Below are 72,089 nucleotides of genomic sequence, written 5' to 3'. Positions count from 1 at the left end.
GAACACCTACATTTATGGTAAGTGTACACAGCTCTACTATGTTCTTCATGTTTAACTGTTGCAGTCATCACCTGTGGGAGGATTCCCAAAGCAGAGGTAAAAGGTGGATGGATAGGTAGAGTCCTAGCTATGGGTCAGAAGGCCCTGCAGAATTGCAGAGGCAAACCCTGCCCTAGACTTAGAAAAGAGAAGTAGGTGGTAATGCTTTGTAAAGGTATGGACAGAGGTCCAGGTAGCCACTTCCAATATGTCCCTGGTAGGTACTCCTCTGAGGAAGGCAATGGAAGTGGAGGTTGCCCTAGTTGAGTGGGTACGGATCAACTTAGGGATAGGTTTCCCATGTAGTCTGTAGCAAAAATGGATACAGTGTGAAATCCACTTAAAAATGGTTTGTTTGGGGATGGGCTTCCCCTCAGCTCGTGGAGCAAAGCTTACAAGAAGCTGGTCAGTTTTTCTGAATGGCTTAGTGCAGTCCAGATAGTATCTGAGTTGTCTGTGCATGTCTAGTGAGTGTAGAATTCTTTCCTCCTTGTTTTGAGGGCTAGGAAAGAAGGTGGGAAGGTGTATGGCCTGGTTGAGGGCCACATCAGATACCACCTTGGGCATAAAGGAGGGATTAGTCCTCAGGGAGACTCTGTCTGCATGGAAAATTATGAAGGGCTCGACAGGCATGAGAGCTTGAAGTTCTGAGATCCTTCTGGGTGAGGTGATAGCCACTAGGAAGGCAGTCTTCCAGGAGAGGTATTTCAATTCTGCTGAAGAGGCAGGTTTGAATGGAGGTAAGGTTAGTTTAACACATATTTCAGGTCCCAAGGTGGAGTAGGAGGTCTTCTGGGAGGCCTGATATTAGATGCCTCTCTGAGGAATTCCTTAATCAAAGGATGAGAGAAGAGGGGTGGGTCTGAATCATAATGGGCAGAGATGGCTGAGGCATGGATTTTAATAGAGGAGAAGGAGAGGCCACTATTGAGCAACTCTGTTAAGTAATCTAGGATGAGAGGGATGGAAGGTTGGGAGGTACTGCCCCCTTTGGATTGTTTCCAGGAGCAGAATCTTTTCCATTTTCCTGCATAAGATTTTCTTGTGCTGGGCCTTCTGGCCTCCGTGATGATGTCCAGGTCCTGTTTGCTTAACAGTGACTTCTTGTTAGTATTTAGTGTATGAGCCATGCTGAAAGTTTGAGAGTCTGTAGGTCTGGGTGAGTACCTTCCCCCTCTCCTGGATCAAGAGGTCTGACCTTAGGGGAAGCAGCTTTGGGAGCTGTAAAGTCAGACTGCGTAGCAAGGGGTACCAATGCTGTCTGGGCCACTCTGGAGTGATGAGGATGGCCTTTCGTCTCTCCTCTCTTATTTTGATCAGAACCTTGGGAATAAGGGGCAGAGGAGGGTATGCATACACAAACAGGGAGCACCAAAGGAAGGTTAAGGCATCTGCCTTCCATGCTAGGAGGTGATACTCCCTGGTACAAAACTTGTGCAGCTGGTGGTTGAGGTGAAAAGCAAAGAGATCCACCTCTGGGGTCCCACACTCTGGGGTGTTTTGCAAAAAGATTTCTCTGTGGAGCTGCCATTCCTGGGGGTTCAGTAAGTTTCTGCTTAGGTGGTCTGCCAGTGTGTTGTTGATTCCTGGTAAGTATTGGGCAATTTGGTGTAGCCCCATGGAGGTGGCTGTAAGCCACAGACTCATAGCTAACCTGCACAGGGGTTAAGACTGAGTCCCCCCACCAGCCTGTTGATGTACTACATTACTGGGGTGGTGTCTGTTTTTATAAGGAGGACTCCTGGACTGAGATGGGGTTGGAAGGAAGTCAGAGCGTTTTGCACTGTCATCCTTTCTTTCTGGTTGATGTGCAAGTGAAGTTGCTGGGCATTCCAGAGGCCTTGGGTACATCTGCCTACTAGGTGAGCCCCAAGCTATGTCTGAGGCATCAGTGGTGATTGTCTGGCCAGAAGGGCAGACCCTTGTTCATTGCACAGACCTCTGCCCACCAGAGAAATTCATCCCTTATGCAAGGGATCAGTGGGAGAGTGGTCTCTAGGGACTGAGAGTGCTGACACCAAAGGTTCTTTAAGTACAACTGAAGCTTTCTCATGTGAAAGCTGGCGAGAGGGATGAGAAGGATGCAAGATGCCATATATCGCAGTGAGGTGACTTCTGGAAGCCAGCTGGGTGAAGCAGAGAGGCAGGAAGCTCTGCTTTTCTGGGGATAGGAAGGCCATTAGGGTTACTGTGTCTAGCATGGCTCCCATGAAAGCAATTTTCCTGGTGGGGTTTTGCTTTGATTTTTTTTCTTGTTGATGGTGAACCCCAGGGAAGTTAGGAGTTTTTTGACAAAGATAAGATCCTGGAGCAACTTTTCTTTGCTGTTCACCTGAATGAGGCAGTCATCCAGTAAGTGTAAATCTGTATATTTCTCTGTCTGCAGAAAGCTGTAAACTAGGCCAAGCATTTGGTGAAAACTATGGGAGCAGAAGATAAGCCAAAGGGCAGTGCAGAGAAAGTACAGTTGTGTACACTTACCATAAATGTAGATGTTCGAGTGTATTCACTGTTGCAGTCATTACATTTGGGTAATCTGCTGGCAGGTTGCCCTCCATCGGCCTTAATTCCAAAGTCTTGGGTCCTGCATCAGTTGCTGTCTTCTCTTCCATGCCATCAGGTCGTCAGGGGTATAAAACATGCAGCCGATGCCATTTTCTTTAGTTTTTCTTGCCCCAGATGTCAGGTGCCCCCGAAAAGGTAGCAAAAAAAAAAAAAAAAAAAACATATATATATATATATATATATATATATATATATATATATATATATATGTTTATATACATGCATCAATATAAACTTTACCTTTATATCTACAAGCAAATACACCACATAGGTTGTAGAAGATAGAGAAGGAAAGATAAACTCCAGAATGACAGGGGGATGGTGGGTGGGTAACATGGACTGCAACAGTGAATACACCCGAACATCTACATTTATGGTAAGTGTACACAACTGTACTATGTTCTTCGTGTTTCACTGTTGCAGTCATTACATTTGGGTAGAATCCCAAAGCTATGGTGGGGAGGCTGGAGCTAAACAGCATTAGGTGCAGCTATAAGGCCCTGCAGAACTGCAGTGGCAAAGCCTGCCCTGGACTTAGAGTAGAGAGGCAAATGATAATGCTTTGTAAAGGTGTGAACAGATCTCCAAGTAGCAGCCTCTAGAATGTCTTTGGTTGGTACTCCTCTGAGAAAAGCTGCTGAAGTAGCTGCAGCTCCGGTGGAATGAGACCTAATGCCCTTGGGCACTGGTTTACCATGGTGTAAGTAGCAGAAATGGATGCAGTGGCTTATCCACTTTGAAATTGTCTGCTTTGAAATAGCCTTTAGTTCTGATCCTGCAGCATATGTCACTAGTAATTGCTCAGTTTTTCTTAGATCTTTAGTCCTGCTCAAGTAGAATCTTAGCTGCCTGTGTACGTCCAAGGAATGCAGAATTCTCTCCCCCTTGTTCTGCGGATTTGGATAAAAGGCTGGCAGATGAATTGTTTGGTTAAGAGCCACACTGGAAACCACCTTAGGCATAAATGTAGGATTTGTCCTCAGAGACACCCTGTCTGGGTAAAATATGATAAAAGGCTCTACAGCCATGAAGGCCTGTAGCTCTGAAACTCTTCTTGCTGAAATAATTGCTAGTAGCAGAGCTGTTTTCCATGATAAGAACTTTATATCAGCGGTAGCAGCTGGTTCAAATGGGGGCAGGGTGAGCTTTTCCAACAAATAATTGAGGTCCCATGCAGGTAATGGTGATCTTCTAGGAGGCCTTAAATTTTTGGCTCCTCTAAGATACTGCTTTAATAAAGGATGAGAAAAGATTGGTAGCTCTGTATTGCAATGAGCCGAAATGGCAGAGGCATGGATTTTAATTGATGAGAAAGATAGGCCTTTGTCAAGCATCTCAGTAAAGTATTGTAATATCTGAGGAATATTTGGTTCTGCTGTATCAGTTCCTTGAGCTTGATTCCAAGCACAGAATCTCTTCCATTTATCAGCATAAGATTTTCTAGTACTAGGCCTTCTGGCTTCCAAAATGACATACATCACAGCTTTACTGAGAGGTGTTGTTTGTATAACTACATGATCAGCCATGCTGCCAGGTTCAGTGTCTGGAGTTGATTGTGCAGGATCTGATTGTTTTGCAGGGACAGTAGTTGAGGTCTTTGAGGTAAGGTCCAAGCTGAGTATTGAGAGAAGTTCCTTAGGATTGGGTACCAGTATTGGCGGGGCCAGTCCAGGGCAATTAGTATCATCTTTGGTTTCTCTTGTCTGACTTGTAGGAGGACCTTGGGAAGAAGAGGCAGAGGAGGAAAGGCATAAACTGATAGGTTTTTCCAACTGAAGGATAGGGCGTCCACTTTCCATGCTTGTCTGTGATAAGTCCTTGTGCAGAATCTTTTCAATTGATAATTTTGAGGACAGGCAAATAGATCTATGTCTGGGCTCCCCCATCTCCCTATTATCATGCTGAAGACTTGTGGATTTAATTTCCACTCGCGAGGATCCATAAGGTTTCTGCTTAAATCTTCTGCCAGAGTATTTTGCTTTCCTGGCAGGAATTGAGCTTGAAGATGTATTTGGTAGGTAAAGCTGTGTCCCACAGTGCCATGGCTAATCTGCAAAGGGGGTAAGAGTGTGTGCCCCCTTGCTTGTTTATATACCACATGACCATGGTGTTGTCCATCTTTATCAGTAGTTGTCCTGGATGAAGTAAGTCCTTGAAGGCTGTTAGGGCATTTTGAACAGCTAGCATCTCTTTCTGGTTGATATGTAGACGCATTTGTTTTGGGGTCCATATGCCCTGAATGCATCTTCCTGCCGTGTGGGCCCCCCAGGCATAATCTGATGCGTCTGTTGTTAAGGTTTGGCTGACAGGGGGTAGAGTGAAGGCCCGTCCCATGTTTTGGTGACAGGCCTTTGCCCACCATAGAAACTCCTGTTGCAGGCAGGGAATGAGAGGAATCATTGTTTCCAGACTGTGACAATGTTGACTCCATAAACCTTTTAGGTACCATTGAAGTTTCCTCATATGCAGTCTTGCATATGGAATCAGTAGGATGCAGGATGCCATGAAGCCCAAAGCCTGCAGAATTTGTCTTGCAGATAACTGGGTTTTTGTTGCCATCAGTTTGAAGTAAGTAGTCAGTTGCCTTTGCTTGTCTGGCATGAGGTAAACCATCTGGGCAGTTGTATTCAAGCTTGCACCCAGGAACATTATCTTTTGAGTGGGTACCAGTTGTGATTTCTTTTCATTTATTGTGTACCCTAGGCATGTTAGAAGCCTTTTCAAAAATGCCAGGTGTCGAAGAAGAATGTCCTTATTCTCTGCTTGAATGAGACAGTCGTCCAAGTAAGGGTATATTTGTATACTTCTTTGTCTGCAAAATGCAATTATTGGTGCCAGGCACTTTGTAAAGACCCTGGGCACAGTAGATAAGCCAAAGGGCAGTGCAGAGAATTGGTAATGCATTAAGCCAGCCTTGAATCTGAGGTATCTTCTGCACGATTGTCTTATTGGGACATGCAGGTATGCCTCTTTTAGGTCTAATGTCACCAGCCAAGCATTCTTGCCCAGTATGGGCAGAAGCTGCTGCAAAGTCAGCATTTTGAATTTTGGAATGTCCGGGTATGTGTCCAAAATCGATAAATCCAGTATTGGCTGCCAGGCCTTGTCCTTTCTGGGTACCAAGAACAGTAGAGTAAAAGCCTTGCCCTTTTTCCTGTTCTGGTACTGGCTGAATGGCCCCCATATCCATGAGGGACGTAACCTGTTTCTGTGCCTTTGCGCATTGATTTTTTGGCAGATCTGGCCAACCATTTGCCATTGGCAGAGTGTGGAAATGGAATCTGTATCCCTGTGATACTATGTTTAGTACCCACTTGTCCTGGGTTATTAACTGCCAATTGTGAGCAAAAAGTGTTAATTTTCCCCCTAAGGGTGCTGCCAAAAGATAAGCACTTGGTGTAGGCTGAGGGAAGTAATTGGGAATGTTTTCTGTAGGTTTGCACTTTATCTCCTCCAGATTTGGCGGTAGAAGCGCCCCATTGCTTTGACCTGTATGAATCTTGCGCCTGGTATCTGGAACCCTTAGGGCATCTGGATTTGCCCCTTTGAGCTCTGTATGACATAGGAAAGGTCCAATTTTTTGTAGGCCAGTGTCTACTGAATCTTGGTGGCTGCACTTGTAAGAAGTCTTTAACAGTTTGCATAGACTTAGCTTTGTCTTCCATTTTCTTTAAATCCTCTTCTGCCTTAATACCAGAGTATCATGCTGTAAAGGTGCATCTAGCAATTTAGCTTTAACATGATCAGGCAAATTTTGTTCTTTTAGCCAGGCATGCCTCCTAATCACAGATCCAGTAACTGTGGCCCTGCAGGAGGCCTCTAAGGAATCAAAACCACATTGCAAAGTATGCTTTCCAACCTGTTCAGCTGCATGCAATAATTCCTGCAATTCTTTATTTTCTGCACATTCAGAAATCAACATCATTTTCTGTTTCAGCAATCCCATAACATGTTGTTGATACTTAAGCATATGAAATTGACAGTTTAAGGCCCTGATTGCCAAGGTTGCAGATGTATAAACCTTTTTTCCCCATCTGTCCAATGCCTCTGTCAGAGGGGGTAGGATTTTTTGCTGTTGAGGCCTTAATTCCCTTTGGACCCTGTGAAATAGTTTCAGGATCAGCAGCAGGGTTTCTAAATAAAAATTTATGTGAGTCAGGGACCCTGTAATATCTGTCAGGCTTACTGGGAGCCGGAGGTAAGGAGTCAGGGGTCAAGCTTGACTCCGAAAACACATCATCCACAATGTCTAAAATAGGGGGAATGGCTAAAGGCCTGTACTGAGGGAGAAGAAGGAAATCCCTGAGCCTCTTTTTTGATTCTGAGAAATCTTGACTCTTCCAGTGAAAATGCTCCCTCAAAGTATGCAAGGTTTCTCCAAATGAATAATCCTCAGGAGGAGATGCAGATGGTATAGACTCCTCTGCATCAGAATCCTCATAGGGAGGTATAGATAATTCCTGATCAGGAGAGGAATCAGAAGAAACAGAAACCTGATCTGCAGATTCATAATCAGTGTCTTGCCTAGGCCTCTTATCTGGAGGGGGATGGGTACCGCTGATCCAGGTAATAAGGTCTTCAGCCATTTTGATCATCTGTTTTTAGGCATAGAGGCCTGTGCACGTGGCTCATGCGTCTTTTTTTTAGTTTTAGAAGTTGCTTTTGTCTTTGGTTTTGCAGCTGTCGTCGGTTTGATATACAAATATTGAGGTCTGAATACACCTTCAGAAGCCAGTGCCTGCTCAGCGGCTCCTGACCCATCCGAGGGAGATACATCTGTCGGTCCAATACCTTGAGTATCTTGCGGCATGCCGGACTCCACATGGGTGTCGGTAGAGGCCTGCGACTCGAAGGTAGCAGGTATCAGGGGCTGCAAAATCGCGAACCAGCGACTGGCTTAGAAGAAGCTTAGAAGAAGCTTCATTGTCGGTTTTGGATCTCGACTGCCTTTCTCTGTCCTTTTCTTTGCATTTTTTGTATACTCTGGTAGTTGGATTGCTATCCGATGACATTTCTGAGTAATTAAATCTGTTTCCAAAATACTTTGAGGCAAAAATATACCGATTCTTAATATTGCGTTGGTTAAATCTAGCACAAAACCGACAGCCAGGCACGTTGTGATCAGGGCCTAGGCAAGGAATACAGTATAAATGGAAATCCTTATGAGGTATTTGCTTCCCACAAGTAATACAATTATTAACTTTTTCTGACATTGGTATGGAGCAAGAAAAAAGTTTCCCCATTGGGGTACTTAGCTTTAGTGAAGACTTCGGTTCTGAAACTCAAACTTGAATATTTCAGTAGTCGGCCGACCGGCACTTGCGAAAGGCACCGCACAGCAAGAAAGACAAAAGAAAATGGCGTCGGCTGCATGTTTTATACCCCTGATGACCTGACATCATGGAAGAGGAGACAGCAACTGACGCAGGACCCAAGACTTTGGAATTCAGGCCGACTGAGGGCAACCAGCCAGCAGATTACCCAAATGTAATGACTGCAACAGTGAAACACGAAGAACATCTGAAAGTGCTGACTGCCTGCTCTGAAGCACAGGAATTTTCTGCATGATTCCCTGATGGGGATGTGGAGGTAGGCATCTTTTAGGTCTAGTGTCACTAGCCAGGCATTTTGTGTGAGCACAGGCAGGAGCTGCTGCAAGGTTAGCATTTTGAATATGGGGACCACCAAGGAGGTGTTCAGTTTGGATAGATCCAAGATGGGGCGCCAAGTGCCCTCTTTTCTGGGAACAAGGAATAGTCTGGAGTAAAAACCTTTTCCTGTTTGATCCAGAGGGACAGGTTCTACTGCCCCCTGGGATATTAGTGTTTTTACCTGTTTTAATACCTCTGCCCAGTGGTTTGGGGGGAGGTCTGGGTACCCACTTGGAATTGGGAGTTCGATGAAGGAGAATCTGTATTCCTGAGAAATGATTTTTAATACCCATTCGTCTTTGGTTATAGAGACCCAATTGTCCTTGAAGAGGGTGAGCCTTCCTCCTAGTTTTAGATGAGTGAAAGGAGGGCAGAGGGGGCCAAAGGCTTGGAAGACGAAGTGGATTTTGATGGCATACCAGACTCCGAAAGGGTCTCGGCAGAGCCCTGCATAGAAAATGAGTCAGGCATCAGGGGCTGCAAAAGTGCCTCACTGAATTCCAGAGAACTGATTACTTGCTTACGGTAGTGTCGTCGGAAGACTTAGCCTTGTGTGGCCTATCTCTATCTTTACATTTCTTTGGAATGTTGGCGGATTGTTGGCTAACAGATGCCATATCGGAATTTGAAGACTGAATATGAAAATAATTGTCTACAAAAAGAGCTCTATGGCAAATGGTTCTTGCATTAACGAGGGGCGTCGTGGTATGGGCCTAAACAAGTGATGCAGTAAGAATGAAAGTCTCAGTGTGGGATCTGCTTTCCACAGGCAAGACAATTGTTAACTTTTTCGGACATCGGTTAGAGCAAGAAAAAAGGGTCCCCAACGGTGTACTTGGCTTTTGACGTTTTCTGCTGAAATTTGACTTCTGTTAGCGACTGACCAGCACTCATGCGAACTGCTTCTGCTACGGGCTCCACAGCAAGAAAGACTGATATAATGACATCGACTGCCTTGCTTTACAGTGCTGACGACCTGACATCAGACAACGGGCGACAGCAGCCGGCGCACAAAAATATTGACTCTGGTATTTGGGCCGGCCGAGGGCTACCACAGCAGGGATAACCCACAGGTGATGACTGCAACAGTGAAACACAAAGAACATTCATAGATGCCATGAGACCCAAAATCCAGACATATCTTAGTGCTCAAAGTCTGACTGGAAAACCTTAGGAACCGATATGGATAAAGATCTATTTTTTTTCCTGTGGAAGAAAAGCTCTCTGAATTGAGGTGTCTATCTGACATCACAGGAATACAATCCTGCCTGATGGAGTCAAGAAAAGACTTTTGAATGCTCTCTTGAAATCCCAGCTTGTGCAAGAGCTCTGTCACCTAACAAAGAGATTCCTGACACTTTGAAAAAGTCTCTGCAAAGATAAGTAAGCCATTTAATATGGAAAAATGAGAATATCCAGTAAAGAGCTACTACTGGAGATAGACACTTTGTGAACACTCTTGGTGTAATGGATAGCCGACAGGGTAAGGCAGGGAACTGATAATGGGATCCAGACACACAAAACCTTAAGAAACATCTGATGTCTGGATGGACAGGGATGTGTTTGTAAGCATCTTTTAAGTCTATTGTTCCCAGGAAACTTGAAAGAGAAAGAAGAGATTACAGGTTGTGAAGTGACATCATTTTAAATTTGTGTACTAATACAAACAGGTTTAGCAAAGAACATTCCAGAACTGGTCTCAAGCATTTTCTTTCTTTGGCACTAAGAATATCCTTGAATAAAACCCTTCCTCATCTGGGAAGGAGGAACTGGTTCTGTCACTCCTTGGGACAACACGTGATGAAGAACCAGTGGAAACAAAAAAGTCTGATATGGAGGATGAGGAATGACCCCCTGGAAAGCAGAAATTTCCTCCTATTGCCATCTCTAACCATGACAAATGATTTTTAGAATCCATATGTTTGAAACCATCTGTTGCCAAAGAGAAAAACTGAGATTCAGACTTTTTTGAAGAAAGAAAGTGTGTGTGTGTGTGTGTGGGGGGGGGGCATGGTCTCGGAACAGAGGTCTGAAAAAATCTTACAGATTTCCTGGATCAGCTGGCCCCTTTCATCAGCTCTACAGCAGAGTGGGTGAACATGAAGATTCTCTCCAAGGGAGAATTTAAATCTCATTTTTAACACTATATGGGAAGTGCTGAAGCCAGAACAGTACCAATGGCCATAGCCCTGGAAGAAGTATCAACAAGGTCATGTATTGACTTGTGCAATAGAAGAAACTACGTTATTTAAAGCAGATTCTTCCTCACAAGATGAAACTGCAGATATAAAGTTCCTTGCGCTTTCACAATTTGTCAGAACAAACAACATATGAGCTTGAGAATTCAAAATTCTGAAAATCAAAGTATACGCTTTTCCCATACCTATCAAAACATTCCTCATCTTTATCAGAAAGAGTAGGAATGGAATTAAATAAGTGCTTAGTAACAGTGAGATAAACTAAAGCTATAGCTGATGGGTCAGGTTTGAGAATAGTGTATAAACACTGAGACTGAGGAACTTTATACATCCTGTCTTTTTTTTTTTAATGAACATCTGGTTGACTATCAGGAAAGTTGCAGGCAGTAACACACACACATCCTCTACAGCAGACAAAACAGGAGGAATGGGTGTAGGTTCTGGAAAATACTTCTGTAACAACTCAGTATTTTCTGAGAGAATGAGAAAATTCACTGTTCTACTGAAAACACTGGCACATTATAGCAATAATCTCAGAGAAAGAGAACCCCCCACAGGAAGAATCAGAAACTGTGCATGTCTGAATCAGAAATCTGAGGAAAAACAAAACCCATATCCATTCCTGCATCTTCCTGTTCAGATACATAATACTGAATTTCTTCATGAAAGGATGAATCCCTCTTTCTTTTACCAAGAACTACTTCACAAGAAGGATCACTAGCCTAAATTAAACACTGAGCCAGACCCAGTAAACTACTCTTATCCAAAGAAGGTTGAGGTGAAGTAGATAACATGCTTGGTTCTCTCTTGTTTTGACAGGACAAATGGGGCCAACAATGTTACTAATGGCAACAGCAGCTTCCCCAGGGATAGGCACACTATTGTGACACATCAGAGAATACCTTCCTGTTTCATCTCCCATGACTACATTAGTGCTTCTCCCTTGCTCTGGTGTACCATCTACAGCCAGAAAGGACATGGCCAGCCCCAGGTCCATAGTGGCTGTAGATGGTACACCAGAAGAATCTAGGGTAAAAGATGAGTGCTCTGAGGTACAGCAAATGGCAACAACAGAGTCATCCACCTGCTGCTGAGGCAAATTGTTAGCTGTCTGTTGTGGCAAAGGCTGTTTGCTTAATTTTTGTTCTACCTGGAATAAGGACCGACTGTAGAACTGGAAGTCTGTTCAATGGTCAAGCTGAAAATGGTTCTTTCCCAGGGAAAACAAGCAGCAATTGCTAATAAATACTAACAGTTCACAAGTTACTTTTCAGAAAACGCAGTAAAAAGCACTTTAAAATACTATGCCAGCCCAAAAAAGTAAAATAACACAATTTCTCCATAGAAAAAATATTTTCAGTTACTTTACAGCACTTTTATTCTGACAGAAAAAAGAGTGACCCTTTTAAAAGTATGTTGTCGTCTTGAGACAGTCCATTAAAATACAACAGTCCTAGCTTTAAAATAATTTTGTTGATATTTTATTGCTTTCCTCTTCAGGAAAGTTACGGAAACTGAATTTTTTCCCCAAAGGCGACTTATCTGTCCAGCAAAGGAAATTACAAGCCAACTGTCAATCATCAAAAGCCTCAGATGAGGGTACTCATCAGCTGCAGTAAAACTGTACAAGTGGCTTTACACCCAAGCTTGTCTTTTTGTCAGCTTAGCTTGACCTGCCTGACATTTTGGGAGTGTGGAAAGTGTCCTGAAGCTTTTAAAACTGACTGGCTATTATATTCTTGGTATGATATAACCTCATATAGTGAAGGCTACTGCAACAGTGATCAATATGATGAACGTAAAACTGTGCAGTTTGGTCTGGGAATTTGACCTTTCCTAATACTAGCCCTCACAAGGAATTCTTTAACATTGTTTGGAATTAGTATAGTAATTTCAGTCATAATTTGGCATCTCTGACTCATGGTCTGCTCTGACTTCAGTCCTTGTAGAATCAAACACAGGAGTACTAGATCCCACCTTGCATGCAACCACAAAATATTCGGATGTACCAAGATAACTATACCTACATGAAGGGTGAGTTTAGGCTCCTTACAATTTGCACAGGATGTTGCAAAGTCTTTATTTATTTTTATTTTATTTTACTTTATTTTACATTTGTTGACCGGGCTAGTCTAGCTGGATATATGTCCATTTTCAGTAGAGGCCCGGGGAGAAAAGCTCCAAGCAAAGGCACAGACAATCAATATTATATATAGTAATAGTTGACAAAAATACAGTAGATGGTTTATAATTGAGGTTCAGTTAGAATTGAAACAAAGCAGTATAGTAGGATATACTAAAACAAAATACATTTAGTGAGCATTTGAGAGATAACAATTAATAAAATTATTGAGTAATATACTTTCATTACCACAAGGACTGATAGTGCAGTATATCAGGAGAATAGAGAGAGCAGCAAGGGGAAGGAGGTGTTAGTCAGGGTTAGAGCAGGGACAGAGCCCAGTGAGTTTTAAGGTATTATTTAAGTAGTGTTTTGAAAAGAAGAGTGGAAGTGAGGGTGGTAAGTTCATTAGGAAGCTGGTTCCAACTTTTTCCTATTGTGTTGGAGAAAAGAGAGTCCCCTGCTTTGTTGTTGGATTTAATAGTGGAAACTAGTAGCTTATTAGCTGATCGAAGTGTAGTAAGATTTTTGTAGGGGGTGATCAGATTATTGAGGATTGGGGTATTGTTAGGATGATAGAGAATCTTATGGGAGATGACAAGTTGTTGGCATAGCAGTTGGTTCTGCAGTTCTAACCATCCCAGTTGTTTGATGTTGTGACAATGGTGGGTTCTAAAGGGGGTGCCAGTGGCAAATCTGGCTATGTTATTGTAACATGCTGAGAGTTTGGAGAGGTTGCTTTTAGAAAGATTACTATATACTGCAGAGGCATAGAATAGGGTAGAAATCAGATGGGTCTGGGAAATGGTTATCCTGGCAGAAGGGGTTAGGAAGGGTTTGACTCTGTAAAGGGTGCCAAGTTTTTTGTTAACAGACTTTATTGTAGAGTTAATATGGTGATCATAGCTAAGGTGGTTATCAATTGTTACTCCCAGTAGATGGGTAGTAGTGTCAGGGGATATGTTAGTACCATTGTTAGAGGTTACAGTGAAGTACAGTTGAGATGACTTAAGAGTAGGAGCAAAGAGAAATAATTTAGTTTTTTTGGGGTTCAGCAGGAGACCATGTTGCAAGAACTAGTTTTCAGCACTGTTAAATATGAATTGGGTGATTGACTGGAGAGAGGTTATGGACTTGGCTGAACAAATTAAGGTAGAATCATCTGCATATTGTATGCAGGTGGCTTGTGGAATTGTGGTGTGTAGGTTATTTATAAATAAAGAGAAGAGGACCTAAAATAGAGCCTTGAGGTACTCCTATGTTCACAGGGAGTGGTGTGGAAAGATTATTATTCCAGAGTACGGCTTGGTGTCGGTTTTCCAGATAGGATTTAAACCATTGTAATGCCTGTGCATCAAGTGATTGGACCTTTAGTATGTCAATAAGCAAGTTATGATTCACCATATCGAAGGCCTTTGAAAGGTCAATGAGAAGTGTAGATGAAAATGTGTTATTGTTTTGTTTTTTGTTTATGGTGTCAGAGAAGGATAGCAGGGCAGTTGTTGTGCTATGGAATGGTCTAAAACCATGTTGGCAGCTTGGAAGCAAGTTATTCTGGAGAAGGTGGTCAAGTAGTTGTCTGTGAATGCATTTCTCCATTATTTTAGCTATTGGAGAGAGTAAGGCAATGGGGCAAAAGTTGGAAAGTTCAGTAGATGGGCCACCTTTGTGTAGAGGGATGATATGTGATACTTGATGGGATTTTGCTTTCTGAGATTGTTCTATTTATAAGTATGGAGATGGGATAGGTAATGGCTTTAGCTGCAATTTGAAGGAATTCAGCAGGAAGACAATCAGCAGAAGGGGTGCAGGGCTTAAGTTTTAAGAGGAGGTTGCATATGAAGGATGTGGGTACTGGTTTTATATGAAAGGTAGGAGATGGAGTATTAGTGGTATCTAACTGGGAAGAGGTGACAGGTGGCAAAGTATTAGCTAGGGTTAGAATGGCTTTGCTAAAGTAGTTATTAAAGGCATCTGGAATCTGGTTGGCATTATTATGGTTGAAGCCTGAGGGGGCAGGAGTTGTAGAGTGGCCTGGCTTAAGAAGATTGTATATGCCTGACCAGAATCTTTGTGGTTTTTGTTGGTGGGTTTGTTGGAGGTGAAGGTAATATTCTTTTTGTCTTGGAGAATTTGTTTTTTGGTGGCATTTCTTAATTGTTTGAAGTGGAGGTGATCTGATGGTTTTTTTGTGGCTCTCCATTTGGCCCAGATTTTATTTCTGAGGAGGATCTTTTGTTTGGTTAGTTTTGAGAGCCAGGGGGCGGTTTTGGTCCTTATTCGGGAAGTGTGATATGGGGCATGGAAATCTAGGATTTGAAGGAATCTGGTATTGAAATAGGTCACTGCTTCATCAAGTTCAAGATGAAGCAAAGGTGACCAGTCACATGCTTTTAGCTCAATTTGGAAACTGACTGGGTTAAAGTGTTTTTTGGAACGGGAGGTTTTAAAAGTATTAGTGTTAGGGCTATGAACTTTTTGTTTAGTAATATAGGTTAGCATATGGTCACTAATGTCATCAGGGAGGGTTCCTGGTTTATAAGTATCAACATGGCTGTTGAGTAGTATCCAGTCAAGGGTGGATTCCTTACTGCTTGGCTTATGGATTTTAGTAGGAGTGGTTATTATTTGAGAGAAACCATGAAGATTTATGTGATTGGTAGGATTAGGGGAATTACAGGTTGCCCAGTCTATATTAAAGTCGCCTAAGACAATGGTTTCCTGAGGTAGGTTTGTAGAGAGGTAGCTAAGAATATTTTCCAGAGTGCTGATATTATTTCCAGGGGGGAGATATGTGCAAATTATATAGATAGATTTTGAGTTGTTAATTTGGAGTTTTATACTGAGGGTTTCAGCATTTGTATCTGAGGGTAGGGGCATATTGGGAGGTAAGATTTGGAGTTCAGATTTGTATAAAATGGCTACTCCTCCACCGTTTTTATTATTGCGGTCACATCTCAGGATATTATATCTGGGAGGGGTAATCTCCTGGTCCAGAGTTGAGGGCTTTAGCCATGTCTCTGTAATACAGAGAATATCGAATGAGTGCACATCTAAGAGTGCATGTAAGTGGGAAATTTTTTTGTTGATGCTGCGGATGTTAAGGTGAGCTATCAAAAGGGAGTTAGATGATCTATTAGAGAGAGTGATAATAGGAGGGGTTGGGTTGTGGTGGTTAATGGGAATAACAGTATGAGGGCCAGGGTTTGGATGAACATCACTATCTAGTAGTGGGTGTTTTTGAGGAAGTTGAATAGACTTAAGAAGTTTATAGTGATTGTTTAGGGTTTTTCTGATATGGAAGTAAGCCAAATGGGTACATCTATGATACTTAGGAAGTATATAGATAGAGGTGGAGGTTATGTTACTGTGGCTGAGTAAGTTTATATGGGAGATGAGTTAAGACACAATCATTGCCATTGAGAAATAATTCATTGGCATACTGGTGACATGCACTGTATGGCTTACTTCCATTTTTCCAAACTTTACTTTTAGAATACCTTACCTAAGGTTGGTTGTTGCCCCTCCTGTGTAGCCTAGATTGTCAGTCTCTTAGAAATTTTTAATGCTGTGCTCAGATTATTATAGAAGCCTTGGCATTAGTCATTTCAGCTCCTGAGTCTATTAACTTTGTTTTCCATGTTTTCTTCAAAGCAGATTGAACCTATCTGCACTTCCTTTAGGGATTAAATTCCCAGATAAACTTTGCTTTGCCTTATCCTTTGTAACAGCACTATTGACAGTAAAAGCTTTAAGAGCTTCCAATGAGGGGTCACTTTTAGAGACTGCTTTTTGTTGCCATTAATGTGCTTCATTATCATCAACCCCGTTTTCCCCATTTTCTACATGGAGTCGGGGTGTAATGTCAACTGTCACCATCTCTCTCTATTCAATGCCATTCTCCTACCTCCTTCAACACTTATGCCTGACAGGTTCTCTGTCAAACAGTCAATCCACCCCTTTGCTAGATGCCCTTGTTTCCTCTTGCCTTCTTCCTGTTGGTCCCAAATCCTCTTCACCAGATTGTTTTCTGCTTTTCTACATGTGCCCAAACTACCATAATCTGTTCTCTTTCATCTTTTCTGCAATTGTTGCTACTTTGGCTTCTGCTCTTATATCCTAATTTCTTCATCTGTTCCACAATGTGCATCCTACCACCTGTGTCAGGCACTTCATCTCCATCACCTCTAGCTTCCTCAGCTGTTCTACCTGTGTTACCCACGTTTCTGTACCATATAGCAGTACTGGTTTCACCACTGTTTTGTACACCTTAAGTTTCAGCTTCTTTGACATTCTTCTGCCATAATACTACCCCTGATACTCTGTGCCAGTCGGCTGCATCCCCTCTGATTCTACATTTTATCTCCTAATTCAGACTTCCCTTCTCCTCAGCCATCCCTCCCAAATACCTGAACTTGTTAACCTGTTCCACTATTTTCCCTTCTATCTTAATTTTCAACTTCTTCTGATTTCACCCATTTGCTTCTATTACAATGGTCTTATCTGTTCTCAGTTTCAACCCATGTACATTCATTTTGGCATTCCATTCCCCTATTCTTTGCTGAAGTCCTTGCTCAAAGTCTGCCTGTAGTACCACACTGCCTGCATACAGCAACTTTATTGAACTGTCCCTCCAACTTGTTTGCTAATGTAGCCCACTGTCAGTATAAACAGCAGTTGGCTCAGAGCTGAACACAGCCACTCCCACTAGAAACCCCACTGTAAGACTGAACAATGTTCGTAATTGAGTCAGTGGGTCCTTGTACATACCTTGCAGTAATTCTACCAATGTTTCTTGGTCTTTGAACCACCGCAGGACTACCCAAATCAGCTTTCTTGGGACCTTGTCATATACTTTCTCCAAGTCTAGAAATGCCCAGCCAGATTCCTTCCTCATTTCTAGCTTATTCTCAAGTACCTGCCTCATTGCAAACATTGAGTCAAGGTGTGCTGCATCCTGATCTGAATCTGAACTGCTCATCTCCCATCTTACTTTCTACTAATCTGCGTATTCATTTAGCGATCACCCTCTCAAGAACTTTCATGCAATGTGATAGGAGTTTGATACCTCTGTACTGCCTACACTTGTGAACATCCTTTCTTGTTGAACACTGGCACAAGTGTGCTTATTCTCCAGTCAACTGGTGTAAACCTTTCTCTCCATAATGCTATGAGTATCCACAGGAGCCATTACTTCCTTATCTCACCCTACTTCTTTAGCATATCTGCTGCAACCTCATATGAGCCTGCTACTTTCCCTGACTTCATTTTACTTAGGGCTGTTCTTCTTCTATGCTGGGCTCCTCCTCTTCTCTCATCATAGGCTGTGTGTGGGGCAGTACAGCTTCTGCAATTTTTTTTTGTTTAGAAGCTGCTAGAAGCACTTTCCTCTTTGCCTTTGATGTCCTATTGCTCTAGTTCGTGCTTGGCCTCCCGGTCTTCTGTATGCTTACCCGCCAATACCTCTTATTCCGAGGTTTCTGCAGAAAGCTTCTCGACTGGGGAGCAAAGTGATCCCCATTGCCCCATTTTCACCTCACCAGGTATGGTTTCCCTTCCTTTGGTCTCAACTTCTGGCTCCGCCTTGGATCCTGGATCCCATTCTCTAATTTCACACCCTTCGGGGGTGCCTCATCCAAATCTGGACAGTTTGAAGCTCACAGCTTGGCTGCTTCAGTTCCCGTGATTGCTAGGACTCCTGGACTATCCTTCTCAGTTTGATCTATTTTGGTGGCTGCTCATAAGTCTTCAACCAGGAAGGTTTATCGCAGCAAGTGGAAACATTTTTCCTTTTGGGCCTCTCAAAGGAGTTTAGACCCTTTCACGGCTCCTATTTCCACCATTCTTGATTTTCTAGCTGATATTTTTCAACACGGAGCTATTTCTTCTACTGTCAGGGTTCAGTTAGTTGCCATCTCTCATTTTTATGTGGGCGAGAATTCTGCCTCTCTAGCCTCTTCCAGACTGTGTAAAGCCTTTATTAAAGGCACCTTTTTGTTACACCCCCCCCCCCGGTCAAAGATCCTGTTCCCCCATGGGACCTTACTATGGTTCTTCAAGCTTTGGTCTCTCCTGGAAAACAGCTTTTCTGGTGGCTATTACCTCTGCCAAAATGGTTTCACAATTACAGGCCTTGTCCATCAAAGTTCCTTACATGATTTTTCACAAAGATAGGGTATCCCTTTGAACCAATCCATCCTTTCTTCCTAAAGTGGCATCATCAGTCAATATCAGTCAGACCATCAATTTGCCTGTGTTTTTTTTCCTAATTTTTCTAACAAGATGGAATACACACTCCACCTGTTGGATGTTCATAGACAGTTATGATTCTATTTACACAGGACTAAAAATTTCCATAAATCTGATCAATTGTTTGTATCTACCTATCTCCAAGGTCACTACTGCTAGATGGATTTCTTCATGCATCCTTCAGGTCTATAAGGATAGAGGCACATCTCCTCCAGGTCAGGTGAAAGCTCATTCCACTAGGTCCATGGCTACGTCTGCGGCCTTTTGGTCTAGAGTGTTTTTGGATGATATTTGTTCTGCAGCTACTTGGTTCTTATCTCATACATTTATTTCTCATTACAAATTGGATTTGACTTCCAGAAGGAGAGCATCCTTTGGTTCTGCGGTGCTCCGGAATATCCTTCCATGGGGGCCTCCCAGGGAGTTTAGTAGCTGGGGACTCTGTCCCACAGGTTGAAGACCAAATGAAGTAAACTACTTCAGATAAAGAAGTTATGTACTCACCATAACGTTCCATCTGAGTAGTTCTACTTCATTTGTCTTCAACCGTCCCTCCGTCCTTCCCCCGGACCTTGGCATATGAACAGCCTACGGGCTGCAGTTATAGGTCACAAGTATTTTTTCAGGTTGGGTTATCAGTATAAGGTTCAGCAAACTCGATCTGGGGATGGAAGGTAGTGGAGGTGTATTATGGGTAAGGGGAGGAGCTCAGAGCAGATGCTAGTAAAGTTGCTGGCTCAGATCCGTATCCCAGAGGCTGAAGACAAATGAAGTAGAACTACTCAGATGGAACGTTATGGTGAGTACATAACTTGTTTTTTTTCTCATAAAAATGCGTTTCCTTTCCCTAAGCTTAGCTTCTAAATCTCTTACCTGTTCCAGCAGCGAGTCTCTGTGGTGCATAATGTTTTCACACATTTCACTCTATTGCCTAAGCTGTACTTCTTAAGACATGCATCTTTACGGACAGACATTTGTTTGCATCCCTTAACCTATTTCTTTCTGTATTTTCCTCCCACTCTATAGGGTTTGTATAATGAAATTGAGACTGATTTAACTCTAATGTTCATAGTGTCTAATGAATTTCCTAGTTGTGGGAGTGAACATAATACTACTTGTAATCTCTTGTGGAAATGCATGCAAACTGCTGGTCTGCATTCTCATTAATAATCTCCACAGATTGCTGAAGGGTTAGCTATGGCATTTTAGTTGTGGAACAAAATATAACAGTAGTACTAACACAATTTAAGTGAAAGCAGTGAAAACTAATATAGTACTCCAGGACAAGAAGCAGTTGTTATCAGAAATCAGTTCTGACTGCATCTCTTAACCTACTTATTTCTCTTATTTTCCTCTCACTGTTACAGGGTTTGTATAGTAAAATAAGAACAGTCCACAAGGCAAAGGCAGTACTTCCAGCATCTTCTGAATGAAGACGACCCCCCCCACCCAAAGAAGCTGTGCTAAACCCATACACAGTCTACTCTGAAAGAGGAAGAACCTACACAGATAAAGTAAGAACAGTAAGGAAAATTAACTTGAGAAAAGCAGCAGGCTCAGCTGATGTCACAGCAGATATTACCAAGATGCTGGACATGTTAAGGAAGAAATGGTTCCCAGGGATACTCACATTGGCACAGAGAGAAAGGTATATCCTAGACGACTGGAGAATAAGCATTCTAGTGCCAGTGTACAAGAAAAAGGGGGACATTCCTAACTGTAGGCAGTACAGCAATATCAAACTATTGTCACGCTGCATGAAAGTGCTGGAGTGGGTGACTGATAAACAAATATGCAAAGTAGTAGAAAGTAATATGAGAGATGAGCAATATGGACTCAGATCAGGATGCAGCTCAACCAGTCCCAATGTTTGCAGTGATGCTGATAGTGCAGAAGAAGCCGGACATGAGGAAAGAGTTCAGCTGGGCATTCCTAGATTTGGAGAAAGCATACAAGAAGGCCGCAACAAAGCTGATTTGGGCAGCCTTGTGATGGCTTGAAGTGTCAGAAACATTGGCAGAATCAGTACAGGATATGTACAATGAAAAGCTGCTGTTTGCAAAACTGAAGGTGCACAGGATGAAACTCAGAAGAAGATGAGTAGTGGAGGAGAAAGGAAGTCTGAATGAGAGGTTAATGTGATAATCAGAGTGATGTAGCCAACTGACAAGAGTATCAGGGGTAGTGTGTAATCAAAAAAATGCTAAAGAAGCCAAAAGTAAGCTATACAAAATAGTGGTGCAACCAGTGCTTCTGTACAGCATAGCAACCTAGGCAGTGAAGACAGAGCAGTTGAGGAAGCTAGAGTGCTGGAGATGAAGTGCCTAAGATGGCTGACAGGATACACTTTGCTGGAAAGACAAAGAAACTAGGACATTACAGCAGAAGCCAAGATAGTTCCAGTTGCAGAGAAGGACAAAGAGAACAGATTACAGTGGTCTGGGCATACATGGGATCATAGGTGGTTACTAGGCTAATGGCCCTAGGGCCCTTACAAGCCTAGCCAAGAGTTTATCTCCAAAAAAGAAACTTCATTCAGCACCTGTTGCCCCTGTCAAGTGAGGGACAAAGCTGTAACCCCTGGGACAAATTTGTGGTTTCCCATCCACTCATCAAGGCTGCACTTGAAGAGGGTCAGCTAGGTACTCTGTTTGACATGTATGGGAAGTATATTCCAGAGATGGGGCAGCCTCTGGGAGACAAACCTGTCTCTCCAGCAGGTTTTGTTGATGTTGCACATTAGATTTAGGCCTTTTGAGCTGGTAATGTGTGAGGAGTTAGACTTACGGATATGGAGCATCTCTAGTAGGGCAGGGTTTGACATAGCCATGTAGGTGAGACACAGATCACCTCTGAGCAATCTGTATGATACCGAGTAGAGTGAGAGTGATTTGAACCTGTCCGCATAGGACAGGTGTTGAAGGCCATGGATTCTCTTTGTGAGGTATTTCTGTGGCCTTACCAGTTGGCTTAGAAAAGTAGAAATACATGCAAGAAAGACAAAGCTTTGGAAGAGACAGGAGGAAAGCAAGAGGAAATGAGTATATCTAGCTAATATAGGGATTAGACTGCAATAGTCAGGCATGACTGTCAAAGAGGGTGAGAAAGTGGTACTGAAGTGAGAGGAGGTACAAGTTGATGCAACACCCCAATCTCAAGCAGAAATGAGGAGCTGATAAGCCAGTTCTGTTTTTATACATTTGCAAGGTCATGTATGGTTTCCTAGTTATTACTTTTATTTTATTTTTTTGACATTTTACTTAACTTGTCCCTATAAATTTGTCAGTATAAAATAGCATATTCCTACTTATTTGTTCTGTGGAAAATAATCCGGCTCAGCATGTATTTATCCTTTTCTAAGCCTATTGTTCTAGGTTCAGATTATGCAAAGAATAAACAAAAGCAGCCATCATGCACCAGACTGAGTTTGTATCACTAGTGATATCTGCATTGCTTACTGTACTTATTTCCTTGTTTCACTTGAAAGAAAGTTACTGTTTGTCGTTTTTGCATTTAAGTTACCTGTAACACATTGCACTTAAGTTACCTGGCCCTTGCTCACTAAAGCAATTATATAAATCAGCACTAAAAATTAAAAGCACTACACCCTCACTCCCCACTGGCCCTTGTTTTCAATTATAAAGGAATTCCCAATATTATTCTAGCATGTTCAAAGGTCAGTTGTCAATCTCCTCTCCGGTCCAGCTGGTGAATCTCAGAATCTTGAGGCAATGTTACAACTGCCTCATGTACACAGACAACCCTCTCCTCCTCCCAACAAATTCCAACACATGTGAGAGATGCAACCATATAGCCAAACTGGAGGCTAAGCTCTCTGAACTCAGTACTGGCATAACCAGTCAGGAGGAGAAGGAAACCCCACTCACTACAATTCCAGTCTCACATACACCTACCACAACAGCAAACCAAACACATAATCACACAAAAACATACTCGGAGGCTCTAAATAAAGATCTGCCTAAGCAGCAGAGACCTCCAAAGCAGACACCCAAGCAACCGCTACCCCAAAACAAAACACGTGCAACACATATCTCACAAAGCCAGTGTGCCAAACAGTCACAGCCCTTAAGACTAAACAACACACCTGATACACTTGTAATAGGTGACTCTATCATCAGGCACACTGATGTCCTGCTCACCAGGCTGAACAAGGAGAGGGTCACGGTGAGCAGCCTGTCGGGTGCTAGGATCCGCCACATAACACAAGCACTCAGGTCACTCCAAGGCAAGTACAAATATGACTCAGTCATTGTCCATGCTGGTGTGAATGACCTGAGACATACCTCCCTGGACTACATGAAAAGAGACATAGAGGAGCTCTCTGAGCATGTAGCCCAGGCTGGTATGATCCTGACCTTGAGTAGCATCTTACCCTCACCAAGAATGATGCCACAATATGAAGACAAGATGATCAATTTCAACAATTGGCTTAAGTACTGGTGTCATTCAAAGGGGATCCAATGCCTGTCAGCTTGGGATGATATGCTCGACAAGCCACGATGCTTCGCTAGGGACGGCTTGCACCTGTCACCCCTGGGCTTTCGGATATTGGCAAAGGCTCTTGCTACCCCCATACTGCCTTTTTTAGGCAAGGCTCAAAAGACAAACCCACCTCCATAGGTATCACAAGGGATAAGAAACTAAGAGTAATGCTACTCAACGCCAGAAGTCTAAACCTCAAGATGCACGCACTCGAAACTCTCCTTAGCATGGAGAATATTGATATCTGTGCAGTAACAGAAACCTGGTTCAGGGCTCCCGAGAGCACCCCAGCACTACCAGGTTATACCTCATACCATGCTTTTCGGCCCCAGACCTTGGACCGAACCACAAAAGGAGGGGGAGTATCAATATTCATCAAAGATACCCACACCTCCAGGTTGGTGGCAAAGCACGAAGCATCAGAGACTATCCATGTGCAACTAACAGTGGGTAAAACTGCCTTCCAGTTTATAGCCTGCTACAGACCACCCTCCCAAACCCAGAAACCCCACTCGGCCATCCTGAGAACACTGGAAAATATGAAGACTCTCCAAACACCATTATATTGGGCGACTTCAACTACCCAAACATAGACTGGGAGCATTACTCTAGCTCCAACACCCTAGCCCAAAGGTTCCTAGAATTTATACACTCAAATGCTATGGAACAACTTGTTACCACTCCCACAAGAGGGGAAAACATACTGGACCTGATCATCACCAACATGGGGACTCTATGCTCCAGACCAGAAGTGTATCCCTCACTGGTAAGATCAGACCATAAACTAATCTCACTGGATATTCACATCCCGACCCCACCCCCTGCCCAGAAAACCACAGTGAAAAACTTCTCTAAAGCAAATTTCACACTCCTCAAGACCGAGGTGGAATCCTTCAAAGCCCCCGGGCCTGTGGAAAATACGGCCCAGACCGCAGAATCCTTTATAAATGCATTCTATGAACACCTTCAGGAATGCATGGATCATGCGATCCCAAATAAAACCAAGACCCAATCCTCCAAAGGCAGACGTCCTGTCTGGTGGACCCCAGCCATAAACAAACTATACAATAGAAGGAGGAAGCAACTAAATGATAGAGCAAAATCCCAAAAAGGGAAGGCATCACTGATCAGTATTAGCAAAAAACTACGAGCACTCAGAAAATTGTCTAAGGCCAGCTTCGAGAGAAAAATTGCACAGGACACTAAGGATAATCACAAGGCTTTCTTTAGTTATGTTAGGAACCTGGGTGGTAATTCCCAGATATGCTCAGAATTAGTCCAAAATGACAAAAAATACACCGAACCCACAGACATTGCCAACATCCTAGCTGACAGGTTCAGCGCAAACTCCCCACCAAAGGGCAAATATCTATCCCAGCAGAGTGCTGCCCCCCTGATATCTCAGATGCTCAGGTAAAAGCCACCCTCTCCAAAGCAAAAAATACAGCATCAATGGGACCAGACGGTGTCCCAGGCTGTGTCCTACATGAACTCCAAGAAGAGCTGAACCCAAACATAAAACTACTGTTCAATCTCAGCCTTACTACAGGATATGTGCCCAAAGAGTGGCGTACAGCAACAGTTGTCCCTCTCCATAAAGGTGGTGCCTCAACAGATCCTGGAAACTATCGCCCCATAAGCCTGACTAGCTTGGTCTGCAAAGCTATGGAAAGGATCATCATGGACCTCATAAATAAAGATATTGGGGACCTACAGACACTGGATCCTACCCAGTTTGGCTTTGTTAAGGGCAGATCCTGCCTCTTAAACCTGGTTGATTTCTTTGAAACAGTCACCAAGGCCATTGACGAGGGGAAGGTGATCCACACAGCCTACCTGGACCTCGCAAAAGCCTTCAATACAATACCCCACTCGGGCATTATAGATAAGCTCACTAGCTTAAATATAAACCCCTATGTCACTAGATGGATTGCAAACTGGCTCAAGGACAGAACCCACATGGTTAGAATTGCTGGAGCCATGTCAGACTCCAAACCAGTTACAAGTGGTGTCCCACAAGGCTCAGTCCTGGGACCTCTCTTGTTCGGTATATATTTCTCGGAGGTACAGGCCAACACGGAAGGGCTGTGGCTGACCAAGTTTGCAGATGACTGCAAACTGGGCGCCATAATCGACTCTCCAGCCGACACAAGCATCCTCCAAAAGGGCCTCATAGAAACAGACAACTGGTGCCAGAGCCATGGCCTCAAGCTAAATGCCAAAAAGTGTATAGTCATCGACTTTGGCAAAAACAAAGTGCCCACAAATTACCACATAGGTGGTAATCCATTAAGTACAAAAGAAGTAATTAGGGACCTGGGGACCCAAGTTGATAGCAATCTCTCATTTGACAACCACGTGGCCAAAGTGGTTAGAAAAACATTTTATATAGCCCACTTAATCATGAAGGGATTCACATCTAGATCAGGGGAGGTCATCGTGCCTCTTTACTCATCCCTCATCAGGCCAATAATTGAGTACAATGCCCCTTTTGGGATGTACCTTACCAGACACCTGCAGCAACTGGAAAGACCCCAAAAGTACCTCACCAAGAGGGTCAAAGGGCTAAATAGATGCCATATGCTGCCCGGTTAAAGAAACTCCAGCTCTACTCAGTGGCATACCGCCTGTTCAGAGGCGATCTGTGCCTGACGTATAAAGCCATGTCCAACCCGGAATTAATGGACATGCTGCACCTCAGAAAATCCAAATCCCATCAAGCTACGCGCTCGAGAGACTTGAACCTCAGCACTGAAATAAATAGGACATGCTAGAGGGACAGATTCATAACCCAGAGGCTCCCTTCACTCTGGAATAAAATCCCAGTCCAGGTTAGGCAGAGTCCCTCATTGACTCTCTTCAAGGGGAATCTTGATGAGTGGATGGGAGATCGTAGGTTTACCCCGGGTATCACTTCTGTGTCACTGTTAGACAGAGGCACAGTATACTAACCTCGAAAAAGGGCATAGCAAAATAAATTTAAAATGGGTGGCAAAAGCCAAACACATTCTGGCTAGGCTTATAAATGCCCTAGGGCAGACAGCCTAGTATGAACTATGAACCTATAAAATTAGAATTTACTACACTATCAAAAATAATAATGTAACTTAGAGTACTGTACAGATAAGCAAGGCATAAAAAGTCCCTTACATAGTTCAATGTCCATCAAAATGCTTAGGAAGGTCAAATAATGTTTGTACATTTTAAAAAAAAGTGTACTTCTATCCAGAAGCTTCTGGGTAGAAAGTAATCTTTGGGATTAAGGTTTAGTTCTTGTTCTGGTTCCTATGATCCTTCAGGACTGGAATACTCTTTTAAGGGTCTTTGCCCTTTGATGAGAACTGAAGCAGCAGCTTTGAGTTCTGTGTTCACTCTCCTGAGAATGTAGAACACTGAAATGATTTCTTGCAAATGCATGCTGGTTGCTTTAGGTGCTGATTAGTGTTTTGAATGCCCATATTGTTGACACTATTTTCAGTGGTGAAATACAATCAAGCAGATGCCTTGTTAAGGGCTAGCCTCATCTAAAGCAGGAAGTTCAATGTTTACTGCGAAGGTAAGTGGGATGGGAGTGTGTGTGTTAATGTTTGTGGGTTAGCATTACAGTAATGGCTAGGTAGGGGATAGTTTTTGTGGTGTGTGTGTATATATTTTGGTATGTGTGACTGAGTGCATCAAACACTAATTTGTTCAAAACTATATTTTGAGTATTTGGGTGAGTGTGGGTTGAGGTTAGAGTAAAGGCTAGGTCAGGGAGAGTCTTGTGTAGTGGTTCTGCTAGTGAAAGTGCTTTTGTTAGTTAATGTGTAGGGTTACGGTTAACTTGCATAAGTAAGGTTAGCTACAGGGTGAGACACTAGGTGTTTGACATCCATAATTCTGCAAACAGCCACAGCCAGGCATTTCACTCAACTGGCCAACATGGGAGAGCAATGGTGTGGAAACAAAAGTTATGTACTAACCATAGGATGGATCCAAGCAGTCTTTTTCTATCCATCAAAACACATGGGTACACTGCATCCGTACAGATCTGAGGCTCGTAACTAAACTTCAGTTCTAAGTCTCAAACTCCTCCCCTCTCCCATAATGCACTGTCACCCCTACTGCCCTCAGAGTTTGCCCCAAGTACTTGACTATCAATCTTAAAACAGGAAACATTGTTATTGAACAGAATACTGTAATCACACAAAGCACTCAAAAAGGACTGCAACTAAGCAAGGCTCTAGGAAGATCCACTGCAGTCTAGTAGGAGGCATAAAACAGTAACAGTTTGGATGGGGGCGGTGGAGAGCACAAATGATGAGATGGAAGAAGACAACAGGAATCAATCATCATAATAAGTACACAACTTTTGTATCTGATGCCTTTTCTGTCCGTCTCAACAAATGGGACAGAGTCCTCATCTAGAAGAACCCCAGAAAGCACTATGGAAGGCTATTCCAGAGAGTGGTAGAACCAAAGGAAGTTCTTGAATTGGATTGTAAATCAAGCTTGTAATGAGAAACAAATGTATGTACTGTAGCCCATGTAGCTGCTGCACAAATATCATAAATGGGAACATGGTTAAAAAAAGGCTGTGGAGGCTACAACTGCCCTAGCAGAATGTGCTTTCAGTTTAAAGGGCAGTAACAATCTGTTAGCCCTGTAAACAAAGGTAAAACCATCTGACAGCTACTTGGACAGGGTAACCTTAGACAAATCATAACTCAATTTAGCCTTTAAAAAGGAGACAAATATTTGGTCAATTTTTAAAAGACCTTTGTGAGGTGTAAATAAAAATGAAATTGATGGTGAACAGCCAAAGAATAAAGTAGATATTCACCTTTATTTGAAAAGTTTGGAAAGAAGACAGGCAGGTGTATAGTCTGGTTTAATTTGGTCTCTGAAACTACTTTTGGAATGAAGGTTAAATTGGTCCCAACAATAATTCTATCTTTATGAAAAAATTAAATACATAGGTTTACATGACAAAGCTTCCAACTCTAAAATCCTCCTGGCTGAGGTCACTGCCACCAGAAACATTTTCCAAGACAGAAATTTTAGATCTGCTCAAGCTGCAGGTTCAAATGACACTTTGGTAAGATTGTAATAAGACTGTGATGTCCCAAGGAGGCATGAGATCCTTAAATAGGGGATGTCAAAGAAAATCACCTCTTAAGAATTCCTTTGAAAGCCTTGAGAAAGTAATGGAAGCATCATGACCTCCCACATGAAAATTAGAAAAGGCAGCTAATTACACTCTAATAATAGTAGAATAACTATCCCCTGAATGGAACAGACCTGGCAGGAATTCTATTATGGAAAAGAACAGGAGGCAAAAAGGGATCCAGACCATAACAACTAGCCCAAATGGAGAACCTTTTCCACTTACTTTCATGGGTCTTCCTGGTAGAGGGTTTCTTGGAAGAGGTGAGAATCTGTATAACTCTGGGAGAAAGCCCGGGATTTTTATCCATCATTGGAAATAAAGAAACCAAGCAGTCAGACTGCGGGATTTGACATCCGAGTAAGGATTGTTGCAGGGGTAAGAGATCAGATCTCAAAGGGAATCCAGAACCCAGGGTGGTACATTAGGAGAGACCAGTAAAATGGAAAAAATGTTGAGGCCAAAAGGGACACTAAGAATTGATTTGCCTTGCACCAGGCTGCTTTCTGAAGAATATGGACAATTAGAGGAGTTGGAGGGTACACATACAGAAGTCCCAGGGGTCAAGTATGGACTAGGGTGTCCCTTGGGGACTGTCCCTCCTGAGAGATTAGGGCAAAAAAGCTCCTGCACTTGGTATTCACTGGGGTTGCAAACAGATTGCAATAGGGCTTGCCCAGTGGCTGAATATCTTGGATACCATTGTGGAACTAACCTGCTCAGTTTGTACTCTTAAGACAGTGGACTTGCCCGGGATGTGCACTGCAACAAGAAAGTGCTGGGAAGACATTGCCCACTGCCAATGGCTGGATCCAGCATAAGGCAACCTACGCAGTTGCCTAGGGCCTTCTGCTGGCTGTGGGTGCCGGCCTGGCCTTACCAAAACAAAAAATACTCTGCTTCACTCCTTTAATTACTTTCAATTTAATAGAGCACAGGAAAGTTTTTTTGTGTGTATCAAGACCATAGTAGAGCAACAAAGTCAATTTTCCATTATAATTTTCAGGAGAATTAGAAGCACACACAGACTGACAAATCCCATTCCTGTTTCAATTTTTAGAGCACAGGGGAGTTAACAGCAACATATGTATTCCCAGAAGCTTTTGCTATTGTCAGGTCATCACAGCAGAGAGATCCGCTTGCATGGAAGATTTGCATGGTAGACTGAATGGCAACAAAGGAGAGTCAATGATTGGAATTGTTCTTTTTGTGGCTTATGAGTAATGGTAAGGGTGTGTGTGTGTGTGTGTGTGTGTGTGTGTGTGTGTGTGTGTGTGTGTGTATGTGTATGTGTATGTGTGTGTGTGTGTGCACATGCATGTGTGTGTCTGTGTGTGTGTGTAATGGTCTCCATTCAACCTAGAAAAAGAAGTTATGTACTCACCATAATGTTCCCATGTTTGTTGTCCACAATCTCACCTTCATTCTTGTTGGTTGAGTTCGGAATAGAGCATCGGTTCTGACTCGGCCTTATACTAAAGCTCGAGAGCTTTCACTGGCTCAAGACTATACCCTATCCCATGATGCCTGACAACAGTTACCCAGATCTTGTTTGCAAATACTAATCACTAGAACTTATATAACTAAAAAGGTAAAGATAATAATCCTTAGCTCGTGTCTGATGAAGCAAGAAGGGAATCAGAGAATTTTATGACCAACTCAAAAAATTCCTCTCAATCCTCCAGGAAAGGGGAAGGAGGGTGGGATGCAAGAATGAAGGCGAGATTATGGACAACAAACATGGAACGTTATGGTGAGTACATAACTTCTTTATGTTATGTTGTCCCATCTTGCCTTCATTCTTGCTGGTTGGGACAGCATCCCCAGCACCTTCTTTCTCAGGTGGGTCAAGGGAATAAATTCTTCAGAACAGTGGAACCAAAGGAAGCTCTGTTCCGGGAGGCCACATCTACTTTGTAATGAGTGATAAAGGTATGAGGATTGACCCATGTGGCTGCAGCAGAAACTGAATCCAAAGGTAGTCTGGCTTGAAAAGCGATCAAAGTTGACATAGCTCTAGTCGAGTGGCCTCAAATTTTTCCTGGCAATTGCTTATACTGAGAACTATATGCATAAGTAATGGTGTCTGTAAGACATTTAGATAAAGTGACTCTTGAAACTGGCGTCCCTTTTTTATTTTCTGAAAATGGGACAAACTGCCTATGGACATCCATATGGTGAAGCTTATACTCTGCCTTGTTGCCATAATTGGGAAAAAAGACAGGTAGGTCAATGGACTGATTTTAAGTTGGACTCAGAGCACACTTTGGGCAGGAATGAAGGATTTGTTCTAACACAGACTCTGTCTTTGTGGAAAATTAGATGGGGAGGGTGAATAGACACAGCTTGTAGTTCTGAAACTCTCCTAGCCGAAGTAATGGCCGTCAAAAAGACTGTCTTCCATGGAGGAAGCTGGCTCGAATGGGGGAAGAATTAAAGTAGTCACTACTAAATTTAGATCCCAAGGAGGTGAGGGTTCTCTTATTGGAGATCTTACTACGAAAGTACCTCTCAGGAAGGCTTTGCATAATCAGAGACATTATATTTGATTCCATGTCTCCTATGTGGTAGTTCGATACGGCAGCTAATTGTACTCATATAGTAGCTGCAGCTTTGCCTTGATTAAAAGTTTCTTCTAAAAACTCAAGAATTGAAGTTATAGGGGCTGTAAAGGGGTCTATATGATTTTTGCCAGCCCAACAAGATAACTTTTTCCATTTACTAGCATATAATTTTCTAATCGCATTCTTGTGAGATAAAACCAGAATGCGTCGCACTGCTGGGGACATGTCCGGAAGCCTGGCTAAGATGGAAAGTGGAGCAACTAAGCTGTCAGCTTGAGAGTCTGAATACAGGGATGGAGCATTCCTGACTGATGGGTCAGAAGATCTGGTACTGGGTCCAGGATCCAGGGCTCCTCCTGGAGATGGGGCCATAGGAAAGGGAACCATATTTGACGAGGCCATAAGGAGCGATGAGAATTAGCCTGCAACTCAACGATTTGGCTTTCTGAAGAACTTTGGGTATTAGTGGAAAAGTACAGTTGTGTACCTACCATAAATGTAGATGTTCGAGTGAATTCACTGTTGCAGTCATTACACTTGGGTTATCCTGCTGGCAGGCGACCCGCAGTCAGCCCAAGTTCCAAAATCTTGGTCCGGCGTCGGTTGCTGTCGCTTCTTCCCTGACGTCAGTGCGTCAGGGGTATAAAAGTTCCAACCAATGCCATTTTCTTCAGTTTTTCTTGCCCCAGATGTCAGTTGCCCCCAGATAGGAAGGCTGGAAAGATAAATAATATGCCAAAAAACATGCATATATTACTATAAACATTTCCTTCATCTACAAGCAAATACACCACATAGGTAGTATAGAGTTGAGAAGTACAGAAAAGTCCCAGCAATGAAAAAGGGGGATGGTGGGTGGGTAACCTGGACTGCAACATTGAATACACTCAAACGTCTACATTTATGGTAGGTACACAACTGTACTATGTTCACCATGTTTCACTGTTGCAGTCATTACACTTGGGTAGAATCCCAAAGCTGAGGTTGGGTGGCTGGGTCTAAATTGGATTTGGAGAGGCTAACATGCCCTGCAGAACTGCAGTGGCAAAGCCTGCTCTGGATTTAGAGTAGAGAGGTAAGTGGTAGTGCTTGGTGAAAGTGTGCACTGAGCTCCAGGTTGCAGCTTCTAAAATGTCTTTGGTTGGTACTCCTTTGAGGAAAGCTGCTGAAGTAACTGCTGCTCTGGTAGAATGAGGCCTAATGCCCTTAGGCACTGATTTGCCATGTTGTGCATAACAGAAGCGGATGCAGTGTCCTATCCATTTGGAGATTGTCTGCTTTGTAATTGGCTTTCCTTGTGATCGTGCAGCATAAGCTACAAACAGTTGCTCAGTTTTTCTGAACGCTTTTGTTTTGTCCAAGTAGTATCGTAGCTGTCTGTGTATATCCAAAGCATGCAGAAGTCTCTCCCCTTTATTCTGGGGATTTGGGTAAAAAGTAGGTAAATGAATGGTTTGGTTTAAGGCCACATTGGAGACCACTTTTGGCATGAATGTTGGGTTTGTCCTTAGAGAAACCCTGTCCTGATGAAAAATGAGGAAAGGTTCCACAGCCATTAATGCCTGTAACTCTGAGACTCTTCTTGCTGAAGTTATTGCTAGGAGCAAAGCAGTTTTCCATGACAAGAATTTTAGATCAGCTTTGTTGGCTGGTTCAAAAGGAGGCAGTGTGAGTTTTTCTAAAACAAAACTGAGGTCCCAAGTAGGTACTGGTGCTCTCCTTGGGGGGTCTTATATTTTTTGCCCCTCTGAGTTACTGCCGTAGTAGAGGATGTGAAAAAATAGGAGGTTCTGTATTGTAATGAGCTGAAATGGCAGAGGCATGGATTTTAATAGATGAGAAAGATAAGCCTTTGTCCAGCATCTCATTTAGGTATTGTAAAATCTGAGGTATGTTAGGGACAAGTGGGTCGAGCCCTTGTGCCTGGTTCCAAGCACAGAATCTCTTCCATTTTTCTGCATAAGATTTCCTAGTGCCGGGCCTCCTGGCTTCTAAAATGACATCCATAACAGCTTTAGAGAGAGGTGCAGTCTGAGTGGCTACATTATCTGCCATACTGCCAGGTTTAAGGTTCTGAGTTGACTGTGCAGAATCTGATTGTTTTGTTGTGTCAGAAGATGAGGAATTTGAGGTAGAAGCCAAGCTGGGCCTTGCGACAAACTCTTTAAGATTGGGTACCAGTGCTGGCGTGGCCAGTCTGGTGCAATCAGGGTCATTTTTGGCCTTTCATGTCTGACTTTTAGTAGCACCTTGGTGAGAAGAGGCATCGGAGGGAAGGCATAGACTGTCCGGCCTTTCCAGCTGAATGATAGAGCATCCACTTTCCATGCTTGAGAGTGATAAGTTCTTGTGCAAAATTTCTGTATTTGGTAACTGTGAGGAGAGGCAAAAAGATCTATGTCTGGGCATCCCCATTTCCTCGTTATCATGCTGAACACTTGTGTATTTAGCTTCCATTCATGAGGATCCATGAGATTTCTGCTTAGTTCGTCTGCCAGTGTATTTTTTGTTCCTGGCAGGTATTGTGCCTGCAGATGTACTTGATAGATCAGTGCTGTGTTTCACAAAGTCATAGCTTGTCTGCACAGGGGGTAGAAATGTGTGCCCCCTTGCTTGTTTATGTACCACATAACTGTGGTATTGTCCGTCTTTATTAATAGTTGTCCTGGATGTATTAGGTCCTTGAAAGCTGTCAGGGCATTCTGTACAGCTAGCATCTCTTTTTGATTGATGTGAAGATGCATTTGTTCCTTGGCCCACGTGCCCTGAATACATTTTCCTGCCATATGTGCCCCCCAGGCATAATCCGATGCATCCGTTGTTACTGTCTGCCTGGCTGTGGGTAAGGTGAAAAACTGTCCCTTGTTGTGGTGACAGGCCTGGGACCACCATCGAAACTCCTGTTGTAGGCAAGGAATTAAAGTTATGATTGTCTCCAGGCTGTGACAATGCTGAGTCCAAACACTTTTTAGATACCATTGTAGTTTCCTCATATGCAGTTTTGCATATGGAATTAGCAGAATTCAGGATGCCATGAAGCCCAGGGCCTGCAGAATTTTTCTTGCAGGGAGCTGGGTTTTTGTTGCCATCATTTGAAAGTAATGAGTCAGTTGCCTTTGCTTGTCTGGCGTGAGATAAGCCATCTGGGCAGTTGTATTTAAGCTTGCACCCAGGAATATTATCTCTTGAGAGGGCACTAGTTTTGATTTCTTTTCGTTTACTGTGTACCCTAGGCAAATTAGCAATCTTTTTACAAACGCCAGATGCTTTAGAAGAATGTCCTTGCTCTCTGCTTGAATAAGGCAGTCGTCCAAGTAGGGATATATTTGAATTCCTTTTTGTCTGAAAAATACAATTACTGGTGCCAGACATTTTGTGAAGACCCTGGGCGCAGTAGATAAGCCAAAGGGCAGTGCAGAGAATTGGTAATGCATTGAGCCTGCTATGAATCTGAGGTATCTTCTGCAAGATTGTCTGATTGGAACATGCAGGTATGCCTCCTTGAGGTCCAAAGTAACTAGCCAAGCCTTCTTGCCCAGCATGGACAGAAGTTGCTGTAGTGTTAACATTTTGAATTTTGGAACATCCAGGAAAGTATTTAGGATTGACAGGTCCAGTATTGGTCTCCAGGCTTTGTCCTTTCTGTGTACTAAGAAAAATCCTGAGTAAAATCCTTATCCTTGTTCTTGCTGTGGAACTGTTTGAATTGCTCCCATGTCCATAAGAGCAGCAATCTGTTTTTGTGCCTCTGCCCATTGGTTTTGTGGCAGGTCTGGCATACCTTTTGGTTTTGGAAGCGTGTGGAAGTGGAACCTGTAACCCTGAGAAACAATATTCAGCACCCATTTGTCCTGGGTGATCATGTGCCAATTTCTTGAGAAAAGTGCTAACTTTCCCCCTAGAGGTGCTGTCAAAAGGTAAGTGCTTGGCATTTGCAGAGGGAAGTCATTGGGACTGTTTCCTATAAGGTTGTGATTTGTCTTCCCCTCCTTTGGGGGCTGAAGCACCCCATTGATTAGGTCTGTAGGAGCCTTGGGGCTGAGATCTGCCTCTTGGGCATCTGTATCTGCCTCTTTGTGGCCTGTCTGAAACTGGAAAGGAACAATTTTTGAAGGCCAGTTTCTACTACTTTCACTGTCTGCATTGACTTTGCTTTATCCTCCATTTTCTTTAACACCTCTTCTGCCTTAACACCAAACAAAGTATCATGCTGTAATGGAGCATCCAATAATTTTACTTTAACATGGTCAGGTAAACTTTGTTCTTTCAACCAAGCATGCCTTCGAATAACAGAGCCTGTAACTGCGGCTCTACAAGAAGCCTCTAATGAATCAAAACCACATTGCAGAGTATGCTTTCCCACTTGTTCAACTGCATGCAATAAATCCTGCATTTCCTTACTGTCAGGACTTTCTGTATTTGAAACCATTTTCTGCTTTAACAATGACATGAGGTACTGTTGATATTTAAGCATGTGAAACTGACAGTTTAAAGCTCTTACAGCTAAAGTAGCAGAAGTGTAAACTTTTTTCTCCCATCTATCCAGAGCTCTGGAATCCCTATCGGAGGGTACAGGATTTTTAGCAGTGGAAGCCTTAACCCCTTTAGGACCCTGAGAAATTGTTTCTGGGTCTGCAGCGGGGTTTTTGTAAAGACATTTATGAGAGTCAGGGACCCTGTAGTACCTGTCTGGCTTGACTGGTGCAGGAGGTAGAGAATCAGGAGACAGGCTGGATTCAGAAAAAACATCATCCGCAATATCAAGCACAGGGAGGATAGCCATGGGCCTGTGCTGAGGCAATAATTGGAAGTCTCTGAGCCTTTTCTTGGATTCTGAGTAATCCTGGCCCTCCCAGTGGAAATGCTCCCTCATGGTATGTAAAGTTTTCCCAAAAGAGTAATCCTCAGGAAGAGAGGCTGAAAGAATTGATTCTTCAGCAACAGAATCCTCATAGGGGGGTAAAGAATATCCCTGGTCTGAAGAGGAATCAGAATATATTGAAACCTGGTCAGAGGAATCCTAGTCTGTATCCTGCCTAGGCCTTTTATCAGGAGGGGGATGGGAACCCTTGATCAGAGTTATCAAGTCTTCGGCCATTTTGAGCATCTGTTTTTTAGGCATGGAGGCCTGTCCAAGTGAATGTTGTACTTCCTTCTTTGTCTTTAATGTAGGTTTAGTCTTGGCTGTAGTTGCAATGGTAAGTTGAGTAGGCCTGAAAACACCCTCAGAAGCCGATGCCTGCTCAGCGGCTCCAGACCCATTTGAAGTGTTAATCTCCTTTGGCCCAACACCTTGAGTATCCACAGGCCTAGGCACCTCCACATGGGAGTCGGTCGTGGCCTGTGGTTCTGAGGTAGCGGGTGTCAGGGGCTGCGAAAGTGCCTCACTGAAAACCGGCGAACCGGCGACTGGCCTAGAAGAGGCTTTGTTGTCAGTTTTGGGCCTCGGATGCCTGTCCTTATCTTTATCTTTGCGTTTTTGTGCATTCCGGTCGTTGGTTGTTCCGACGGCATTGTATAATTAAACCTTCGGCCAAAGTAATGGTGAGCAAAATCAAACCGACATTTAATAGTGCATTTGTTAAATCTAGCACAAAACCGACAACTAGTGACGTTGTGATCTGGGCCTAGGCATGGAATAAAGTAAGAATGAAAATCCTTATGAGGTATTTGCTTCCCACAAGAAATACAATTATTAACTTTTACTGACATCGGTCTGAGGCAAGAAAAAGTTTCCCCAACAGGGTACTTAGCTTTATTGAAGACTTCAGTTCTGAAATCGAATTTGAAATCTCAGGAGTTGGCCGACCGGCACTTGCGAACTGCTTTTGCTTCGGGCACCTCGCGGCAAGAAAGACTGAAGAAAATGGCATTGGCTGCTTCTTATATACCCCTGGCGCACCGATGCTGGACCAAGACTTTGGAACTCAGGCCGACTGCGGGCCCGCCTGACGGCAGGATAACCCAAGTGTAATGACTGCAGCAGTGAAACAAGATGAACATCTCCCCTGTGCCAAGGAGGATGGCTCTGAGGCTGATGTGGGTGCCAAACTCACCTGCACCGACGCCGTGAGGGGAAGAGTCGGATCCAATTCTCATCCCCAGACCAGACTAGGGAGTGTCAGCTCCAAGACCCCTTGACAGAAGACAGCATCTAAGAGGTTGGGGCTGAGAGGTTGTGGTTTTTGGACCCGACGGTTCCACTGCAAGGATATCTAGGCACTCTGGCTCCGAACTCATCTGAGTCAGAGGAGGAACAGAAGACAAGGCAGGTACAGATGTCAGCTCCACTTCCACATGGGATGGACCCGAGAAAATTTTGGCTAGGGCCGGAGTCCGAAGCAACCTCTTGACCACCCACTCCACGTCATCATCCGAGAGACTCCTGGAGGATCAAGAGAAAAAAGTGGAGGATTTATGGCTACCAACCACTGATTGCAAAAGATGTCACTGGGGCACAGAGTAAATCAGTTCCAGAGTTGGGGACCAGCTCCTTTTGTGGCTCAAAATCGGCTTCGATAAAGCTGGTGGAGCCGATGGAGTTGTCGTCTTTTCAGGCTGACAGCCTTCGGGTCCAAAGTTGCATGTTTGACAGGCTTCTTTGTCAACTCAGATGCTGGAGCCGAAGAAGATATTTTTGAAGATTTTTCTGATGTGGGAGCTTAACAGGATTTAGAGGGCTGATTCCCTTCCAATGTCACATCAACCTTAAGTAAACCCCTTACAATCAACTTATTTCTGCATTCTTGCAGGACCCTGGAACTGAACCCATGACAGACAGAGCAGGAATCCTGCAGATGAACCACACCTAAGCAACAGACACAGCTAGTGTGCCCATTTTCTGTGTGCACGAGACACACTTTTTAAGCCTGATTGTTTGACTTCCTTAGAACTTTTCTCTCCAGTATCTTTAGACATTTTATTTTACAACAAAAAGAGTCAAAGAGGATAAGTACTATTACACACACTACACAGGAAGGCACAACAAATATACCTATCACAAAAAGAAATACTTTAAACTTTTTTTGTAAACAGGGGCAAAGCTAGAGGAGAGGTCTCTAATTTAAATGACAATCTCCTCTAGCTACAGGAGATGTCTCTAACTGAAACGACGAAACCTCAGGGAGAAAGGTAGTAGAAAAAAGGGAGGGAGCCATCTAATTATAATGGACAAAAATAAAAAGGGACAAAAATGAACCCTCTAAATTAAACGGGTTCATTCAGGACAAACAGACTTTAATGGGATAGGGTTAGAAAAGGCCTTTTTTACAAATGGCACATTTCTGAACATGACTGCACATACAACAACACTACAAGAAAAACAACAGCGATAACACAATTTGGTAATACAAAAACTACCACTAAGCTCCTTGTACGAGAAGACAAGAGAAATTTACGATAGAAAAATCAAATATAAGTAAATAACAAAGATGTAGCCTGAGCCAGCGAAAGGGAATCCCGATCTAGCAAAGTGGTAAATGAGATCTGGGTAACTGTCGCCAGGTATCATGGGATAGGGTATAGCCTCGAGCCAGTGAAAGCTCTCGAGCTTTAGTATAAGGCCGAGTCAGAACCGATGCTCTGTTCCAAATACAATCAACAAGAATGAAGGCGAGATGGGACAACATAACATTGTTTCCAGAAAGCTGTCCTTTTGCCTCCAAACAGACACAAACACAGCTAAATTATTGTGATTTATAGTTATTTTCTTGCTCAGAAATGTTTATCCTTTTATTTTAATTTGCCATCTTTCACTAGTAATGTCTGGTTAAGTCACTTTCTCAAATTCATATAGTAGGCAAATGCAGTGAAAGGATCCATACCCATACCCTTGACTACAGGCAGCATCTAATTAAGTGCTTAGAGCCTTAATCCACTGCACCAACTTCCAGACTGTCTTTAACTTTTTCAATTTCTGATAATCATTGAGAATAAAAGTCAGACAATAATGCTAGTCAGAGATTATTAACTGTTGTTCACAAAATGTATTTAAAGTTAAATAGAGTTGTCTGGCAGTTAAGGCTCTGAGCTATTAAATTACTTCCTGTATGTAGTCAAACGTTCAGGGTTTAAATTCCTCTACCCCATTTTCCTACTGTGTGTCTTTGAGCAAGTTTCACAGACAGTGCTCCTTTGCCATCTCTGAGAATGGACACTTTGTACAGTGAGTTTACCTTGTCAGCAATTATATAAAAATAACTGGTACTGAAAATTTGGGCTTTTGTCCCCATATACATTTTGGCTTTGTCCAGAACACTTGAACAAAGATGATGAGAGGCATTTTTGTCCATTCCTTGTAAAATGTGTGGCTTTCTGGGAAACTTTTGTGAACTGCAGTCATTAAACAGTGACAGGCATACATTGTAGTATCCTTTAGAAAATATTTTCCATGGAAAACTTTTTAGCAACTAAATACATAAGATAAGCATTTAAAATCTGCACCTGATTTTTGGGTCTTTGTCTCTGCTTGGAGCTAGAAAGTTGAGAGGACAGAGGAGAGGTTGCAATGGGTTCACTGTATGTTATGAATTAATTATTTCAGTTCTTCTCAAGCACGTCTGTGGTGTACCAGTCATGCAAGTGGCTGTAATTGATAGCTGTGTGAGTAAATACCAGGTTTCTGGAACCCATAGTAGTTATAGTGTAAAGTAAGGAATTTATTGTAGTAAAGATGATCATATGAGCCATGTTCTTTCGGTATGATTCTTGGTTTCCATGTGTAGTTGACAATGTGTTTATTATTTAGCTGTGGATAAACTGATCAAGACTCTGTAGTCTCCAAGTATAATTTTATTATTTTTTTTGTTAACTGTGAATACATTTTTAATTTAAGCTTTTTTCAGATGGGTGTGAAATGCATGGTATTGTGCTATAGCAGACTGTCTGGTACTCACCACATTGGAGTAAGGCTAACAACTACTTCTGTAGTGCATGACTTGATTCTTTCTGCCTTCATTTGCCTACTGTGCGTCTCTGAACAAGTTGCTTCACCAGACAGTCCTATTCTACCTTTGAAAAGGGATATTTACAACCAGTGGGCTGTTAGCAAATCACTGCACATTTGTCTTGAATTCCTACTTGACTATGAGTCCCAGCATGTGTCTAACAGTTTAATCAGGTGCCAGATGCATTTTCAATAAATGCAAGTTTCAAGGGAATAGTTTACTTTTGCTCATGTAAGTCTGTTTAGCACATGGCTGCCAGTGTTTTTGCTTTAAAATTTGAAATAATAGATTTAAATTAAATCCAAATCTCTGTAATCATGTAACAGAAAATAGTATGCCCACTGACAAGTTTGAATAGTGTTTTATGGTAATTGAGGAGAGATGGCCAAGTAATGTGATACTGGAATTGCTGCAGGTGGGTGCATTACTCTGTCTATGGTCCCATTTGGCCATGAACCTGCTCTGCCACTGCCATACCTTCATGGCTTCTCAGCACAAAGGGTGGACGCAGGATCTGCCTTGTTTGTTGATGTACCAGACCACAGGCATATTGTCAGTCTATACTACTATTACATCTGGTGGAAAGCAATGTTTGAAGGCCTGCAACATGAGGAGTACAGCCTGTATCTCCAGCACATTCATGTGAAGGTTGGCCTTGGTCTGGGACCAGGTACCTTGGACTGTCCTCCCCTTGAAATGCCCCAAGCCCAGAGAAGTGCCTGTAGTTACCATGGGGAAATAAGCCATTATAAGATAATCTTGGTGAGTCTTATGAAATGGTGTGTTTGTTGATATATCAAAGACCAATGGTCTGATAGAGTTCACTGGAGTACTCCTATATAAAACATTGTATGAGGAACTGTTGTGACAGCACCTGCCATAGATCCCAACAGAGGATCAGATATGCTGGAAGATCTTTATGTTGTGAGGCTTGACAACAGTCTGGACAGAGGAGCCCTGGCTATTTTAGTGATGGTGTCCAGGTGGCTACCTATAAACTCTTAAGACTTGAACCTGTTCCAATTTAGACATCTCAAAATTTAGTGTAATTTCTAAGGAAGAGTACAGGCAGTGTAAGGAGTCTGCGGTGTGAACTAGAGAATCCCCTTGTGGTGGCAGTGATAAACCAGTCATCCAGGAACAGGAACTCTTGGAATCACTGCAACCTGAAGCAGGGTGCCACCACTAACATGCATTTGGTGAACGCCCTGGGGACTGTGGTAAGGCCAAAAGGCAGTGCTCTGAACTGGAAATAACTGGCTCCCAGCTAGAAGTGTAGGAAACTCCAGGGTTGCCTGGCTATCAGAATGTGGCAGGAAGTGTCCTGTAGGTCCACAGAACACATAGGTTCATAGGTGTGTACTAGGTTAATGACCCTGGAGCCTTTACAAGCCTAGCCCATCGAAGTGCCCTGGCATCTTGCCGCCCATTAGTTCCCAGTACCTCTATCAAGTAGGGCCACTGTAGTGATCCCCGGGGTGAACTATCTATTTCCCATCCATTCATCAAGATTTCTCTTGAAGACGGCCAGTGAGGTGCTCTGCTTGACATGTATGGGAAGTCTATTCCAGAGCATAGGCAGTCTCTGGGTTAAGAACCTGTCCCCTCCAACATGTTCTGCTGATTGTGGTAATGAGGTTGAGGTCTCTGGAGCATGTGGTGTGGAGGGATTGGAATTTCTTTAGATGTAGCATTTCTAACAGAGCTGGGTCAGATATGGCTCTGTAATTCAAGCAGAGATCACCTCTTAGTAGATGGTATGAGACAGAACAGCTGGAGTTTTTCAGTCTGTCCATGTAGGACATGTGTTAGATCCTCTTCATGAAGTACTTTTGAGGCCTCTCCAGCTGTTGCAGGTATCTAGTGAGGTACATGCCAAATGGGGTATTATACTCGATGATTGGTCTAATGAGGGAAGAGTAGAGAGAGAGATGATTATCTCTTTCTTCCTGGATGCAAAACCCTTGGTAATGAGATGTGCCACCTAGAAGGGCTTTCTGACCACAGTGGTAATGTGGTGGTCGAATGAGAGGTTGCTGTCAACCTGTGTCCCCAGATCTCTTATAATGCCTTCAGTGTTCAGTGGGTTCCCTTCGATGTGGTAATTAGTGGGAACTGAGTTTTTCCCAAAGGGGATGACGCATTTTTTGGCATTAAGCTTAAGGCCATGGTTTTGACACCAGTCATTGGTCTCATTGAGGCTTTTCTGAAGGACGTCTGCATCACTTGGGGGGTTAATAATGGCTCCCAGCTTGCAGTCATCTGCGAATTTGTCAGCCAGAGTCCTTCCGTGCTGGCCTGGACTTCTGAGAAGTAGATGCCAAACAGGAGAGGACCCAGGACTGATCCCTGTGGGATTCCACTAGTGACTGGTCAGCAGTCTGACTTGCAGACTGTTACTTTCACACTGTGGGTTCTATATGTGAGCCAATTTACAACCTGCTTAGTGATATAGAGACTGATGCCTAGTTTGGTGAGTTTATCAATAATTCCTGAGTGAGGAATGGTATCAAAGGCCTTGACTAGATCGAGGTAGGCTGTATGAACTGCCTTACCCTCATCCACAGCTCTGGTGACTGACTCAAAGAAGTCAACCAGGTTGAGCAGGCATGATCTACCCTTCACAAAACCAAATTGCGTGTGATCTAGAGAGTTTGGAGATCCCCTATATCCTTGTTAATTAGGTCCATGATGATGCGCTCCATAGCCTTACATATCAGACTCATCAGGCTAATGGGGCTGTAATTCCCAGGGTCTGTAGTCACTCCCCCTTTATGGAGAGGGATGACTGTAACAGTGCGTGATTCAGTAGGGACAAAGCCTGAGGTGAGGCTGTGAGTGAACAGGGCACACAGATGTGGTGCCAGTTCACTTTGTAGTTCATGTAGAACACATCCAGGGATATTGTCGGGTCCCATGGAAGCTGTATTCCTGGCCTTAGACAATGCAGCTTTAACCTGTGCTGCAGTAATGCTGGGTGCCTGGCATTCCTCCAGTATTGTAATTGGTCATTTGGGGGGAGAAAGGGGTAAAGGTGGCACTGAATCTGTCAGCCAGTATGCTGGCAATATCTGTTGGCTCAGTATAGGAGGTACTATTGTGCAGTAACTCATAGTAAATCAGGATATTGCCATGGAGATTCTTGATATAACTATAGAAGGCTGTGTGGTTATTTTTAGTGTCTGCCTCAATTCTGCCTTCATAGCTGGCTTTAGAGGTTTTGATGAGGGATCTCAACTTTTTGTTGAGGCTAATAAGGGAGTTTTTCCAGTATGGGGACTTCACCTTTCTCTGCAACAGTTTCTTCCTTCTGTTGTAGAGTTTATTAATGGCAGGGGACCACTAGATTAGCTTCCTTTTTTTGAAGGAGAGTGTCTTGGTTCTGTTGGGTATGGCTAGTTCCATGCATTTATGTACATGTTCATACAGTACATTGGCGTATGATTTGGCGATCATGCATCTATTTTCCATTGGTATGGGTGCCATGAAGTTTGCCACCTCTGTTTAGAGGAGCCCAAAGTCAGCTTTGGAGAAATTTTTCATGGTAGCTACATTTGCGGGGGGGGGGGGGTGAGATGAGGATTGCCATGGTGATTAGTTTGTGGTCAGATCTAACCAGGGAGGAATTGACTACTGGGATAGAGCAACGGTTGCCCATGTTAGTAATAACCAGGTCAAGGATGTTGCTTCCTCTAGTGGGGGTAAGAATAGCTGGTCCAGGGCATTGGAACTGATGAATTCCAGGAAGCATTGGGCCAGTGTATTGGTGCATGAGTAGTTTTCCCAGTTGATAGAGGGGTAGTCGAAGTCACCTAGTATGAGTGCATTGGACTGAACCCTAATGGTTTCCAGGGTGCTTAGGAAAATGGAATGAGAGTCTTGGGACATGGTTTGGGACCTATAGCAGGCTACAACCTAAATTGCCATCTTACTCACATGTTAGATGTACCTAAAGTATCTCAGATGTGTTATACTGGGCTACTATCTGGAGGTGTGCATATCCTTTATGAATATGGAGACACCATCACCTTTGGAGATTTGGTCCATGTTCTGGGGCCGAAAGGTGTGAAATGAGTTATAGCCTGGTACTGCAGGAATGCTTTCTGCTCCTTTAAATCACATCTCCGTTACAGCACAAATGACGATATTCTCCATTTTGAGGGGTGCTTCAAGCGAGTGCATCTTGAGATTTAGACTTCCAGAGTTGAGCAGCATGACCCTCAGACTGGATTTATTTATAGCTGTTATGGTGGTAATTTGATCTTTGGAACACCACCTAAAAAAGGCGCTATAAGGATGGCAAGACCCTTAGCCAGTACCCGGGAACCCAGGGATGACAGATGCAGGCCATCTCAGTCAAAGCATCGAGGTGTGTCCATCATGTCCATCCCAAGCAGATACTGGAATCCCTTTGAATGACACTAGAAACATAGCCAATTGTTGAAGTCAATTATTTTCAGCCTGTGCTTCGGTATCATTCTGGGCAACAGTAGGATGCTGCTTAGGGCTAGGGTCATATTTGCCTGGGCCACATAATCTGAGAACTCCACCATGTCTCTTTTCATGTAGTCCAGGGAGATGCATCTCAGGTCATTCACACCCACATGCACAATGACAGAGTCATACTTGACCTTGTTGTGGAGTGACCTGAGTGTATGTGTTATGTGTCAGACTCTGGCACCTGATAGACAGATGATTGTTACCTTCTCCTTATTCAATCTAGTGAGTGGAACATCAGTGTGCCTCACTATTGAGTCACCTATGATTAAGTGTATTGGGCAACCTGCTTTGCCTTAGGGGCACACTGTGTAGGTGAGTTATGTGTGTTGTGGTGGTCGAGTGCATTTCTGCCTTGGAGGTCTTTGCTATTTGGGTAGATTTCTACTGATAGCCTCTGTGAAGGTGGGTGTGTGGTTTGTGTTATGTGAGAGCTGTGATGGTGGGTGTTCTGAAGGGCTGTGTGTTCCATGTGGTGTGGTGCAGGTGTTGACCTTCTCCTCTTGACCAGCTATTACGGTCTTGGCTGGAGAGTGCATGGCTTTCAATTTGGAGATATAAGTGCATCTCTCACAAGTCTAAGTGTTGGAAGGTAAGAGGAGAGGGTTGTCTGTGTACATGAGGCAGTTGCTACACTGCCTCAGAATGCTCAAGTTCACCAGGTTAATAGGAGAAAGCACAGGGAACTGACCTTTAGACATGCCAGGAGGGATGGTCATCATTACTGAGTACTGGACCTGTTTCCTTATAGGATATCTAGTGCTGATAGCACTTATATGTGCTACAGTAATTGCTACAAAAAGCCTGAAGTGCTAGGTGAATAAGTTAAAGTGCTAGAGAGAAGAGAACTAGCAAGATCTATGGGAAAAATTGAAGAGCAGACTTTCTGGCACCAATAATAATTTATCCCAGCTTAGCAGCACTGCTCAGAGTGCAAACATGGGCTTTTAAACCAGAAAGTTGAAAGGGATAGAAAACTTCCCAACCGGCCAATAAACTACAATTTCAGAGCCAGAAACCACTCCTCTAGTGCTAGATAGGTTACTTAGTGCTTACCACTCCCACTGATAAGCTGGAAGGCTTCCCCCCAACACAGAAAGTTCTGGGGAACTCAGAAACTTACAAAATAGTCCTGGATGCAGGAAATATGTATCTGGACTACTCTAATAACAGGAAAGTTCCAACAGCAACGCAATGAGACCAAAAAGGCCATAACATTTGACAAAAACATCAAAATAACCCTCAAAAATTCTGGGCGGTTTAAATAATCTACTCCATCCAGGCAAATGTGATAAAATACCAGAAGAAGTAGCTAATTCCTTTAACACCTTTTTTACTAACACTATACAATCCCTAGCTAACCAGTTACCAGCTGCCAACATCCCTAAGATAGATAACATCCTAATGTCCAAACCCACCTTTAAATTTCAAACTGTCTCAACTGACTACATTCGATCCTTACTGAAGAAACTAAAACCAACTACTCTCTCTGCTGACCTTCTCCCAGCAGAATACCATAGCCTACCCCATCTCGATACTCATCAATAGTTGAATCTACAATCCTCAATCTGGAAAATATCCCATGTGATACCACTCCATAAGGGGTAGCTCATCGGAACTATCAAATTATAGGCCCATAGCTATAATGTCTCCATTAGCCAAAATTATGGAAAATGCATACACAAACAACTAATCTACTATCTTACCCAGAACAACCTGTTAACCAGCTCATCTCTCTGATAGGCAATTCAATCTTTATAAATGACCTCTACAAAGCAATCCCAGATGCCATCTGTATTCCATCTCTTGCCAACCTATTAACTAAAACACAATCCTGTTTTACTGCAGTTGAGACTTGGCTATTGGGTCGGCAACTGATTCTAAACCAAATTGGTCCTCTTCCAAAAGTCCATACCCACAACATTTACTATACATTCCAAAAATGGAACTACTATCTCCCCATTCCTATATACTAAACTATTAGGGTTACCATTGATAATAAACTTAGATTTGATATACATATCAATCAGACTATTAAAACTGTTAACAAGAAAATGTGCCTCATCTTCTTTCTACCCTCCTGTATGCCTCCCCATTCTTCTGAAATCTTAATATAACTGACTTAAAAAAAACTCTCATCCTTTTAATCATATTGCCAGATTTGTAAACTGGATGCCTTATAGAACTCATCATCATTGTACAACCTAAAAACTTAACAACCTGATAAAACTCCTGCACTGATAAAGTTAATTAAAACTGCAATAATCTAAATAAGGGGTGAAGCACTGTTTGCCTGCCATTGCTCTAGTTATAAGTTTTTCTTTTTTCATCATGGTTAGACTAGCCTCAATATCTCAACCACTTTTTTTCATCATGGTCAGACTAGAAAGAGAAAAAGCATGTTGTATCCTATGTCTCTTTTTTTTTTTTTCCCTCCAATATGTAAAATAAATAAAATAAATAAAATAAATAAATAAGTCGGGAAACAAGCTTAGAACTTTTTTTTGCAGAAAAAACAGTTAAAACAGTAATACAATTACTGTAAATGCAGTGCAAGCTATCACACTTAAGTGTGTATCAATATTAAAGCAAATACAGTTAAAATAAATGCAGTTAAATGAAAAAAATGACAAATTGAGTGCAGAAAGCAGTACAATCAGAAAAAAATCAAAATGGAGGCACTTAAAGTCTCTCTTTCTCCTTTCTGTTGCTCTTGTAGTCTGCAGGATGACAAACTGGATCCGTGAAGCTTAAACAAGTGCAAACCCGCACAAACACAGGCTTTTAAACCAGAAAGTTGAAAAGGATAGAAAACTGCCCAAACTGCCAATAAACTACAATTTCAGAGCCAGAAACCCCTCCTCTTGTGGTAGATAGGCTACCACAAGAGGAGTGGTTTCTGTCTCTGAAATTGTAGTTTCCCATCCTTCCTCTGCAGAGGCAATATGAACTGTAACATGACCATTTGGAATGGCATCTTTTTGACAACCCATTTCAACTGGCTTAGGTCCCTTTTCTTTTTTGGTACTAAAAAAATATTGAGTAGGCTCTGGTTCCTCTATGGTTAGGTCAGACCTCCTGGACTACTCTTTTTTTCCATCTTTAATATTTCTTGCACTGTTTCCTTGCTTTGCAAGAGTGGAACATCTGGAAGGGACTTGTTTTTCACTTCTGTGAGGGATGTAAAAGGAATAGAATATCCTCTGGTTATCATTCACAACACCAAGGAATTGGTGGTAATGATCTTCCAGGCTTGGGAGGGGGGAGTTCAGCCGTCCCCGACCTGGTTCTAGAGAAGGGCAGTCAGGTAACCATTCAGGAGTGCTGGAAGGATTTGTCAGTGAAAGGACATCTAAACCCCTGGTTCTGCAGGCCAGATCTGATCCTAAGGTGATGTCCATTAAAGCCTACCCTCTGCCCCAAAGGAGTTCTGTCACCAGAAATATTGTAGGCATAACTTTGGGACTTTTGTAACCAAAAACTTTTCCCACCCTTCTGGTTATGTGAAAAGGACCTCTGAGGAGCAGCAAAATGGATTCCAAGGGCAGCCAAGGCTTTGCTATCCTGCTTACTTCTTGTTAAAGTGCTCTTGACCTTGGGTACAAACATTGTTGACCCATCAAAACAGATATTCATGAAGCTCTTTGTAAAATTACACAACCACATCCAGACATGGAGGTGAAGAGAAGGACCACTGCCTGTTGCTCTGGCCATGCCATCCACTGCATTTGATAAAAGTCACACGGAAACATTAGAAATAGACAGCATGGCTGCCAACTGAGATTCCAACGCCCTAAAGGATTCCCCTGTCATGTGATCTGTCAGGGATTTTGATACTTCCTTAGTAAAATCTCTCTCTGCAGTCTACTCAAGTGAGCCATCAAGTTCAATGTACCCAAGGCAAATGTCACTGAAGCAAGGATACACTTCCCAAATCTGTCCATTGTCCTAGACTCATTTAGGGGGATGGGCTAAGGTACTCTCCTCAAACAGTTCCTTTTTAGTGGCTTTTGCCACACAGTGGCATACACTGCTGGCTCCTTACTCCAAAGTGCCCCATCTTTATGAGATATCAAAATCCTCTCTGGCTTGCAAAGGATGGGTTCTTCCATATCTGACTCCATCTGTTGGGGAGACTAGGTCAGCTAGTTCGCCTGCTGGGGGACCACCCAAGCTGTAGATAGGCCTGTAATGAAGGCCTCAAGGAACACAGACTTCTCTGGGGAAAGGGCATCAGTGGACCAGCCTCTCATCTGTCTCAGCAAAGATTTCTCCTAATGAGATGTCATCCAGGGGAGCTCTAGGGTACCCTTCACCTTTGTCAAGGTTGATGCCTGCAGTGAGATGCTTCAAAGGGGAATCTAAATGCTCCTCTTGCATTTGTGCTTCATATTCTTCTCCACAGTAGGGCACAGGAGGAGAATTGGTATTAACAAAGGAACCCATGACTCTGACTGGCTAAAGTCTGGTTGGCACCAGTTGTCCCAAGGGCAGATGATGAGGAACCAACAATCCAGAAATAGCAGACTGGATATGAGAATTTGCAGATCACCCATCTCTCCAATGGGAGAATTTTTTTCTCAAACTCCTCAAATGCTGAGGCTGAAGGGAGCTTCCTCAGATCTAAAGAACTTAAGAGATGTCCCCAGACACTGCTCCTCTAGGATCCAAGGTGTATGCCAGTGCTGAGCTGTCAAGATTAGAGGCACAGAAGGCTCCAAAATGGAGTCAGCCCTAATCTGCTAGACTCAACTTCCCCTCAGCCCAAGAACCCACCAGATCCAATATGGTCAGAGTCCAGTGGGTCAGAGATATAGCTGGAGTCAATGACACCCAGATTGTTGGCTATGAGAGGTAGGCCACGCAAGAAACACCTGGATCCAAAACTACCAGATCCAACAGAATGGTCTGTGAAGGAGAAATAACCTTGGTATTGGGCAGACAAGGTTTTACTACCCCTGATGTGGAAAGAACCCCAAACTATATCTGAGCTTCCAAGAAAGTCACCATCTTGTCTAAATCTGCTTTGAATAGTCTCCCAGAAGACAAGACTGACTGAAAAGACAAAGTCACCGATGTAAGCTAGGATGACCAATGCCCTGTCCTATCTGTTGGAAAGGTTGGCACCCAGATCCTGAGGGAGATGGCCCTTGAAAAGAAATGGATCTCACACTTTAAGAGATGCAGGCAAACAGATCACAGTCCAAAGCCATTGGATGGATTATGTGATCCGAGAACCAAGGAACCTTTGGAGCCAGTCCCTGTGTGGAAGATGGCTCTAGAGACATCTTCTTGCTCTCTCTGGACCTATCCTTAGAGAGGTCTCTGTCCCTGTCATTTTATTTATTTATTGACATTTGTTAACTGAGCTAGTCCAACTGAGCCAGGGGCCCATTTTCAATGCAGACCCAAGGAGAAAAGCTCCAGAATTATTACATATATTTGCAATAAAAAATAAGTGTAAAAAATTAAAACTATCATGAAACATAATAAGAAAATCAACAGAGAATATCTGTACATAGAGTAGGTTAATAACAATTGACAGGTCTAGAGAATATCACACACGAAGTACATACAAATAGATAAAAATCATTCAATCAAAATTTTTTTTTCTTTTTTTTCTTTTTTTTAATATCAAGCACCATTTTGGAAGAAGTCAATCCTGACACAGAAGGAGCTGCTCCTCCTGCTCAGGCAGAGAGAAGGTCCTTCAACACCAGCGTTTTATTGATGATCTGTCAACCCCCAGGACATAAAGATGAGCAGATACTTCACTCTTTCTACATGGGCAGAGCCCAAACAATAAACTCATTTGTTGTGTGGACCCAGTGGTGGAATCTTATGTTCATTGGCCAAATGTTTCTTAAAATCCTGGCATCTTATCTGCCATCTTGCTTGCATGCACTCACACACACCCAGAGAGAAAAGGGGAAAATATTGCCTACTTGACCAAACAGACTAAAAATTATCAGAATGTTGGCATCTGGAATGAAAAGCCAATACCAAAGAGAGAATCACTAAGAGATTTTTTTTTTCAACAAAAAGAACTATTTCAACAACCAGGAGACAGAAAGAGAAACAAACAGGTAGACCAGAGGACTTTCCAAAAGATGTTTAAATTAACTTATTTGTTATAAACAGCAGAGCCCTGAGAACACACCTGTCCTCCCATCACAGAAAATGAGATCTGAGGGCAGTAGGGGTGACAGTATATTATGGGAGAGGGGAGGAGTTTGAGTCTTGGAACCGCTTAGTTGCAGGCCTAGGATCCACACACATCCAATATACCTACATTTTGAGGCATATGGAAAAGTTATCTGCCCAGCACAAAGTGGTTGGTGCTGTGAGGTATCACTGTGCTGGAGCCAGAAGCGGTTCAGAGATGACTGTGGGTATGTCCATATCTAAGAATGGAGGGAGTCATAATTAGTGGTGACAGTGATCAAGTCTCTGAAAGAATGTACGTCATCTGCCTATGTCTGCCTTGAGGCTGTGTAGCTCACATCTGGACATTTGTCCGATTATACTGGGCATTTGCCAGTACCCTCATAAATGCAGCAATACATGCCAATATAGTCACTACTGCCCTCAGATGTAGTGCCTTTCTCAAGTCTCTATATGCCTTGTCATTCTATAAGGAGTGCAGGATGTCCCAGTGTCCCTTCAGCTATTGCAGTGTCTCAAGCAGGCCATGTAGCACACTGACCATCCCTGCAGTAGATGTCTGTGCCTGGATTACTGACCCGAACATCTGCTCACTAATGCCATGCATGACATCATTAGGGAAAGTTTTGGAGTCATAGCGGTGACAACTACCTCTTTCCAATGGAAGGTGTGCATATCTTGGCAGTAGTGTGACTTACTGATGCTGTATGTGGTGATGACTCCTGTGTAGCTTGGTTTGACTAACATGGACAGGACATCCATCAGTAAACACAAGGTTCTAGACATTCATCCTACCCCACTATCATCATCTCATCTGGTAGAACTAACATACTATGCCCTCTATAATCCACTATATACAACAAATACCTGATTTTTAGACATACCCTACTGCACATCTGGAAAACTCCAGGTACATAGTAGGTACACAAATGACTCCCTGAACCTGGTAACATGATTCAAAAATCAGTGAAAAGGTATTCAGGCTTCTCTGCTGCATCCACTACTAATGAAAGTTGATTTGCACACTGCATGCATGCAGACAGTAAAATAATACCCTAACATATCTCTTCCACTGATGCTGCTCAGCATTATAGAACTTTGCAACATCAGTGAAAATGTTAAAATATACAAATAAAACACATTGTCATGCAATAGCAAACAGTAACTGCTAACAGACTCTACTACAGTGCAGTCACACCTGCTACCATAACCATACAATCTACCACCCCAAAGCAGTGATACTACAGTGTTTCCCCCCAGTGAGAGTCCTTTGCTCAGCTGATTCTTCCATTAGCACTGTATGCTAATGCACCTTGCCCCTTGGTCATAGGAACAAGTTGTGAAAAAGTTCACAAATTTATTCTTGCCATAACTACAGAGCCAGAAGAACTGCAACAGAGCATTAGCCACAGTCCCTCACATTGGTCTACTACATACAATCATATAAATAAAAGTGAATGTGTGTGGCACATAGTGGGAAATAGAGATGCACTGAAGAAATACAAGAAACAGAACTGTCTTAGTGAGTTGTCTTTAGTAATTTCCAGTTCTCCATCTCTGCAAGGATTTAGGTTGTCCTGCTTATACAAAATACAAATCCATTCTTCCTCATTTTAAGTTCTGGAAAGAAGGCAAGGAAATAGTTTGGATTAAAATAAATTCGGATACTACTTTAGGCATAAATGAAAAATTACTTCACAAAGAAATCCTATTGGTGTGAAAAAGGAGATAAGGTTGATCCACCATGGCAGCTTGCAACTCAGGCACTCCTTGCAGAATTCACAGAAATCAGCAAAACTGTTTTCCACGTTAAGAACCTCAAATCATCCTGATGAGCTGATTGAAATGGAGGAAGAATTAATTTTTCCAAAAGAAAATTCCAAGGAGACGTTTTTTTAGGCAGATGGGTATGCAGAACCTCTTTTAAAAACATCTTGACATAGGAAGGCAATGAAACAGGGTGATCCATGGGCAGAGATGCTTAAATGTCCAACAAATGAACCTTGATAAAGGAATAAGAAAGGCCAGGCCATGAGATCCAGATTCAAATAAAACTAGTCTCCCTACCAAAGCAGTTTGCTTTTTACAGTTCCCAAATCTGGAATCTGAAATGTCAGGAAGTGCTGATATTAGAACCATGCAAGACTGTGGGTACCACTAAATCTCTGCCCTGTGGAGTATTGCTAGAGGAATCATAGATGTCATGAATACTAGAATCCTAAGAAACTCCCTTGCTGAAAACCTGGGCTGAGTGGAAAAACTCAGGAATAAATATAGATATAGATCTACCTTTTCTTGTGGAAGAAAAGCTCTTTGTAGTGAATCCACTCATGTGGGAAGAAGTCAAACAAGACTTTTGAATGTTCTCTTGGAAATCTAGTCTGCACAGTAAATCTTAAACTTAAGTGAGAAATTTTTGACTTTGAAAAATGAAAAATAGTCTGCCAAGATAAACAAGCTGTTTAAATAAGGAAAAAATCTGCTTACCTTGGAGTCTGCAAAAGGCTATCACTGGAGCTAGACACTTTGTGAAAACCCTAAGTGCAGTGGATAATCCAACAGGTAATGCAGAGAACTGATAATGTAATCCAAAGTCTGTGTTAAAAAAATGTGACATATGAGGCAACAGGAATATGATGCTAAGCATCTTTTAAGTATAGAGTTACCATAAAACTGAAAGGGGGAATAAGTGGTAATTTATGAAGGGATAGCATTTTGAACTTTGGGACTTTAACAAACTGATTGAGAAAGGAAAGATCTAGACTGTTCTCCATAAAGTTTCTTTTTTTGGTACCAGAAGCATTCCTGAACAAAAGCCTTTCCCTGTCACAGAACAATGAACAGGTTCTGTGACCCCCCCCCCCGAGCCAGCAAAGGCTGAATGACAGGAGGAGAAAAAAGAAGTTTGATCTGCTAGAGGAGGGCAAATCCCTGAAAAGGAGGGAGAGACTCAAACTACCATCTATAGGATCACTTTCAGAACCAATTTTTACTGAGATTATCCATTGACAAAGAGAACTGGAAAGCCAGATTTGGGAAGGGGGGGGGGCTTAAAGGTTTGCTAGGGTGGGAAGGGGGTTACCATTTAAAAACAGACCTACTCAGACAGTCTGCCACCAGGTTTTGTCTGGAAGGAATGTAAACTGCCTGCAGAGAAACCTGCATTTGGATGACTACATCCCAGGCTTAAATCTGTAACTCCAAACTACTATAAACACCACAGCGACAAGTGGTTAAAACCTGATTTATTATAAGTTAAAAATGAAAAACATAAAAGTAAAATCACACAGATAAGAGCTTTCATCTCATAAACTTGATCAGGCAAAATGATTGATCATATGACTGCTTTTTATACGAAGAATTGTCACATGCATATTTTGAATTTGGAACCCATAAATTTTAAAGAAACAAGTAGTTACTTAATAACGTTATGGAAACACTATAGCATATTAAGTGCAAAACAAAATTATGTGCACCGTAAAATACCAGCTCTAGATAACCTATAAAAACAACTCCTCAAAAATCTATAATCATGCTGTAAAACTGCTTAATCAATGAATGAAATAAATAAATAATAATGCCCATATTAAGCTATCACAAAACCTATTTTTATATGCCTTCATTTTAAGAAGGCTGGTGATGGATTTAATATTGTTCAACGCTGGAGGTACAGTGGCATTAAAAAAAAAATCTGCCACCAAAGTTCACACTGTTCCAGAGTTATGGTCAACAAACCTTCTCTTGTGTTAATGTTCACTTTCTCTACAATGGCAAATTGTAATTTATGCCCATCAATTTTCAATACGTGTTCAGATAAGGCATTAGGTTCATAGGTGTGTACTAGGTTAACGAACTTGGAGCCTATATAACCCTAGCCCTTCATCTCTGATCTGAAGCTTTAGTTAACTTAGTTTTGCTAATGTGGTGTGTGTTCATAAATCCGTTATTTTACTTTAATTTGCGCTCTGTTTTTTCTACATAATAAGCAGGACAACACATGCACAGAGCTGGATAAACAACACCTGCTGTGTGACAATTAAAACGTCTTGAAATTTTAATATTCATATTAACAAGCTGGATTTTATCACCACAAAAAATATACTGGCATTGTGCATAACAGCTGCATTTTGACATTCTGCCAGTATAAGAAATACAAATGCATGACACATTCTCTCATATATTTTTAAAATGAATCCCACACTGATAAATAATCTTAGGGTGTGCTCTCAACTTCTCGTATATAGATCCCAGGCCTAAAGGTAGCTAGTTTGCACAGAAGATAGGACCTTGTACCCCCTTGTCTGTTGATGTACCACATAAGGCTGGTGTTGTCTTTATAGACCCTTAAATAACCTGGGAACCAAAAGGAAAGAAAGATATGGAGAGCAAGGATAAGTGCCCACATTTCATTGATCTTTATGTGATCCAGCCACTGATGAGGGTACCAGAGACTCTTAACTCTCATCCTGTCTGAAGCAGATCCCTATCTATTATCTGAAGCATCCATAAAGAGCTCCTAAGATGGAGTAGGTGGATGGAAAGGAACTCCTGGATTGAGATAACAGAGTCCACCAATGAAGTTTGAGTTTCAGACAAGGAAGTCGGGGAATTCAAAAATCCAGTAGGTGGCAATGCTGAAGCCGCACATGTGAAGTGTGACAAAAGGCAGCATGGGAATGGTCAAGGCCATGAATCCCATAACCCTCAGAAATTCCCTGGCAGGCATAACAGACACAAGAAGCAAGTCATTAAGGGCTAGTACCTTGGCAGCAGGCAGATAAGCCAGCATTGGAATAGTTTGAATCCTCCATCCCAGGAAAATGTGATCCTGAGAGGGGTACAAGACAGACTTCTGGAGAGCTATGGTGAAACCCAAACTGTGAAACAGGAGCCTGGAAAAAGTGCAGGTCCTGCAGGAGTCTTTAAGAAGAGAAAACCTGACTTAGCAGATTGCCCAGATAAGGAAATAGTTGTCCTCCTTAAAGCTTGCAGAAAGCTATGACTGGAGCCAAAGCAGAGAACTGAAAATGAGAAGAAGAAACTGAGAAACATAAAAACATCATGACTAGATGGTGAATGGGTATATGAAGGTAAGTATCCTTCAGGTCCAGGGAAACTAGGAAGGCTTGAGGAAGCAAAAGGGGTAACAGGATTTGGAGGGAAAGCATCCTGAAGGTGGGTACTTTGAAGAAGGTGTTCAAAAAGGAAAGGTCTAATATAGGTCTCCAGGACCCCACCTTTCTGGGAACCAGAAACATCCTGGAATAAAACTCTGCATTTCTTAGGGCCTCTGGGACAGGTTAAATTGTGCCCTGATCTAGTAACACTTGCTACACCCCTGAAAATGGGGAATTTGATCTGAAGGGATTGTGGGAATGCTTAAAAATGGAGGAAGAGCCTTCCACACCATGAAGTAGCCTTGACGAATGACTGAGATGACCCAAGAGTCTGAAGTAATCTGTTGCCAAACGGGGAGAGACAGAGAGAAACATGGGAACTTAGCCGAAGGGAAGGCGGATTTGTCTAGAAAGGAAGGTTTCTGAGGTCTAGGCATCTGAGTGGGTTTGTCAGAAAAACACGCTTAGGGACTTTCTTACTTTTGTAGGGCTGACAAGGGCTGCCTACAAACAAAGGCAGTTTTAGCAGTATAATTCCTCTGAAACTTAGGAATGGGAGAGACAAAAGTCTATTTAAGGTCCTTCATGACCTTGCATAGGTCCTCTAAGGTTTTAAATTTGGCACTGGAGTACAAAAGAGATTTTGATTATCTAGGGAAGCATTGCAAAGCTCAGCCTTAATGTCATCGCATAATATTGCCTCATGATAGAGCCTGAAGCAGCAGTTCTACAGGAGACATCAGACGCATCACAATTCAACTTAATGGAGTGATGAGCCACCAAAGAAAGAGCAGTGGACTTAGCCTCAGAATCAGGTAGGGTTAGACAAACTCCCTCCCAGATAAGACAAAAGGGATAAAACTATACCTGGTCGTGTGAGTTTGATAGTTAATAGCATGCAATGCCAAGGTGGTAGAAGTGTAGACCTTCTTCCCCGACCTTTCTATACTTGACTATCCTTGTCTGTTTAGAGAAAGCCAAAAGCCGAGAAGGCTTATCAACAGAAACCACAGCAAAGTCAAGAGGAGGACACTTATAAAGAAACATGAAAGCCTCAGGGACCTTATAAAAACAAATCAGGCTTCTAAGGGGCAGGAGGTTAGAAATCAGAAGCCAAAGAATCATCTGAAAAAGTATCCAATAGAGCAATCAACACAGGAGGAACAGAGGAAGGCTTGTAGGAGCCCATCCGCAGCAACTCATATCATCTTTTCTGGATGTCAGAGACTTGGGAACAGTCACACTTAAAATGCACCGTCACAGGAACCACTGTATTCCCAAAGGGCAATTCTTCCAAAGGGGAGTCAGAACTTGACTCCTCCTCAGAACCACAGTCCAAGAGTGATGGCAACTGGGAAGAGTAGGCAAAGGAAACCTCATCACAGTGACTCCTCAGCAAATAAATCAGGTTCCCTAGATCTTTTAAGGGTAGACAACCAGAGAGGGGTAGGAAGCAAAACCCCTCAAGGTGGTCTCAAAGCCAACAGGGCATTAAATAAGCCTTAAATAAAATCCTGCCACTCCTTCTGAGGATTTTTGGGAATGGGAGAAAGGTGCTTAGTCTTCTGTTGTTTCTTAAGGGGGATGTTGGCTTTAACAAATGTTAGTGGCTCTGAACCTTGCCTTGACTCAATCAGGGTACCAGGCACCTCCTCTCTAATCAAGATCTGGGGAATCCCCATAGGCCTCTCAGATATTACCAGCCATTGTTACCCTACCACATTTGCAGCAGACGTATGCAAAGCATCAGAGGATGTGAGAGAAGCCACTTCCAAGCTGACATCTAACAGGGTCGTGGCACAGGGAACCCACATCAGCACCTGGAAGTTCTCAGGGGTTATTATCCACCTCAAGAGGGAAGTCTGGTAGAGCTGGACTGCTGCAGTATAACACCTTGACTTTTTACACTCCCTGGGGCCAGAAGATGCAGCCATGGTACCCTTGGCCAATAACTTGAGATATTGGTTCTCGAGATAAACTGAAAGAGAAAACAAGTGGCTGCAAAGACTCTTCAGCATAAATGCCTGACAAACAGAGCACTGAGTGTAGTCATCAGAAGAGCCTTGAGAAAACAAACACTTGTCATGACAATTTTTAAGGGGAATCTGCCTCCCATGCTTTCTCTTTCTTGGATGACATGAACTCACAAAATGCACTATAAAATAAAAAAAAAAAAAAAAAAAAAAAAGGAACCCCAATAGGGTACTTATCTGTAAAATACTAAGTATAACCAGCACATTATTCAGCATTCAGATTGACTTACAACTGCAGCGTTTGGACTTGAGGCAAAGTAGTTCTAAGTACAGAGCATTCTTACATCACTTTTAGTATGATGCTAGTAAGAATTAAAGGCTTTGCTACAATAGCCCAATGTAAGGCTATCCTTGGTAGGAGATCCTATCTGTTATGAATACTGCAACAGTGATATGGAAGGACATCAACAGATCTGTTCAGAGAAGATTTTTCCTCAGGAGGAGGGAAAGTGGCAATAATGTTCCAGATATTCGTAAATGAAGCAAGCAAAAATTTTAAAATGAAGTTTCACAATTATGAATCCTAAAAGTAAGTGTGGCAGAGGAATACACTCTTTTCCCAAAATCTATCAAAGACCTGCTAGAGCTTATCAGAGACTGACAGGGGATTAGTATTTACAAATATACAGCTGCAGAAGGATTTGCCAAGAAAATTACTGGAGGGTCAGAACTGGGATTAGAAAATAAAATTTTACAAGACTGAAGAACTTTATACAACATACCTACCTTCTTAGGGACTGCAGGCTGGTTGTTAGGGATGCTGCAAAATGTAATAAAACCCTCCAAAGCTGGAACAACAGGAGTATGTTGAGGAAATTCAGTTGTAATAAATCATATTTTTTTTCAAAGAAAGTGGAATGTCATTATTTTACCAGTGAAACAGTTAATCCTTGATATGGTTTGAGAAAAAGAACGTTCTTTCACAGGTCACTCAGAATAAATGCTTTCCTCAAACTCAGAATCAGTTATCTGAAGAGAGGAAAAAACAGAAGTCTCTTCATACTCATTTCTTTGTCCATCACACTGGGAATATTCAGAAAATGAAGAATTCCTTTTTCTCTCACTAGTAAATCCAAAATGAGAAGGTTTAAGAGCCTGAGCTAAACCAAATAAATCTTGTCTAAAGTAACTGAAGTAGAAGAAGACAGATGCTTAACTTTCTGCCTCTTTTTAACAGGAATCACTAATGAAGCAGATAGACTCTTGGCTCTGGGACATCACCGTGGGGGACAGGCATTCCTTGTCCGGCTAGACAGACAAGCTTTCCCTGCTACTTCCTTCAAGACTGACAACAATGATTCTCCCATGCCTGCCAAGGACGCACTAACATCCACAGAGGATGTGTCCAAACCTCAGTCCATAATGGCTGAAGGGACTTCATAAGAGGAAACTAAAGATGATGAACAGTTTGAAGAACCAGAAATGGCCACTACAGAGTCATTTGTCTATGGCTTAGATAAAGTAGCAGCCTGCTGAAGGGGCAAAGGCTGTCTGGAAATGTTCTTTTTGTGGCCAGATGAAGGAAGAACCAAGTGACTAGTAAGTTATTCCATGGCGAAGTTGAGAAGAAAGCCTGAAACCCAGGTAAAATTGACAATAAAAGACAGTAAAAGGTAAGTATCAAAAAAGCAGTGTATTTACTCTAAAAACACTGACAATTTCACTCTAAAAATACCGTGACAAGCACAATATACACTTGCCGCACTCCATAAACATAATAAAAACCTATTTCACCAACAATGAGGGTAAGCATTATAAAAACAAAGTTTACACTAAAAGTAATGACACTAGGCACAGACTCTCAACTGTTGAGTGACAGTCGAAAGAAAATTAAACTCATACCATAAAACATTTTTTTAAGTAAAAAAGGTGAAGAAAGTACTGTAGTAGTCATACATTTAATTGTGGAACATTGAAGAAACACTAGCCATCCACTGAACCTCAAAAGCCCCAAGATGAGAGCTCTTTGGCAGCATGATAGCTCTGAAGGACTTGGTGGACAGATTGCTGGTTTTCTTGAGCTTTGCTCAAACTCCCAAATGTCAGGGGCATGGAAGGACCACTATGATTGTGATAAAAAGTAGCCCTACCATTTGTTCTCATTCACTTACAATGGAACACCTGAATAAAACTGTCCAAGTTTGAGAGTCTGCAGATCATGTGTCACTGACTGGTCTGCACTGATATTTACAAATGTTGTTCCTACTGATGTACTGCACATTCTCTGAAAGAAACTTCCAAATGTGTCAACAAATGAGCAGTTCTGCAACTTTCACTTCCTGGCCAAGTTACTCCTCCCATCTCCCCTCCTTCAATGAGTTAGTCTCTCACAGATGGCTATATTTAAGACAACTGCATGCATGACAACAGACATCAAACAAATAACTCCCTGGTTTGCAACTAAAACTGTTCCCTCGTGTGTCTCTTCACTTCTGAATAGCATTTCCCATGATTTTTTTTTCGTAAAGAAAGCACACACATCAATCCAGCATTTAGGCCAATATATCCATTTCTTAAAATATGCAGAGTAAAATATTCAATTTGAATTGCGTTCTGGCTGCACATGTGATTATCTTTGTACAGTTATTCTGTTATAGCATAACCTGAATTAATGGTATTTAATGACAAGCTTTACATGATAATGAAACAGTTCTCAGTTTCTTTTTAACAATGACCTTCCAAACCTCTGATGTGACCCAGTATTTTCTGGTGTCCTTCCATTCACTGGTTGCAGTATTCCTTACAACTGGGATTCCCTGCCTCACATAGCCAGACGTCTGGTCAGCATACAAAATTCTATTGTTGCTTTAAGGTATGCCACATGCCACATGTATGCTCCTCGCATCGCATAGGGCATAAAGGGGACTTCCAGACATATCTTCAGAACGTCTCTGCCGCCAGTCCAAATGCATCTCTCGATCATCGGTCTGAACGCCTATATCTTTACAGCCGCACATTTCTCGATTGCTGGTCTGAGCGCCTACATCCTGTTTGCTTGTCTCTGAGCTGTTACAGATAAGTGCCCTGTTGGGGTTTTCATTTTTTTCTTGACTTTTGGTTGCTTCTCGGGGTTAATCTCATCTAAAAAGGGTAAATACCAATGTGGGAGACAGATTCCCGATAAAGACTGCCAGGAACCATGTTTATTTTGCCTAGGCGCCTCTCATGACCATATGACCTGCTCTGTCAGACTTTCATACTACAGAATCTGCGAAGTAGACTTTCTTCCCTTGCTTTTCAGTGACTTAAGCTTCTCGCTAAGGATACCATGGAAGGAACTTCCTGCCCCAAGGGTCAGCCGTTAGGGAAGAAGGTTAAGAAACCAAGACTAGAATCTTACACTGTCCAGATTCTGCTGGACGTTTCTCCCGAAGTCAGTGAGAACCTGGAGGTTTGCTCAGCTTTGTCGGATTCCTCTTCCACAACTGGGTTGGAGACCAGCAGGGATCCATCTTTCAGCATGTCCGATGAGGTTTTGCAGACATCTATTTCAGACGTTCAGGGGGAAACCACAGTTGATCATTTCTGAGGGTCCTAGGGGTGTTCCACAGATTTTAATTTGGGAAGAAGTCCCAACGTGTGTCACTGAATGCTGTCCTAGGTCAGAGCCTTCCAACTTTTACAGGCAGATGTCCCTCCCATTAAAGATAAAAACAAAAACAACTAAACATGTCTCTCCACCTCCTAGGGATCCACAGAGCGAGTGGCAGGCCTTCACGCAGGGTTAGTTTAATGCTTTGATGGGCATTAAAACTTCCACAGGGGGTTTCTGTTCCAGCTCCCCCGTCCTCTATTCCCCCTAAAAGGCCCAAGGAACAGTATTCGTCTGAGGAGGAGTTGGATTCTGATGAGGAATCCCTTACTTATTCTTTCCAAATTCCTTCTTCTTTGGACTATGGGTCAGAAGAAGAAGACTCTAACAGTCCTGAAACTCCCTTCGAAGAAATTTCTTTTGGGGACACAATCTCCAAGATGATGGCATTTTTTAAATGGGATTGTGCTGAGATCTCTGAACTCCATAAGAGGTACTAGGAGTTGCTGCAGCTGGAATCTCCAAACCTTCTGCTGTTTCTCCTGTTTGACTACTTTGTTGGATGCATTTTCCAATGACTCTAAAGCTCCTGGTTCCCTGCCCCCCTGCTCCCAAAAAAACTGATAGGTTTTATAGGATAAAATGTCAAAATGCTGCTCTAGGTATCAATACAGGCTGTCCTCCATAGTACACTTTCTGCTCAGAAGTAAACGCCACAATAATCCATTCAAGAAATGTCCGTGAGACAAATAACACTCAAACTGCTTTATTACACATATAAAGTGGGTAAAGCGGATAAAGCATTTAATCTGTTTTAACCATTTTATGTGTGTAATAAAGCAGTTTGAGTGTTATTTGTCTCACGGACATTTCATGAATAGATTATTTTGGTGTTTACTTCTGAACAGAAGGTGTATTACGGAGGACAGCCTTTACTGATACCTGGAGCAGCGTTTTGACATTTTACTTGTTTGGTGCATGTTTGTGTGGATTATAGGTTTTATAGGGTGTCTGAGGACTGTAACTTTTTATACAAATGTCCTGCTGCTGACCCTCAGTGGTGTCTGTGGCCTCTAACAAGTCTTCTCATTTTCTTCCTTTGCCCAAATTACTGCCTTCTGATAAAGATAGCAGAACCACAGAAAGGCTACATAAGGTTTACATCTCTGCTAACTTGGCTTTTAGGGCTATTAATTATCAGACCCATATGTCCAGATCTGTGTTGGCTCTCCTTTCTCAGGCTTGTCAAGTTATTTCTGAGATTCCAGACTTTGAGGTTAAAACATCTGCTCTTTCCCTGTTAGGGATATCCTCTCAGGTGGTTCGTCATTCCATCAAGTGTAATTATGATGCAGCAGATCCCTCTTCTAGGGCTGCTGCTTTTGGTTCAGTGATAAAGAGGTATTCTTGGCTTCGACTTAAACCACACCTGATGATATCAGGGCTTCCCTTGCTTTTCAGCAATTTAAGCTTCTCACTAAGGATACCATGGAAGGAACTTCCCGCCCAGAGGGTCAGCTGTTTAGGAAGAAGGTTAAGAAAGCAAGACTGGAATATGCCACTGTCTAGCTTTTGCTGGACATTTCTTCAGAGGTCAGTGAAAACCTGGAGGTTTGCCCGGCTTTGCTGAATTCCTCTGTCATGACTGGGTTGGAGGCCAGTGGGGATCCGGCTTTCAGCATGCCCGATGAGGCTTTGCAGACATCTGTTTCAGATGCTCAGTAGGAAGCATGGTTGATTATTTCCAATTGTCCTGGGGTGTTCCTCAGATTTTAGTTTGGGAAGAAGTGCCAACTTCTGTTATTGAATTCCATCCTGGGTCAGAGCCTTCTAAGTTTTACAGGGCAAGGAAAGAAAAAACAAAACACTAAACATGTCTCTCCAGCTCCTAGGGATCCACAGAGTGAGTAGCAGGCCTTCACTCAGGGCTTGTTTAATGCTTTGATGGCATTACAACTTCCTCAGGGGGATTTTGTTCCAGTTCCCTGGTCCTCTATTCCCCTTAAAAGGTCCAAGGAACAGGATTCGTCTGCGGAGGAGTTGAATTCTGAAGAGGAATCCCTTGCTTACTCTTTCCAAATGTATTCTTGTTTGGACTATGGGTCAGTTCTGATTTACTCCCATTGACACAATCTCCAAAATGATGGAATTTTTTAAATGGGATTGTGCTCAGGTCTCTGAAATCCATAAGAGTTACTAGGAGTTGCTGCAGAATGAATCTCCAAAACCTTCTGCTATTCCTCCTGTTTGGCTGTTTTGTTGGATGCATTTTCAAATGCCTCTAAAGATCTTGGTTCTCTGCCTCCTGCTCCCCCCAAAAAAAATGATAGGTTTTATAGGGTGCCTGAGGACTGTAACTTTTTGTACAAATATTCTGCTGCTGAACCCTCAGTGGTGTCTGTAGCCTCTGATAAGCCCTCTCATTTGCTTTCCTTGCCCAAGTTACTGTCTTCTGGTAAAGATAGCAGAACTATGGAAAGGCTAGATAAGAAGGTTTACACCTCAGCTACCTTAGCTTTTAGGGCTATTAATTATCAGACCCCACTGATGGCTCTTCTTTCTCAGGCTTGTCAAGTTATTTCTGAGCTCAAAATGTCTCCTCTTTCCCTGTTAGGGACTTCCTCTCAGGTGGTTCGTCATTCCATCAAGTGTAGTTATGATGCAGAAGATGCCTCTTCTAGGGCTGCTGCTTTTGGTTCAGTGATGAAGAGGTATTCTTTGCTTCGACTTCAACCACTGCCTGATGATATCAAGGCTAAGTTGATGAATGACTCTCTTGATAATAAACACTTGTTTAGAGAAGCTGCTGCTGGTTTGTTTAAGTCCATACTAGCAACCAAAAACAAGGAGGACAAACTAATAACACACTTCCAGATGAACAGTGAACCGAGACCAGCTTCCAATAAACAAAGTTATTTAAACCAGTTTAGCACTTTCATTCCTACTACTTTCTGAACTTCCACAGAACTGATTAAAAACAACAAATAACACATTTAAATATTTAATTGCCAACAACACATGACCAAAAAACAATAACATTCAAGACACATTAAAATACTTCAATTTTAAAATCAAGTGAATAGAGCATGCTCCAATTAATCCTGGAAAATTACTGGCATTTATTTTAACTTGCCATCATAACTCACAGACTTCTAATGTTTATCAGTAATCCACCTTTGTGGATCCTTGTATACTTGCTCAATAATTAAAAAAAAATACATTTATATGATCCAAATTCTAAAATATGCTTACATAAGGCATTAGTAACTTTTTTTCTATTTGATATCAAGCAAATATTCATATACATGCTCTTTGAACTTTCTAGAGATTTACCCACACAATACACAGGTCAAGATGAGCACTGAGCTAAATAAACCACATTGCAGGAACTACAATTAAAATGTCCATGAACTTAATAAACCCTGCCTCTGACTCTGAAATTATCACCGCAAATAATGTTAGAACACTGTAAAAAAGATCCACATTTGTGGTTCTACTCTTTTAACTATATAAATCAACAGGGTACCTACTATTAGACTCAAAATAATTTTTTTTAAAGTTTTTCCCTTTCTAAATATAACCATAGGCCTTTCTCCAATGGTACTAACATACCTAGAATCAGAAAAAAATATACTCCAATTATTGCATATGGACACTACAATATCCTTAATGTCCAAAGAATAGGTGGATATAAAATGCTTTTATCTTTATTGAATAAAGTAGGTGTTCATACTACTGAAAAACTAAACGAACTGTTATTGGATAGAAGGGGTGCATAGAAACCTGTCTTTTATTAAAAGCTTCAACTCTAATAGTAAAAACAAATTCCAATGGGTACCCCCCCTCCTTAAAAACATTTATTTTAATACGTCACACACATGAATAAAATTATCAAAGTCAGATACCATTAAGGCTGCCATAGTTTCAACTCAATTTGTACACCTAGTCCAATAATTGGGCTAGGTGTTCAAATTGAGTTGCAACTATAGACTTTTTTGATGTACTGGGTGCCAAGTTGTAAAATGAAGATGTGTTGGAGAATGTGGATTGTCAAAAAATAGTGGAACTAAATCCTTGAGTATCATAATCCTTTTTGACGTCTATATCCAAAAGAGAGATCTTTTTCCATCATAAACTGAGGAAAATTTTAAGAAATATGTTGTACTATTAACATAAGAAATTCATTCATTTTATCCACCGTAACATTCCATAACATAAAAATGTCATCCAAGAAACGAGTATACATTAACTAGCTCTGTTCAAATTTGCTACCAAAAATAAAAAGGTCCTCCCATTTGGCCATAACATAAGTAGCAAATACGGAGGCACATGCTGCCCCCATAGCCACTGCAGTTACCTGTCTAAAGTGTTGTCCTTCAAAGAAAAATTTTCTAAAACATCTCCATGAGAACCACCATTGCACTGACCTTCTCATTACCAAAATCAGTACTTTTAAATAACTGTTTCAAACCATTCAAGACCCATGATGTGTAGAATAACTGAAAATAAATTATTAACATCTATTGTACACAGTATACATTGCAATGGAAAAGTATTTGCCCCTTCCTGATTTCTTATTTTTTTGCATGTTTGTCACACTTAAATGTTTCAGATCATCAAACAAATATAATTTTTAGACAAAGATAACCCAAGTAAACACAAAATGCAGTTTTTAAGTGATGATTTTATTTATTAAGGAAGAAAAAACTATTCAAACCTACATGGCCCTATGTGAAAAAGTAATTGCTCACTAAACCTAATAACTGGTTGTGCCACCCTTAGCAGCAACAACTGCAATCAAGCGTTTGCGATGACTGGCAATGAGTCTTTCACATCGCTGTTGAGGAATTTTGTCCCACTCTTCTTTGCAGAATTGTTTTAATTCAGCCATATTGGAGGGTTTCCGAGCATGAACCGCCTTTTTAAGGTCATGCTACAGCATCTCAATTGGATTCAAGTCCGAACTTTGACTAGGCCACTCCAAAACCTTCATTTTGTTTCTTTAAGGCATTCAGAGGTGGACTTGCTGGTGTGTTTTGGATCACTGTCCTGCAATCCAAGTGTGCTTCAGCTTGAGGTCATGAACTGATGGCCGGACATTCTCCTTCAGGATTTTTTGGTAGAGAGCAGAATTCATGGTTCCATCAATCACAGCAAGTCATCCAGGTCCAGAAGCAGCAAAGCAGCCCTAGACCATCACACTACCACCACCATGTTTGACTGTTGGCATGATGTTCTTTTTCTGAAATGCTGTGTTACTTTTATGCCAGATGTAACGGGATGCGCACCTCCTAAAAAGTTCAACTTTTGTTTCGTCAGTCCACAGAATATTTTCCCAAAAGTCTTGGGGATCATCAAGATGTTTTTTGGCAAAAATGAGACGAGCCTTTATGTTCTTTTTCATCAGCAATGGTTTTCCTCTTGGAACTCTGCCATGCATGCCATTTTTGCCCAGTCTCTTTCTTATGGTTGAGTCATGAACACTGACCTTAACTGTGGCAAGTGAGACCTGCAGTTCTTTAGATGTTATTCTGGGTTCTTTTGTGACCTCTTGGATGAGTCATCACTGCGCTCTTGGGGTAATTTTTGTAGGCCAGCTACTCCTGAAAGGTTCACCACTATTCCATGTTTTCTCCATTTGTGGATAATGGCTCTCACCATGGTTCGCTGGAGTCCCAATTGGCTTTGTAATCTTTTCCAGACTGATGGATGTCAATTACTTTGTTTCTCATCTGTTCCGGAATTTCATTATATTGCAGTATGATGTCTTCCTTTTTGGGATCTTTTGGTCTACTTCACTTTGTCTGACAGGTTCTTTTGAAGGGATCTCTTGATTCAACAGGTCTGTCAGTAATCAGGCCTGGGTGTGGCTAGTGAAACTGAACTCAGCTTTTCCAAAAATGTGATTAACCACAGTTACTTCATGATTTAACTAGGGGGGGTAATTGCTTTTTCACACAGGACCATGTAGGTTTGGATATTTTTTTTTTCCGTAATAAATAAAATCATCACTTAAAAACTGCATTTTGTGTTTACTTGGGTTATCTTTGTCTAATATTTAAATTTGTTTGATGATCTGAAACAATTAAGTGTGACAAACATGCAAAGAAATAAGAAATCAGGAAGGAGAAAATACATTTTCATTGGACTGTACTAAATTGCATTCTATTCAGTTCACTCAAAAAATGCCAAGAGTCCTTATATATTTGCGGCATCCCCAAAACACCAGATTTTAAACTGAAGTCAAACAAGCTGACTATAAAATAAGTCTTAGATCTAGTGGCATCCACAATAGGATGAAAGGGAGGGTGACATAAATCTTTATGAATTTTTGATATTTCAAAAATATTTACTATTGCTGTTTTTTTATTATGCATAAATTCATACTCACGTCTGCAAATTTCACCCTGAAATAACATATCTTGCAACAAATAATCTTTTGATAAGTGATGTTTATCTCATTATATGATATTTCTTCATATGTGTCATCTAACAACAATGTATTCATATGATTCAAGTAATTAACCCTCTCCGTTATTACCAACCCCCCCCAAATCAGGTTTCATTATACATATACTTTTGCCTTCCCATAATTCATGAAACACTTCTTTCTCAGAAAGTCAAATTGTGAAAATTACGTTTACAAGGCTGACTCAAAATATTCCTTGTGTCACTTTCACATACTTTTTCATACATGGTTGTCAATTGATTGGGGGGTGGGTTGATTGGGGGGGTGGGTTGAATGCACTGGGTTTAATTAACTGACTGGTATTCACTGTCTTATGTTGTTCACCAAACCAAAATGCAAGATTCAATTTATGAACAAATAGTTTTAAATCAAGAAGTGTGTTTACAAAGTTCACCCTTCTTGTGGGCATAAAGGTTAAGCTCTTAGAAAAACAAATAAGCATGATTAGTAGTAAAACACTTTTTTTTTTGAATAATTAAACATGGTGATGTCACCAGTCTCGTTTGTTATAACAAAAACACTAGTTGTTGCCATAGTGCTTATGTCTGCATCACTTGTAATGTCATTAACCTTCAGTTTCTGTTGCAGCTGTTGCAATATTTCTGTTTCGACTTGGTACCTTGTTGATGGTAAAGTTCGTTGGGAGTCTGGTTTCTTCCAATAATTGGCATGATTTTGATTGTACTTTTTCATGTGTTCGAATCTTCTCACTGGGTTGTCGTCTAAAGGGGCAGCACCACTTCGCTCCGCATTTTTATCAACATTCATGTGAATTGGTTGATAGGAATCACAAAGTTCAAGATAACTGGTGGAAACTTCAGGGTAGTCATGACAACCTGGGGGAACAGGATATGCTTTTGGTCTGAAATAGTCATCAACATCCCATTTTAGTTTTTCAATGCTAAATTTGAGCTACTTAAAGAAAGACTGAAAGGGTATGAGCAGTCCATTAAAGAAAGAAAGATTAATAAAATGAAACGAGATCAACTGGACAAAGATGATCCTGGGAGACTAACTAGGAGGTACAATAATAATATCAACAACAACAGGAGAACCAACAACAGACAAGGTTTTAGTTATTACAGGGGATATAAGGGAAAATATAACCATGCCAGCAGACCTCAACGGGATTTTCCCAGGGGAGATCCTCACACAAAACTAGACAGGGACACAATACAGGACCACCAGGACACTTCCACTCCAACATCTCATTCCCCACAATCCTAATCCCCTCTGGCTATCAACACTCCGCAGAAGCCTTTGAAATTACAGAAGGATCAGACAGGAACATAAGCCACAGCGGCAACCAGAACCAACAGAGAGTTCTACAGGACGAATTACAGGACTACCAGGACAACCGGGACCACAGACAATCCAGCTACCAGGAGCAGCAGCACCATCACAGAGACCAGTTTCTTCAGAAAGACCAATATCGACAGCACAGACATCAACCACCACACCAATACCAAAGCCAGCACCAGTACCAGAACAAGAACGACGACCACCACCAGAGCCCCAGAGCTTGTCCCTCTTACCAGGTCCCCCCATACCACAGCCACAGCAAGGAATACTATACAACCCACCGAGATTCCAGAAAGCAGAGGAGGAATTCCAGAGGTCTCATACTCTATCCACAAACTCCCAGGGAGACAGGAGAACCAAACAGTGGACAGGGTGAGGGAAATACAATACCTGGGCAATCCCGACTGGAACCCCGACTACAACCCAGGTCCCAGGCTCAGATAGAGGAAACAGCCACAATAACAGGTACAATAACAACAACAACAGGTACCACAATAACAGGTGCTCCACTTATCTGGAACCACTCTGTTAAAGCACTGACTGAAGAGGAAAAAACTGTGTTGTCCAAAGGACTTACTTTTGTACCAAGCTGCAGGAGTGATGTTGCTCAAGTACTGATAGACCTTAAAATGTTTGTGACAAAGCTCAACTTAAGGGTACAGTTTCATGGCAAAAGTAATGACACTGAAAATAAGCCTATTGATGAAACTATAAAAAGGCCTAGCAGCTATTGTCCACCACTACATCAAACACTAGCTGCTTTTGAAGTGAAATGTGAGATGGATATCAGGAAACTGCTTAAAAAACCTCCAAAGAAAAAACTTTATAACAACACATGGAGAAAGAAAAGCATTGCTTGAGCTAGGGAATGATAATTCCAGGTGTGTAATGAAGGCAGACAAGGGAGGAGGTATACTTGTGACTGATACCACTAGCTACAACCAAAAGATAGAGAACATGCTGGAGGATAACAGATTTTATGAGTTATTTGCCATGGATGACATAAAAAGAGCATATGATTTATGGAACACTAATCTCACCACATTATGGGAAGAAAAACTTATCACTGAAAATCTTTATAATTATTTATGGAGCCCATGCCCACGTTTACCTTACCTTTTAGGAATAGCAAAGCCACACAAGAACAGAGAAGACCCACCTTATAGACCAGTGGTAGCAAGTGGAGGTTCTCTTACTGAAACCACAGCCATTTACCTTGATTACTTGCTGAAACCTCTAGCAGAAAAGAATAAGTCATACATAAGAGATTCAATGGATTTTTTGAAGAAAATAAAAAACATTACAGTGGAAGCTGACAGTATTTTGGTAACTATTTATGTGGAATCCTTGTACACAGTGCTCCCTCACAATTACTGTATAACAGCAGCTATGGAGTCTTTTAAGAAACATAATCAGGGTACACAGGCACAACTGCAAAAGTTAAGCAAGCTCATTAATCTTGTACTGGATTTCAATTTCTTTACTTTCAATGGCAAACACTACAAACAAAAAACTGGTACAGCAATGGGGCATGGCTCCCAGCATAGCTAACATAGCCCTGGGCAAATGGGAGGAGGACTTTGTGTTAAACAACACAGACTACATGCATCATATCACATGCTATTTACATTTTATTGACGATGTCTTTATTGTGTGGGAAGGTGACACCTTGCAGCTTGGAGATTTTATCACTTACCTCAATCAAACAACCCCCTTCCTGAAGTTTACCTCTTCCCATAGCTGTACTTCAACCACTTTCTTAGATATGCAGATTTCCAAGAACACCAACAATAACAGAATCACCACTGATCTATTCAGAAAACCGAGGGTTAACTTATTACTCCACAGTAAAAGTCTACATCCTACAAAAAGCAAGTATAATGTAGTGAAATCCCAAGGTTATAGATTAGCTCGAATTACCACAGAGATGGAACCATTTTTGAGAAACCTGAACAACTTAGAGAATGATTTTCTAGTGAGAGGCTATGAAAGTCAGATGTTAAAAAACATCCTGGAACCCATTATAGAACTGAAAAGGACTGAAGCACCTTCACTCAACCTCCCCAGTAGAAAAATGTTAAGTAATTCCACAGAGAATAACAAATGCAAAAATAGCTGCATCCTGACATACACTTTGGATTATCACAGTATCAAAAATATTATTGAAGAAAACTGGGACATTGTCACAGGAAACCCTTTTCTGATTAACATCTTAGGTAAAGCCCCATCATTTGTTTATAGGAAGGCCAGGAATATTAGAAGTTTTGTTGAATTTAAACCTAGACCATGTGAGAAAAACACTAAAAGATGTGAAAATAATTGTACATTTTGTATATTTATACAGCAAGGTGATAGTTTTTATTGCCCTTATTTAAAGAAGATCATTAAAACCAGTGCAGGGGGTGACTGTAACACTAAAAAAGTAATTTACAGGGCACAGTGCAATGAATGTGATGCATTCTATGTGGGCAAGACTGTAAATAAACTCAAGCGAAGGATTTCATGTCATCTGTCAGAAATCTGCTCTGGATGTAAAAATAATGCACCAGCCAAACACCTTAATCTTCATAAAAGACACACAGGCAAGGGCGCCTGCAGGCAGGTGCAAGGGGGTGCACCTGCACCCCCCTGGAACCGGCTGGCCGAGAAATTTAAAAAGTTTTTTTTTTAAAGGGCGTTCCTCTTTAAGAATGCCCTTTGCATCAAGTCCAGTCGCACAGACGCAACAGGTGTTTGCGACTTGTTTTCGTCTTCTGTGTCTGTGCGCGACTGATGGTTTACGTCCTTTTCTTTCGCGCCTACTGGATATTTGAATTCAAGAGGACGTTCCGACTTCGCCGATGAGTGTAGAAGTGAAAAGGTAGGCGTGTTAACTTATGCCACATGATATTACAGACAGAAGCATTAGAAATTAATAGTGTTAGGTTTCCACATTTTGGCAATGCATTTTTTTTTTGTTACTGCTAGCAAGTAGCAACAATATCAACAAACT

This window comes from Protopterus annectens, chromosome 7.part0 (genome assembly GCF_019279795.1).
Source record: "Protopterus annectens isolate FY-2018-M chromosome 7.part0, PAN1.0, whole genome shotgun sequence".
NCBI classification, from domain to species: Eukaryota; Metazoa; Chordata; order Ceratodontiformes; family Protopteridae; genus Protopterus; species Protopterus annectens.
The sequence above is the reverse complement of the archived record's forward strand: the minus strand, read 5'-3'. Positions refer to the sequence as shown.